The sequence below is a fragment of the Apium graveolens genome, chromosome 2 (assembly GCF_009905375.1).
Source record: "Apium graveolens cultivar Ventura chromosome 2, ASM990537v1, whole genome shotgun sequence".
Lineage (NCBI taxonomy): Eukaryota > Viridiplantae > Streptophyta > Magnoliopsida > Apiales > Apiaceae > Apium > Apium graveolens.
Window position 1 is genome coordinate 10,260,912 of NC_133648.1, and position 72,089 is coordinate 10,333,000.

General features: G+C 35.5%; 1 protein-coding gene and 1 long non-coding RNA gene across 2 annotated transcripts; one reads left to right on the forward strand and one right to left on the reverse strand.

Moving 5' to 3' along the window:
- Window positions 1-44,823: 44,823 nt before the first annotated feature.
- Window positions 44,824-46,243, reverse strand: LOC141685379 (uncharacterized). Its single transcript, XM_074490486.1, has 2 exons — window positions 45,983-46,243; window positions 44,824-45,810 (listed from the first exon to the last, which is right to left on the reverse strand). Exons 1-2 carry the CDS (start codon window positions 46,241-46,243, stop codon window positions 44,824-44,826), a joined length of 1,248 nt encoding a protein of 415 aa, XP_074346587.1.
- Window positions 46,244-64,630: 18,387 nt separating this feature from the next.
- LOC141705806 (uncharacterized) lies at window positions 64,631-67,789 on the forward strand. The gene is made up of 5 exons (XR_012568483.1): window positions 64,631-65,053; window positions 65,158-65,327; window positions 65,778-67,177; window positions 67,372-67,443; window positions 67,539-67,789. It is a non-coding gene; the product is annotated as an uncharacterized LOC141705806 (long non-coding RNA).
- The last annotated feature ends 4,300 nt before the right edge of the window (window positions 67,790-72,089 follow it).

Sequence of the window (72,089 nt, forward strand, 5' to 3'; positions counted from 1 at the left end):
TTTAAAAATGATTTGCGGAATTATTTGATAATTTTTCTAATTAAATATAAATTATTTACGATTATTCGGAAACCCGCAACTTCAACGGTGTGGGGAATCTGCAAACCGAAATATTTCCGAAAAATGATTTCTAGCCTTTTTTGATTATTTTATTTTCATATTTTGAGTTTTTCGATTCGAAGTACGGTTTTATTGGTAAAGATACCGGGTCGGTTTTACGGGTATTAAAATATTATTTTATCGTCTCGATATACGTGCAATCTGGATAGTTATCCAATATATTTTGATTAAAGTATTATATTATATTCTCGTAGTACGTGCAATATTATCTAATCTTTTCGTAATACGTGCAACCAAAAGCGCTGATCCCCAAAACTGTATTTAAAAACCCGGTTTTCATGTTTATCCCAAAACGGGGACCGTTTGGATCAGTTGTATTTATTCTTAGCTATTAAGTATTGGATTTTTATATCCGACATGATCCAACGGAGTCCTAATTTCTCGTAAATATAAATAGCCTTCACCGGGACTTATTTTATACAGATAAACATTTGTTAGGAATATGTGTTTGTAGCCTCAACAGATAAGACCATCTTGGCTATCCGTTGAAGGAGTAGCTGTACTTAGCAATAAGTTTAGTATTGTAGCACATTTCACTCTCTGGTTTCAAGCTGTAATTCTTAGATGTTGTTAGGAAATAATCAGTCATGTTGACTACTAATGGATGTACAAATAGGAGGGCTAATTGTAAATATTTCATGCCTTGTAATTTTATATAAGTGAAGAAGTGTCAACGGATATTGAAGACCTTTAACGGATAAGAAACAAAGCTTCAACGGATGTCTCTAATGCTTCAACGGATAATATCCATCAACGGATAAGTGCTTCAACGGATAATGACTTCAACTGATAATGCATCAACGGATAAAGCTTCAACGGATAAAGCCTCAACGGATAAGGCATCAACGGATGAAAGCTTCAACGGATGCTTAGTTCATTAGCAGTTGATAGTGACAATTCACAAGCTGACAGAGACACATGGGTTGACAGAGACATACTGGAATGTGGAAGCCTCTAGGAGGAATCAAGAAAATGCAGCATTTCTATTCTGATGCAAACAAGGAAGTATTCAAAGATTTACAGATTATCCTAGATTGTATTGGATAGAGAAATGAAGAAGAAACATGTGAAGAATCTTTTCAATTGTATTTTACAGTTTGTCTTCACTTGTAAACTTGGTGATATATAAACCAAGTAGCAGCTAGTAATTAGATATGAATTTTCCTGAGCTGTTTAGAAATATCAAAAGAGAAAATCATCTAGTTTGTACTAGGAAGCAGCTGTGATTTAATTCTTTGAATCACAGATTTTCTGAAATAACACATCTCTGGTGGAACAACAAATCCACCAGAAAAGTTTTTAAGTTCTTTGTGCTCATTACATTTGTGTTTGAATATATATCTGTCTGCATCAGCTTCAAGCAATTCACACACATTTGATCACTCAAACACTTAGCCTTAGAAACTGCTCAAAACTTGAAAAAGTTTTGAGATTTACATTCAACCTCCCTTCTGTAAATCTCATTGTTAGTCCACTGGGAATAACAATTGGTATCAGAGCAAGCTCTTAACATATAAAGAGTTTAAAGATCTATTCTGCTAACATCATGAGTGCACAGAAGAATCCTCCTGCTACCATCATGAGTAGGAAGGATATTGGGGTAAAGATCTCAGTCCTGGAAAAAGATAATTATCATCACTGGAAAGTGAAGATGCATTTACATCTTCTTTCTCAAGATGAAAGCTACATCAACTGTATTGAAAATGGTCCTCACATCCCTCACAAAGTAGCCACAGCTGCTACTGCAACAGTTGCTGTTGGACAGTCCATTCCCAAGCCAAAAGCAGAATGGACTATTGAAGACATGGAAGAAATCCGCAAGGATAAGAGAGCCATGAACATTTTGTTTAATGGCTTAGATCAAGATATGTTTGACAATGTCATCAATAGCCAAACTGCAAAGGAAGTTTGGGATACTGTACAAATCATCTGTGAAGGTACTGAGCAGGTCAGGAGAACAAGATGCAGCTTCTTATTCAACAGTATGAATATTTTCACTTTGAAGAAGGTGAATCATTAAATGATACCTTCAACAGGTTTCAGAAACTGTTGAATGGATTGAAGCTGTATGGTAGAGTGTACCAAGTCAAGGATTCCAACTTAAAATTTCTTAGGTCTCTGCCAAAGGAATGGAAGCCCATGACTGTCTCTTTGAGAAATTCTCAAGATTATAAGAACTTCACACTTGAAAGATTATATGGAATTCTGAAGACTTATGAACTTGAAATGGAGCAGGATGAGCTGTTGGAAAAGGGAAAGAGAAAAGGAGGAACAGTTGCTCTTGTAGCTGACAGTGAGAAGATGGAAGCCAGAAATGAGGAGAACACAATGCCAAGTCTCAAAATTGACACAAGCAAATCAGAATCAAGCAAGGGTAAAGAGCAAGTTGCTGAGGATGAAGACAATTCCAGTCAGGATGAATCTGATGATATTAAAGAACATTTGGCCTTTCTGTCCAGGAGGTTTGCAAAAATGAAGTTCAGAAAAAACACAAAGTTCACTAAGCCAAACAAAAACATGGAGGAAAAATCAAAGTTCAAATGTTACAACTGTGGCATTAATGGACACTTTGCAAGTGAGTGTAGGAAGCCAAATTCTGAGAAAAAGAAATTTGAGCAAGTTGATTACAAAAAGAAGTATTTTGATTTGCTCAAACAAAAGGAAAGAGCTTTTCTCACTCAAGATGATTGGGCAACAGATGGGGTAAATGAAGATGATGATGTGGAATATGTCAACCTAGCCCTGATGGCTAATTCTGATGAAAATGAAACTAGTTCATCAAGCAACCAGGTAATTACTACTGATCTCTCTCAGCTTTCTAAACATGAATGCAATGAAGCCATAAATGATATGACCAATGAATTATATCATTTGCGTGTTTCCCTTAAATCACTAGCAAAAGAAAACACTAGGATCAAGGAGAATAATATGTTTTTAAGTGATAGGAATGCTGTATTAGAGGATCAGGTAATTGAGCTTGAAAAGATAAAGCTTAAATGCTTGACTGTTGAGAGTGAACTAGCAGAAGCTGTTAAGAAAGTAGAAATTCTTTCTACACAGTTAGAAAGTGAGCAAGAGGTAATCAAGGCCTGGAAAACATCTAGGGATGTTAGTGTTCAGATTGCAAAGGTTCAGGGAATTGAATCATTCTGTGAGGATGCCTGGAAGAAAAATAAAAAGGAGTTAGAATTAATTGATGGATTGTCAACGGATGTGGAATCAACGGATGATGAAAGTTATCCGTTGAAGGAAGAAAAGGAGCATCCGTTGAAGGCTCATCAATTAAAACAGGCAAGTTCTTTTAAAAATAAAAATCTCAATAAAAAGAATGATTCAACTCTCAAGAACTTTGTCAAAGAAGGAGCTAGCACATCCAGAGATGTCAGTAAGGTGAATATAGGACACATGACTTTAGATCAGCTAAAAGATAGGCTTAAGTTGGTTAAGGATAAGAAGGAAACTAAAAGAAAATCTAAAAGAAATGGGAAGGTAGGGATTAATAAACATAACAATTACACACCTGATAGGTATGCTCTTAGAAAAAGCTGTGTGCATTGTAAAAGTGTTAATCACCTATCTGATAATTGCAAATCTGTTAAAAATGCTCCCATGCCTTCAAATCCCTCCATGCCTAACATGTCTATGTCACCTCTGCATGCTATGCCTGTTATGTCTCACCAGAATCCCCATGCACATTTTACAAACATGATATATATTAACAATCCTTATTTTACTGCATTTAGTATGCCTCAAATGCCATACAATATGCCTATGTGGAATAACATGTTTGCACAACCTATGGCTTATCAAATTCAATCAAATGTGTTAAATGATTCTGTGACTAACCCTACACTTCAACCAACCACATCTGAGACCAAGGTTGACCCAAAGTTACCTAAGTCAAAAGATGCAGGAGGAATGAAGTCTAGGAAAAAGACTAACAAGGCTGGACCCAAGGAAACTTGGGTACCAAAATCAACTTGATTGATTTTGTTGTGTGCAGGGACAAAGAAGGAATCTATGGTACTTGGACAGTGGTTGTTCAAGACACATGACAGGAGATTTCACCCTGCTCACAGAGTTTAAGGAGAGAGCTGGCCCTAGCATAACCTTTGGAGATGACAGCAAAGGATTCACTATGGGATATGGCTTGATTTCAAAAGAAAATGTCATCATTGATGAAGTTGCATTGGTTGATGGTCTCAAACACAATTTATTGAGCATCAGTCAACTATGTGACAGAGGGAATACTGTTTCCTTCAATTCTGAAGCCTGTATTGTCACAAGTAAAAAGGACAATAAAGTGGTTCTAACTGGAGTTAGAAAAGGGAATGTGTACTTAGCTGATTTCAACTCTACAGATGCAGAATCCATTACTTGTCTTCTCAGCAAAGCAAGTCCAGTTGAAAGTTGGCTATGGCACAAGAAGCTGTCCCATTTGAATTTCAAGACAATGAATGATCTAGTCAAAAAGGACTTAGTTAGAGGAATGCCTCTAGTGGAATTCACAAGGGATGGACTGTGTGATGTTTGTCAGAAAGGAAAGCAAAAGAAAGTATCATTCAGTAAGAAGCTTGAATCTACAATTGATGAACCACTACAACTTCTACACATGGATCTTTTTGGACCAGTCAATGTATTGTCAATTTCAAGGAAAAGATACTGCCTAGTGATTGTAGATGATTTCTCAAAATTTTCATGGGTTTATTTTCTTGGATCAAAGGATGAAGCTAGTGAAATCATCATCAATCATATCAAGTAAGTCAACAATCATCCTGATTTCAAAGTAAGGAATATTAGGAGTGACAATGGAACTGAGTTCAAGAATTCAACCATGAAGTTGTTCTGTGAAGAAAGATGGATCATGCATGAGTTCTCAGCTCCAAGAACTCCACAACAAAATGGTGTGGTGGAAAGGAAGAACAGATCACTAATTAAAGCTGCAAGGACAATGCTTGAAGAGTCAAAACTCCCAACTTATTTTTGGGCTGAGGCTGTTAACTGTGCATGTTACACTCAGAATATTTCTCTAATCAATCAGGCAAAATGCATGACTCCCTATCAATTATTCAAGAGAAGAAAACCAACTTTAAACTTTCTACATGTCTTTGGTTGCAAATGCTACATCTTAAGGAATCAATCTGATCACAAAGGGAAGTTTGATGCAAAGGCTGATGAAGGAATATTTGTTGGTTATTCTGCTGGAAAATCATATAGGGTCTACAATCTAAGAACCAACATTGTCATGGAATCTGTACATGTTGTGTTTGATGATAAAAAGATTGATGGACTAACAGATGAGGGACATCATGAAGGACTCAAATTTGACAACATTGAGATATACTGTGATGATAGTGAAGATGAGAATGATAAAGAAGGCATCTCAAGAAGAATTCAGAATCTGCCTTTGGATAATGCACAGAATGTTGCATCCGTTGAAAGACAAAGTGCATCATCCGTTGAAGTTTATAATGAAGCATCCGTTGATCACAGTCTGTCAACGGATAATCAATTCACTTCATCAGTTGATAGAGCTCCCAATTTCTTTCAAAGGATCAGCAACTCAGGGGGAGTTTCAACAAATCAACATTCTATCTCACATCATGACAATACTGAGGCAACCTCATCTAGGGCTAATTTACCACCTCAAAGGAAATGGACCAAGAATCACCCTTTTGAACTGATCATTGGTGATGCTACATCAAAAGTACAAACTAGAAGGGCTACTCAAGATGAATGTCTGTATAGTAGCTTTCTATCACAGGAGGAACCTAAGCGAGTGGAAGAAGCTCTATTGGATCCAGATTGGATTTTAACAACGCAAGAGGAGCTAAACCAATTTGAGAGGAACAAAGTATGGAAGCTGGTACCCAAGCCAAAGAACAAGAGTTCTATTGACACAAAATGGGTATTCAGAAACAAGATGGATGAAAATGGCATTGTCATAAGGAATAAAGCCAGATTGGTTGCTAAAGGCTATTCTCAACAAGAGGGAATAGATTTTGATGAAACATTTGCTCCAGTTGCCAGACTTGAAGCCATCAGAATCTTTCTAGCCTATGCAGCTAATGCCAATTTCAAAGTCTATCAAATGGATGTCAAGAGTGCATTTCTAAATGGGGAATTGGAGGAAGAAGTTTATGTAAGCCAACCTCCAGGTTTTGAAGATCCAAATTTTCCAGACTATGTGTATTATCTGTTGAAAGCACTCTATGGACTAAAGCAAGCACCTAGAGCCTGGTATGAGACTTTGTCAAAGTTCCTTCTAGATAATCACTTCACAAGAGGTACTGTTGACAAAACTCTCTTCTTTAGAAATGTTAATGGCTCTAAGATACTTGTACAAATTTATGTAGATGATATTATATTTGGATCTACAGATGATAAGCTTTGTAAAAAGTTTGCTAAATTAATGCAAAGTAAATATGAAATGAGCATGATGGGAGAGCTAACTTACTTTCTTGGTTTACAAGTTAAACAAGTTAGTGGTGGAATTTTCATTAGTCAAACTAAATATATTTATGATCTTTTAAAGAAGTTTGACTTAATGGATTGTTCACCTGCAAAAACTCCCATGGCCACTGCCACTAAGCTTGAATTAAACAAGGCTGAGAAGTCTGTGGATATTACAAGTTATAGAGGCATGGTTGGCTCACTTTTATATTTAACTGCTAGTAGACCTGATATAATGTTTTCTACATGTCTCTGTGCTAGATTTCAAGCTGACCCTAAAGAATCTCACTTAGTGGCTATTAAAAGAATTTTCAGATATCTCAAGGGGACTCCAAATCTAGGAATTTGGTACCCTAGAGAGTCTGGTTTTGATCTAATTGGCTACTCAGATGCAGATTATGCAGGTTGTAAAATAGACAGGAAAAGCACAACAGGCACCTGTCAATTTCTAGGGAACAAGCTTGTATCATGGTTCAGCAAGAAGCAGAATTTTGTTTCCACATCAACAGCTGAAGCTGAGTACATTGCTGCTGGTAGTTGCTGTGCACAGATACTATGGATGAGGAATCAACTATTTGACTATGGTCTGACTGTTGACAAAATTCCAATATTCTGTGACAACACAAGTGCCATTGCCATTACTGAAAATCTAGTGCAGCACTCAAGAACCAAGCACATTGATATCAAGTACCACTTCATTAGGGAACAAGTGATGAAAGGTACAGTGGAACTTCATTTTGTTCCAAGTGAAAAGCAGATTACAGACATATTTACCAAGCCACTTGATGAATCAACATTCACAAGATTAGTAAGTGAGTTAGGTATGCTTAATTATTCATAATCTATGTCATCTATATAATCTGTCTTGAAGCCTGAAATGAATTTGCTGCAAGAACAAAGCTGGCTTTAATTAAGACTTATCCTATCAACGGATATTCTCTATCCGTTGAAAGCCAAAATTGTTCTATCAACGGATGTTCATTATCCGTTGAAAGACAAATACATTTCTGGTAATTTTATCCTTCAACGGATAAAATGGTGTTGTTCATCAACGGATAACTATTTCCCTTATCCGTTGAAGTGTCACGTCAGTTACTATAAGTGAGTCACAGCCGTTGATTCTTTTACTCAACCGTTGATACAGATATACAGTGTTGTATGTATTTGTATTTAAGGTAGTTTTCAGAATTTCTACAGTTTTATTTATTCTTGAACGGCTGTAACTTACTTAAAAGTATCATTTAATCATTCTATTTACGTTTTAATTCAAGAAAGTATAAAAGCCCAATTGAACTCTTATTCTAACTTTACGCTTTCTTGCAATTCTTATTCTCTTTCTCTCTAAATTCTTAAGTTTTTCTCTGCAACCTCTACTCACAACAATGGCACCAGTAGTCAAAATTATGTCTCAAACAGGATTTGTTTATGAAAAGAATAATTTCATAGCTTTGGTTGAAAAGAATGAAGCCCATTCTAATTATCACAAGATGATGGACTTCATCAAAAACTGCAAACTAAGCTATGCAATGCTGGAAGCCCCAACCATCTACTGTGAGGTGATTGAGGAGATTTGGACAACTGCAGAGTTCAACTCCACAGATATGACTATTGCCTTCTCTCTCAAAGGTAAGGACTATTGCATTAATTGTGATGATATACAATCTTGCTTTAAGTTGCCTGAGAATAATGCCATGACACCACACACTGATAAAGATGTCTCTGCTATGCTAGATTCCATAGGCTATGCTTTTGATTCTGCTAGGATAGGTAGTATTAGAAGGAAAGGCCTTAGGAAAGAATGGAGTTTTCTTGGAGATGCCTTTATTAAGGTTTTCTCTGGGAAGATTAGCAATTTTGATGCTATCACTTCATCTCTTGTTAATATGCTCTATATGCTAGTTTCTGATAGGTACTTTAATTTTAGCAACTGTGTTATGCTAGAATTAGGTTCCAGATTAGGTAACAAAGCTAATAGACCACATAACATCTACTATGCTAGATTCTTTATGTTATTGGCTAACCATGTTGCTGAAGGTTTGGTTATATCCAGTGAGAATAATAAACTCAAATGCTGGGCACAAGAGAAAAGGGTCCTTGCAGACCTTTTGAGAATGAACCTCAACAGCCAGGTGCCATTGGTATACTTGCCAATCATGAATGCACCACAGGTAAGTGAGGTAAATACTTCTATAACTCCTACTATTTCCAACCCCAATGTTTCTTTGCCTTCTAGTGTGGCTATGGAACCTGTGTCTTTGTCCAAACAGGCTCCTACCAAAGCCACCAAATCTAAAGTTTCCAAAGTCAAGTCAAAGAAACCTACCTCTGTTGTTTCTCAAAAGACAACAGTTGTAACAACTACCATAAACCCTGAAGGGAGTGAACAGGGTGTGAGTGGTGAGGGGAGGAGTGAACATCAAAAAGCTCTCCAGGATAAGGTGGGAGAGGTGAGTGGTACCCAAACCAGCCAAGCCACAGTCTCTCAAAAGACTGTGGTGGTTCAAAAGGAGTCCAACACATCCCTAGTTGCATCCTCCCAAAAGGTTGTAACTATTGAAAATAGTCCCCAACCAGGGACACATAACAAAAGAGGGAGGGACACTGAAGCCACACATTCACCATTTAAAGCCTTTTCAAGGAAGAAGAAGGCCAAGACCTTAGTTTCCACACAAGGGACACACACAGCACATATACATCCACCTGTATCTGTGCCTTCTCAAATTCAGCTTGATGTGATTCCAGCAAATGTGGAATCACAGCCCCATTCTCTCAATATAGAAACACACCATTCATCAAACTCTCCAATACCCTCTCTGGATGTGGATATGATATTCACATAAATTCCTGATTCTCCCTCATTAAAACTCAGGGAGGAGCCCCACTCAAAACCTGGTGATCATCATCTTTTAGATGATGTGTTGGATCATCAGCCAATTCTTTCAGATGTAGTTGCAGAATCTGTGTCACCACACTTAAAATCAATCCACACAGATTCAACAATTATGTCACTTTCTATATCTACATCTTTTCCTTCTTCAACGGATATCTCTCATCCGTTGACAAGTGGTTGTTCTTCAACTGATAAGCTTAACAGCAGTTATCCGTTGATACCATCAGTTTCCACTTTAACGGATATTCCCTATCCGTTGATGGTCTCTACACACTTAACAGAAACAATTCCAACTGTAGAGGACATGACAACTGTACAATCACTTTTAGGTTTGAGGGAAGGGAGTGATCTTTTGAGTGAGAGGCTGGGTTGCTCCCAGGCAAAAGGAGAGGTTGAGAGTCACCATATGCATGCTATTTCTTCCAGCATGGCAAAAGTGAGTGAGAGGAGTGCCACCTTAGAAGGTGAGGGTGAGGGTGTGAGGGTGTGTGTGAGCCAGGGGGAGCCCCTGATGCAAGAACAGAGAGAAATTGAGAGAAAGGCAGGTATAGAAGCTATAAGGGTGGATCCAGCCATTGCTAGTGAGTTAATGAAAGTGGATGATGCAGAAAAGGAAAGACAATTTCAGCAACATTACAAAGCTGTCATTGATAACATTTCCTTGGATGCTGATACTTTTACTCACCCTGTTTCAGCCTATCAATTATTGGCTGCACAGGGCAATGTGGAGGCAGAACAGACACTACACATTGTACACACTTCAGAATCTCTTCTCAGAGACAAAGTTGTTGTCAACAGGCTGCCTTCTCAAGCTGGTGAGCCATCTGAAGAATTTGGAGTAAATTCTAATGATGATGACTCTAATTCTTTGAATGAGAGCATGAACTTAGGGGGAGTAGCAGGCCCAAGTTCTGTTCCTGATCTTCCTGCATGGGCATGGGCAAAACCATCAACACCAGGAGAGTTTGGTGTCACTTTGGTCAGATAAGTCATGACAATTCAGAAGGCCCTTCAGGAGACTCAAGATGCTGGTACCAAGGCAATTCTTCAAGCTCATTTGGAATCTCTGCATCTCTTGCAGTTGCAGCATTACCAGCAAAATCTAAGTATGGATGAGCTCAAGCAGGACATTGCTGATTTGAAATCCTACAATGCTGAGAAATTGGATTCAGTTATACCCTATGGTACTATGCAAGATTTGTTGGGGAGACTGAGGAAAGCATCTGATGCTGACAAGAGGCTGGCCAGATTGGAAGATAGGGTTCAAATCATTGAAGACTCTATGGTCACCATTCTTCAGAATCAACAAACTCAAACAAATTTACTCATACAGCTGGCAAAAGCACAAGGCTTGACCCCTACCCTTGATGATAACAAAAAGGGGGAGAATAAAGGGGAAGGGGAAGGAGAGCCATCTACAACAGTTCAGATTTCTCAAGTGCTAGTTCTTGTCATCACAACTTCTCCAACTATTCAAGTCAAAGGAAAGCTAGATGGAATTGATCTAATCCAGATAGCAGCAGCTGAATTGCAAGTCAAAGAGGAAAGGAAGAAGATTGATGAAAAGATGCAACTAATATTTGGTTCTACAACTTCTCAATCACAATCTGTGAAGCATAGCACAAAAGTGGAATCAATTATTATGGAACTCAAGCCAGTAGGGAGGCATAAGGATGGAGAAACTTCTTCCAAATATCTGCAACCTATGGTTCTCAAGCCCAACAACAGATCCAATAAGGACTCTACAAAGAATTCTCTAAAAGAGGTGGATTTTCCTCTTCCAAAAGCTGATGAGGACAAGCTTTTAGGTAGAAGTATTGCATATCTCAAAGAGACCATGGATGAGGCTGTAAGGAGAAACATGGCTATTATCTTCAGAGAGGGAAAGAGCATATGTGTGATGCAAGGACATCCCAAATTCTCAATAGCCAAGAGGGAAGAAACCAAAAGGTTGAAGGAAGAAGCCAAACAGCTAAAGGCTGGCAAAAGAGCACAAGCAAAGCTTGAAAAACAGCTAAAGTCAAGTCAGGAAGAAGAACAGAAAGAAATTGAAGACAAAGGTGAAGATGAAGCTATGGGGGACATGGTTGGTACTGAGATGGAGGAAAGAAGTAAGGAAGAATGGCAGAAAGGGAAAAGAAAGAAGGTCAATGCAAAGAGAAAGAAGGTAGATAAGACTGAAGAAACCCAATCAATATCCAAACCACTACCCTCTATTCCTGAACCCATTGTACCTGACCCCTTCATGAACATTCATGGTGAAACAATCATTCCCAAGGAGGAACCAATTGATTGGGACACCATCAAATTGCCCACCTTCCTAACCTCTTCTCCACCATCAAAGAAGCAGAAAAGAAGAATCAAATCAACACCCTCTAAAGCCTCAATCAAATTCACATAGAAGCCTAAGCCTAAACCTCAAACCTCTAAAGATGATTATGTTCAAATCTGTGACATAAAAGAATTTTTAGACATTGAACTCTATCTGGATGAGCTGGAGGAAGTAAGGGGAATAGCTGCCTACAGACAGCTACCAGAAAGACTAGTATTCAAATACAAAGGAGCTGGGGAAAGAACATAGCCTCTTCACAGAATTCTGAATGAAGGCTACTCTACCTTGATTAGAGTCTACTCAGCCATACAAAGGGATTCTGGCTTTACCAGGACAGCCAAGACTGAGATTCTCAACAAGATTGCCAACATAAGGAAAACTTGGAGGAAGCCCAATGCTTTGCCTAGAACTTTACTCATTCAAGAAAGAGGAATTACAATTCACAAATCACCTCATTGGTTGATGGAGTTCAGAGATAACAAAGGAGTCAGAAGATTTTTCAGAATTGAAGATCAGCTAAAGATTGCCAGTAATGAAACTCTCAAGGATGTGCAATCTAAGTTAGATATCAATGAAGAAGATGAAGCTGAATTCTACAGACAACTTCAACTTCAAATAGAGGAGAATGACAGGAGGCTAGGAAAGAAAACCAGGGATCAAAGGAAAAGAAAGTAATTTGCTCAGGCTAAAGGAGCACCCTTGGAAACAATGTAATTCTTCAATTCCATCTCAGCATATACATTTTTGTAGCACTTTTGAATTTCTGCTTTATTACAGTTTATATATTTGTTAAGTGTTTTGTTATCATCAAGCTAAACCCAAATTTATGCCTACAGTTCTAGTAGACATAAATAGGGGGAGATTGTTAGGAATATGTGTATTAGTTTGATGATAAGTTAAGCAAAACACTTAAGTAGAAATCTAGTGTTTGTAGCCTCAACGGATAAGACCATCTTGGCTATCCGTTGAAGGAGTAGCTGTACTTAGCAATAAGTTTAGTATTGTAGCACATTTCACTCTCTGGTTTCAAGCTGTAATTCTTAGATGTTGTTAGGAAATAATCAGTCATGTTGACTACTAATGGATGTACAAATAGGAGGGCTAATTATAAATATTTCATGCCTTGTAATTTTGTATAAGTGAAGAAGTGTCAACGGATATTGAAGACCTTCAACGAAAAAGAAACAAAGCTTCAACGGATGTCTCTAATGCTTCAACGGATAATATCCATCAACGGATAAGTGCTTCAACGGATAAAGACTTCAACTGATAATGCATCAACGGATAAAGCTTCAACGGATAAAGCCTCAACGGATAAGGCATCAACGGATGAAAGCTTCAACGGATGCTTAGTTCATTAGCAGTTAATAGTGACAATTCACAAGCTGACAGAGGCACATGGGTTGACAGAGACATACTGAAATGTGGAAGCCTCTAGGAGGAATCAAGAAAATGTAGCATTTCCATTCTGATGCAAACAAGGAAGTATTCAAAGATTTACAGATTATCCTAGATTGCATTGGATAGAGAAATGAAGAAGAAACATGTGAAGAATCTTTTCAATTGTATTTTACAGTTTGTCTTCACTTGTAAACTTGGTGATATATAAACCAAGTAGCAGCTAGTAATTAGATATGAATTTTCCTGAGCTGTTTAGAAATATCAAAAGAGAAAATCATCTAGTTTGTACTAGGAAGCAGCTGTGATTTAATTCTTTGAATCACAGATTTTCTGAAATAACACATCTCTGGTGGAACAACAAATCCACCAGAAAAGTTTTTAAGTTCTTTGTGCTCATTACATTTGTGTTTGAATATATATCTGTCTGCATCAGCTTCAAGCAATTCACACACATTTGATCACTCAAACACTGAGCCTTAGAAACTGCTCAAAACTTAAAAAAGTTTTGAGATTTACATTCAACCCCCCTTCTGTAAATCTCATTGTTAGTCCACTGGGAATAACAACATTATTATATAATAAAATCTTATAACTATCCAGAGAAACGAATAATGTTCTTTGTGTTCTTCGTAATCAAACGAGGATTTGAGGATGTTATTGGAATCCGATAAAGGCGTGTGAATAGTCAAATCGAAGCTCTCGATGAGACGATCATATACGTATCAAAATCTTCGAATAAGGTTAATTATTTTCAATTTTATATTTTCATATTATTCTTTTTAAATTCGGTTTTGAATTTCAAGCAATTGTTTGAATGATTTGGTGTTAGAATATGATTATAGAAGTCCTGAGGATCATTTTGGTATATAGACTTTATGATTTTGGTTAAGATTCGGTTAAAAGCGAGTTTTGGGTTTTTCCCAAATTTTAATTCGAATTTTTGAATTATTCTTGAGTTATGCGTGATTTTAATTATGTGAAAAGATTGGTGTGGATATTTATTTTGCTGTTAATATCAAATGGGGTATTAATATAGATGATTGATGTTGACTTCAATATGGGATGTTGTGAGCATCAAAGTTCGTATTGATATTTAATTTGATGTGACATCAAAATAAGTATTGATATCATGATTGGTTGTTGATTGAAATAGAATAACATGGGTATAGTCTAATAAATAGAGGAGATAATGTCAGATTTTCGATATGGTCTGAACTCGTATAGATTTATAGAATAGTTGTGATAGAGTCATAGAATGATTATGTGTTAAAGGTTTATTCGTGTACGTGGCATGTATATGCAAAGGGTTATAGATTCGAGGTTTGTCGATTATAAGTTAAAGTCGATAGACTATTAGTGATTAAAGTATTGTGTTATTCTCGTAAAGGATCTAAACGAGACGCGCAATATCGAAGACGTGCAGAAGGTCGAATGGTATCGCAAAGCAAATAAGGAACAAGTCAAGAAAGCAACGATGTGCTGTAAATAGACAATAGTCAGAGGTTATCGGGGAGTTGATATACATAGATTGTGAAGTATAAAGTTCGAGACTGAGGTGTGAATTGAGAATTGAATTTAAGGCAAGTATCCCTATCTTCACTTATCGTTCAAGTGATATTTATTTTGAACCCTATTATGCAAGTTCCTAAATCCTTTCTTACATATGTTGCAAAGATTTGATTATCAAATGCAATGCTTTTTTAAATATTTTTACAACTGTGGATTATGATTTAGTTAATAATATTATTTTATTGAATTGAATTACTAGAATTGGATTGTTTTTATAAAATATGTGGACCAGATTCATGGTCACATGTAGGCCAATGTGTGCCTTGGATCCAGTATAGAGAACAGGGTTGTATGCCATGTTCTGGGTTAGTGCGTGACTGATCAGCAGCCTAACCTTTGGTTTTTAGTCAAAATGAGATAAGTCCAATTCAGTAATTCCTTTGAATGATTAAATTTCCAGTTTGTAATTGATGCAAATACTACCCTGAGATTGTGAACTCTTGTTAAACTATTTCGAAGTGTTGTTGTTATATTGGTACTTGCTGAGCATTGTTGCTCACCCTTGCTTTTCTTATAACCATTTCAGAAAGGCTTAAAGATAAGTTGTTCAAGTTCGATGGCTAATGCTAGACAAAGAGTAAGAATGGTTAAGTTATCCAAAGGTCAAAGAAGGTATCTTGGGGATTGTTGATGAAGGTTCGAGTTAGAGTAGTTTATTGAGGTTTAGTTGTAAATCAGGTTTTTAAATAGAGTAATCGTGATTCTTCTTATCGAAGATGACTTGAAGTTGTAAAAGATGTTGTTTATTAATAATAGTGGTTGATTCTAATTTCAATGCTGTAACCTGTATGCGATCCTGTTTTTAGGGGGTTTAAATTATTTTCCTTTTTAAATTCTTTTTAAATTTTCAAGTTTTAAATTCTTTTTAAATTTTCAAGTTTTAAATTCTTTGATTTTTATTATCTTTTAAAAAATACAGGTTTTCGAAAATGTTTTAAAAAGGGTTTTGTGTTAGTGACGTCAAATCCAGACCCCCAAATTTGCGGGACGTCACAGAGTCAATGAATGTCAGTGATGCAGAAAGGAAGAGACTATTTTAGCAAGAATATCAAGCTGTCATAGATTCTAGATGCTGAGACATTTAATCATCCTGTTACAGCTTATCAAACTCTAGCTATACAGGGCAATGAGGAGGCTAAAAAGATGCTCAATATAGTGCACACAACTGCTTCTCTATAAAAGAGCAAATGATACAATCACTGCTATGCCATCCAATACTGGCAGTGATTTTGAACTGGCTGAAGACTCTTTTGGGGATGCTGGTGGGGATGATGAGGAAGAAAGCATGAGCATAGGGGGAGATGCAGACATTCCTTTCTGGATGCTAACCAACGAATTTTCATACTCATATCTCCAATCCACCTTATTCAAGCTCATTCATGACACCCAAACAACCATTCAAGCATCCACAAATGCCAGCACAAAGAGATTACTACAGCACATCTTGAAGCTCTACAGCTGCACAAGATTCAAGCTCTCCAACACAGTCAAAGTGTGGATGAAATAAAGCAAGAAGTTTCTGAAGTAAAACAGGATCTCATAGCAAGGTTGGATGCTAGACTTCCTGGAACCACCATGACTGAGATAGCTCAGAAACTGAGGAAGGAAGTTGATCTAAATAGAAAGGTTGAGGCCATGGACTCTAGATTATCTGATGTGGAGAAGTCAATGGCCAAGATACTTGCTAATCAGGAAACTCAGACTGGTCTGCTCCAACAGTTGGTGGCTGCTCAACTCCCTTCCTATAATAACCCCAATTTTTGGAAATTTTTGAAACACGGATGAATAGTAACTTTTGCTGATGATGCTGATTAAGGAAAATTATCAGAACACGCTATATAGGAGTACTGTTATGGAAATTCTAAGATCGTATTAGTACTCCATAAAGTAAATAAGTGTATATAAAGATCGTCAGAATCCAAATTCGAACACTTTGATTTTTCCCGAAAATCCACCAGATACCGAAAGAATTGAGTATAAGGCAACATGGTTAAAGGGATTTAAATTCAAGGATTATAAGAGAGGATCATTAAAGGATTATAAGATATTGAGAAAGATTTAGGGGAACCCAAGTAATAAGATCCCGGATGTGATCCCTCAAACAACGAAAGAGAACAGAGTTAAGCGAACCGTAAAACAAATAAACGACCAAGGGACAAGCACATACAAGTAGAATGGGAAGGAAGCTTCCAAGAAAAGCTAAAACAAGTGGTTAAAAGAGAAGGTGACATCATCAAACCTTAAGGGAAAGACATGTGGCTTGGAGGTGAGGTCATCCAAGTGATATCATCACTTTATCAAAGCAATCCCCACCAAGTGTTCATTTCACAAACACCAAAATCAAAAGCAACCAAAACAAACTCATTTCTCTTCTTCCCCCATCTATTGCTCTCGGCTTTTCCATGAAAAGCAAAGGAAAAATTTCAAAAATCAAGCTACACACCTTCATAATTCAAGAGGTTTGTTTCTTTAGCTTCCATAATTCATAACTTAGATGAGCCATAAGTTTAAGCTCAAGATTCTATGTTTAACATAGCTAATCAATTCATCAAAGTTCTTGGCGAATAATGTTTTTCAAGAACTTGAAATTTTGTTCTTGAGTTTTTGTTTAGATTAAGCTTTGGTAAGGACTTTCAAGGGTGATTCCAAGCTCCTTAGTTACTTTTACTCACCAAGGAAGGTATAATCTCATACCCTAGCCCTACTTTTGTATATTTAGAGTTTTTGTGTTTGAAATGGTTCATGAGAAGCTTGATTATGGTGTATTTAAAGATGTGTTGGTTTTGTGATGTGTTTGGAGTTGTAAATCTTGTTGATTAGTTAAAGAACTTATGTAAGCTTTTAGTTCATGATTGGGAAGTAGTGTAAATTGGAAAAACTTGAGGTGTTGGGGCTGTTGTAGTGAGGTATGGATGGAGTTTGGTTGTATGGTTGAATTGTGGTTGGTTTGTGGTTGATTTGGAGTAGGATAAAAATTGGTAATCGCGTAAACATAGTCGTCGTAATGTCCGATTTACTTTAGACTGTTTTTGTTCTTAACATCAGGACCCGAGGACTCACTGTTAGGTTTTGACCATTGCCATGATTAGATAGTCATGTTACGAGTTTCGTCTTGATATGTGGTTCGTATGAATCCGATGTACGGTTTAGGAGAAACGATCGTTTTAAGTAACGGCGTTTCGCGACCGAACCATTACCCCTCGCCTTACTTTGAAACCTTGGTTAAGGCCCTTAAAGGACTAATTGGAGTATGAATCATTTATGTAAAGTGTATTAGGCAGTTGGTAAGGCACTCGCGAAAGAATTGCCTTAAAACCCTTAATGGTTAATTTATTAAAAATGGTGGAGCCGAGGGTACTCGAGCGACTTAAGAGAATCGTTGAGCGCAAAGCGAGTGTTGGAGTCTAATTGGTTAAAGTATAGATTCATAAGCGACTTTGGTTTAATTCCAACTTATATGTGGTTTATAGGTTACCAGACTCATCACAGGACTTTTACCACCCCCAGTCGCTCAGGCAAGTTTTCTACCTGTTATACTGTTGTTGTGATGTATATATGTATATGCATTATCTTGTGATAAGTGCATGATTATTATTAGCAAAGTCTTGCGATATATTGGAGCATGTGATATGATATTTATATGCATTCCTGTTTCGTAATTTTGATATTCTATTATCAATTCAAATGCTTATAAGTTGCATAATACCTATGCTAGAGATAAGCAGTAGTTGCGTATACCCTTAGTATAGGGGACCCAATGGTGAACATTTTTCTAAACCGGGAGTCGATGTTCCCGGGTATAATATATATATATATATTGATATAGTTTTCAAAACTATTAATCGAATAAGGTTTATTCGATAATTTTATTTTATTTAATGAATATTATTCTGAATATTCATTCGAGGACTTATGACTCCGCTTACTTTATTTAATGAATATTATTTTGAATATTCATTTGAGGACTTATGATTCCGCTTATTTATTAAATAATATTCTTTATTTTATTAAAGAATAATATTTCGATAATCAAACTTATTTTCGATTATTCAAATAAAGATCGTACTTTCGTATAAATATATCTTTGGTTATTTACTATTCATTTCAAGTATAAGTTTTAAGACTTCTACTTCAATTATTTTTATAAGGATTATCCTTATGGGAATATTATTTAAAGAATAATATTCAGATATTTTCTAATATATCGGGATTGATTTATTTCATTAAATCAGCATTACTCCAAACATTCTTAAAAATGTTTTCGAGTCTTCAAAATGATTTTAAAAGTTAGAGCGGATCCCAAAAACTCGTTTCCAGATTTAAGATCTTCCTTTCGAAGGAGACTTGAATATTCGCTCAAAAATCGTAGGGATCCGGCTCTGTGGTGTATTTTATATTCGCAACGAGGTTGCTATTTTGAGAAAACAATTTGATTACTTGCCCAATGTTCGGGAAGTAAGTCCATCTAATTGAGTCGGCATAAGCGACAGGCCGGGGTACGGTCTATGAAGGTGTAAGAGGCTGGGTGACAGTCCATCCACGCGTGAGTGGCCGGGTAACGGTCTAGCGCGAGGTCCTAATGCGGCTTGGGTGATGACCGGCGAGGAATTCATCCATCTATTGTAGAAAAAGTTACTTATTGGTATCTTTGCCTGATCAGCAAGATATCGGGTTTATGCCAAAATTCTTTTATTTCCAAATTCATTGGATATTGCAACTTTGTTCATACTTTACATGACAGAGGTTTTCAGGAAATGTATGAGAGATATATATGGATATATATATATATATCGGGACTTAATGAAGTATCTCGTAACTTCATTTCATTCAATAATGTTTCAAAGATTGAATATATTCAAGTGTTATCTTGTAGTCTCATCTGTGTGATGAACTTTTGAAACTAATGATACCTTGAATGATGGTAGTTCAAGTAGTATCCGGAAAAGATATAAGTATATTGGAGTATCTTGTAACTTCATCTTTTCAACTTATATCTGGTTAATAATTATCTTATGCATGACAAAGATTTTCACAAAAACGTTGAGACAAGGCTAGATATATGAGATCACCTTGCAACGATATTTTTATACAGTTATAAACTGGAACTCTGTGTATATTATACATGTCAGAGGATTCCAAAGATTATGAAAAGTATATATACTTATATACTGTATATTTTACGACTTGGTCGCGTTAAGATATCAGCTTGGTTCATTTCTTCTTGACCAAGACTTTCATGAGTACGATGAGATTGCTCATATATTGTTAATTATTATATATATTATTTCGGTGGGCTTGTTGCTCACCCTTGCTTTCTTCTTTCATCACACAACAACAGATAGACAAGATGAACAGGATCAAGCTCCCAATTCGCAAGCGGATAGGAAACGTTCTGCAGTTTCCTGTAGGCGTTGATGCCGCCGTAGCTGAGGTAGGGACTACCAATAGGCTAGGTTTTTAACTGTTGATGTACCAAACTTATGTATATTATGAATTGTAATAATGGCAAAGAATATGTAAATTTATTCAGAAACCCTTTTGAGGTGTAATGACTTATAATTGTGGAATAAAATGACTTGTGTTATTTTTGGTATTCATCTCTGAGACTATAACTTGTGGTGTGTGTATATTGTGGGGTCACAGCACGCAGTAGTTGGTTGACTGTTAAGATTAAGTATTGATAAGAGAAATGGAACTCGTGACAACCCGAATCCCCGACCCCGGATTTGGGGGTGTTACAGAATTGGTATCAGAGCCAAGCATTATAAACCTCAGAGATGATGTGGCGTTAAGATAATAAGTTCACTAAGATAATAAGAACTCTTGCCAAGTTCATAGTCGGACTACCTAGCGTAGTATTGATAATTAAAACCCTTATGGGAACCCTTATAAATATCGTGATAGAAGCGTAGTTCGTTATCGTATATGGTAGCGGGACTCCGAACCCTGAGGTTGAGGAGCAACAGCGCGATGATATTGTATTACTAATTGGAGATCGGATTGTGGATCCGATAGAGCGTCCTAACGCAGGACCGGATGATGTTCATATTGAGGATGTAGCGGTTGAGGATGTTTTCCTAGAAGGGATTGTTGCTGGGGAGGATCCCGTGGAGGATCCTGACAAGATTGAATAAAGGACCACTGAGGAATTGATGACCATGGTTAGGGAACTACCAGAGGTAGGATTGGTCGGTCACTACCGGAGGTTCGTTCAAGTTTGTAAAGATAGTAGCCCTTTAACGCGGCTTACTTGTAAGACTGAAAAGTTTGAATGGACAGAGAAATGCGAGAAAAGCTTTTAAGAACTGAAGCAAAGGTTGGTGACGGCCCCTATGTTGGCGTTGCCGGATGGAAAAGGAGATTTTGGGATGTGTAGTGACGCTTCGTATAAGGAATTAGGGTGCTTCTTATACAGCACAACAAGGTAATCGCGTACGCGTCAAGATAATTAAGGGAATATAAAATTCGATATCCCCACCCATGAGCATGGGCTCGTGACAATAGTTTTGCGCTAAAGATTTGAGGCACTACTTGTATGGAGAGAAGTGCGAGATTTACATTAGCCATAAGTGCTCTAGTACATTTCACGCAGGAAGAGCTCAATATGCGCCAGAGGAGGTGATTAGAGCTAATCAAGGATTACGATTATGAGATTCTTTATCATCCAGGGAAAGCCAAAATGGTGGCTAATGCCCTTAGTGTAAAGGAGAGACTCAAGATGATAATGTCTTTGGGAGAGTTGATAAGAGATTTTGAGAAATGGAAATAGAAGTGAAGGTAACCGGAGTCAGTATCGAAAAGCTGTTTTAGATTGCAATACAGCCCGAATTATTGGAAAAGAACATATTATGCCAGAAAAAGTGATAAATGAAGGCAGAGAGCCAACAAATAGATAAGAGATTAATACCGAGAAAGATGATAAGGGAATAATGAGGTATTCCTACAGAATTTGGGTTCCAAATGTTCAAGAGCTTAAAGATGAAATCTTAGATGAAAGCTAGTTTGAGGAATAAGATTTAGAGCAAACCCTGAACGTGATAGTCAGGGAGGTCGCCATCAAGATAGAAGGAACCCATAACATAATGGAGTGGAAAATGAGGATTTAAAACATGTAGGATGACCCCGATTATGGGGAGAATGAGGAAACGTTCAGACTAAGGAAACGGGAGTCGAGTAAGGAAAGGGGACCCGAGACGGTACTCATATACGACAATTTATGGACCTTTTTAGACAGAACTTAGACTATTATCCCCAACCACCACCCTGAGGAAACAATGCGGTGAGAAATTCTTTCAGGTTCTTTAAGTCGCTATGCTCTCAGAGTTCTAAGGAACAAGCTGACCCAGTCGAGGCAAGAGCCTACCTAAAGGAAATACAGGAATCATTTGAGATTCTAAATAATTGACGAATCACAAAAGACTGTTTTTGTCACTTACCCTCCTAAGAGAGAGACCACCCGCTGGTGAAAGACCAAGAAAGGCACGGAGCCAGAGGTTATAATAAAACGATTAAAGTTTAGTCAATTGTTTTCGGGAAAGTAATTCCTAAGGTTAAAGAGATAGTGTAAAAGCTTTAGATCCAGAACAAAGGCAGGCGAGTATGATGAATTATGAATCTAAGTTGCAAAAGTTATCAAGATTCATTCTGAGAACAAGAATCCCAGAACGACGTGATGTTTGAAATCAATATTTATGTTGTGTTGGTTCGTGAAATGATTGTAAGAGAAAGGAAAATAAAGGGAGACTGAAGTGGAAAGAAATAAAAAGGCAATACAGTTTAAGGAATGATAAGGGAGTTGGGTATGAGGAAACCCTAAAGACTCGTAGTAATAGAAATAGAAAAATATGTAATCATCAGGATAAGGGTGATTCACTATGAGTTAAAGTTGATGGTTGAAGGCATAAGTGATACATATATTTTATCCCCTGTAGGTTGGGAGGATTCGAGGAAACCTTGAGATAGATCGAAGGATAAATAAGGAGACGCCAGGTATGAAAGATATCCCAACATTGAGATGACTGTTGAGATAAACAACAAAAGTAAATGAGGAATTATTAAGAAGAAGTTCACGTTGAACACAACCAATATCTTCCAGAACATCCCTGTTGTCATTACCAAATTAGGAAAGAAAAGCGGGTAACCATTGTTATCTTTTGAAGGCCATATGGGTTGACCTCAGTTTGAATAAAGATGCTATTGTGAAATTGGTATAGACTATCTGGGTGGGAATGATTGAATAAGATAATCTATCAAGGACATATGACTTGATTTATCCATGGAAGGATGCAAGTACCTTTTTAAAGGTGGAATGAGGGATATAACTTCGATAACTTGAGATGAACCATAGGGGAATGCATGAAGGTTGGCATTTCACCCTTAATAAGGACAGTATGAGTTTTGACAGTATGGATGGGAAAGGATTAAGGTACCAACAACCTTTAAGGATCAGTGGAGAAATTTTTCAGAAGTATATAGACGATGATTCTGGTATTAATAAATGGTATCTTGATATGCCCTGTGCCTAGGGTGTACCTGATGAAGGATTTAAGGATAACCTTAGAGGTTTTACAAGGAGAAAGGTAATATTCAAAGTTCTCAAGAATAGAAATTTTGATAAAGGAAATGTGACGTAATTATAATAATGCCAGGTGGGGTACATGTTGAACCATAAGAAAGTATAGATTGACCCAATAAGGGCCGCGATTGGTGAAATCAAGAAGGACCCAAAATAAGAGACGTCCTAAGTATGATCAAGAGTCAATCGTGACAATATTAACCTCTAAAAGACCGAGGCAATAACTTATGGAAAAGTGATGATATATTTTTACCAAGGCGTAATGAAGAGCATTTTCACACAAGCAGTGATTGGAAATGAGGTAGAAAATTTAGTTGAAGGTCATTTAAACGACAATGATTGTAAGGAAATTTTACTACCAGGAAAGGCCAAAGAGGTGGCCGATACTTTAAGTGTAAGAGAGCAATTATAGGCGCTCGTGCCAGAGGAATACAGTGATGGTGGTTGAAGCCGTGAAGGTTGTATTATGGTTTGGAAGATTGACATTCTTTCTGATGACTGTGCAATACCCAACCGTAATAGTATTTTGGTAAAGGTTTAATTCGTGTAATCGCCATGAGCGGGCTATCTATCTTAGAAGGTCCTATCTTGAGAATAATCCAGGACCATGTTATGAAAGGACTGAATGAACCTTTGAGCTTCATGTCTCCTAATAAAGACATATGGTTAATAATGGTATTAACCTGCTATCGTTGCTTTTATTGAAACTCTTCTGCAATTTTATCTGCTTCATGTCATATGTACGCCAAGTTCAGGAGTGTTCTTCATGAATCATGGAATGGTGATTATGTTGCCTCCTTAGAAGAATCCGATACGATATGTATGGACTCCGTATGGTTAGCTATTAAGATTTCATAGAAAATGAATGACTACAGTAGGTCAGTGGTGGACCATAGTAATGCAATAATGATTCTGCGAGTAATGAGCTGATTACAACCGTAAGAGTTGTATTGGAATGAATGTTGAGATTGAGTATCCCTAATGGGGTCGTGTTGATATATAAGTTATCATTGATAGACTACCTAGTGGAGTATTTACATATTATATATTTATTCCCTCTTATGAATAGAGAGTCGTATTACTATACGAGGAAGGTTGCGGTGCAAGCATAGAATTCTAGTAACGATGATGTCTAGAATGAGATCCCGGATTCGATTTTCGATGTCGAGGGATTTTCAAAGGTGATTGCGTATAAGCTCGAGCAAGAGCATGGGTCCATAGAATGATGGACTGAATATCAAAAATATTTAGGCATGTAAAATATGATGCTATAATACCTGATGTTGATATATATACGTATATGTTTGGTTCTCCTATGATAAATCTCTATAGTTCAGAGGTAGATTCCAAGCCAGATATTTTGTGGCAGTATATTTTATATATATACAATTCTCTTCAATTCGTTCTTTTCTCTCCTTTTCATTTCATATAAGCTGAGAAGAACAACCCTTCCAGAAGGGGAGGTATTGCCGAATGACTATCTATCTGTGTGATAGAAGCCTAGTAGGATACCACATGTTGTTTAATTGCTTGTCAAGTGCTAAAGGCTGGCCACCTTCTGTACTAACTATGCAATAGAACAAGTGTTCATGATCATAGTGATCTCTCAACATATTCCTTTACTTCTATATGATGGATCAAGCTTTCGAAGATAGAAGCAGCTAGAAAGGAAGTAGTATCATTACGGTGGTATTCTGATTTAAACACGTTCGTGATACTAAGGTTGACGTGGTTATTAAAAGGTTATAGAACGCTAACGAGCAAAAGTTTAACCAGTATAGTATTATGTACGGAAGATAGTAATGACTAGGAACTGGAAAAGAATGGGTATTGAGAAGCAAAAGCTATAATGCTAGAAGCTATGATGAGAGTCGATGCAATAGACTTGAAAGAATTTGGAATGATCACTTAACGCGGATTAAGTTTTCTCACGATAATCGATCGTATGTCAGTATCGAGGTATCGCCTTATGAGATCCTTGAGGGAAGACAATGTCGATCTCCCTTATGTTAGGATGAAGATTGCAGAGCGCAAGATGCTCGGACCAGCAGTGGTCCAAAGGACCAAGGATATAATGGATCTAATTAGAGGACGGCTGGTAGTAGCCCGAGATGGACATAAGAAGTATGTTGATTCGACACGAAAGGACAAAGGATAGGAAGTAGGGGACCTAGTGAGGTTAAAGGTATCCCTTGGAAAGGATGGATGAGGTTCGGAAAGAAAGGAAAGCTAAGCCCACGAATTGTTGGACCCTTTGAGGTATTAAGACGTATTGGGAAGTTAGCATATGAGCTAGCCCTACCCCCGAACCTGTAGCAAATTCATAACGTGTTCCACGTATCAATGTTAAGGAAGTATAATTCGGATGCCAGACAAATAGGGGCATATGAGCGCATAGACATGCAACCAGACGTAACCTATATCCAACTAGGAATATTTATGGTGAGCCCATAATTTCAAAGGATGAGCCAGTAGACTGGGATAGTTTTCCAATTCCTGAACTAAACTTTCCAATATTCAACAAGCCAAAGAAAACAAAGACTAGAGTAATCAAGAAAGTGAAGCCTGTGTCTCTTAGATCCAAGACTCTAACCAAATCTTAACCCACGGTCAACAAGGGATATTTCTTATACATCTGTGACATCAAGGAGTTCTCTGAAATAAACCTCTACTTGGAAGAATTGGAAGAAGTAAGAGGGATTGATGCTTACAGACATCTTCCTGAAAGGCTAGTGTTCAAGTACAAGGGAGGGAAAGAGATTACATGGCCACTTCACAGGATTCTTCAAGAAAGCCAATCGGTACTAATAAAAGTCTATTCATCCTTCAAGAAGAACTTTAGATATAATGTGACTGCAAGGAGAATAGTCCTAGAGAAAATAGAGGAGCTAAGGAGTAATAGAGCCAAAGATGCACTTCCAAAAACTCTGTATATTCCCTTCACAGGAAAGAGAGTGCATTTGAGGCCTTATTGGCTGATGGAATTCATGGATGATAAGGGAGTTAGAAGATTCTTCAGACTGGATGACCAACTGAGTATCTCTAGCAATGAGACTCTTTTGAAATGCAAGAAATGTTGGATTTATCTGAAGCTGATGAACTTGAATTCCATAGACAACTCCAGAATCAAATAGAAGAGAACAACAGGAGGCTTGGGAAGAAATCCAGACAATCAAGGAAATAGATTTATCTGCTCAGACTAGAGGAGCACCTTGATCATGATTGTGAGAACTCTTTGTACACTTTGCCTTGTACAATTTTCAATAAAAATTATAGCACTTATCAGTTTTATCTACTACTTTTCAATCTGTATCTTTAGGGTGTTTTGTTATCATCAAGTTTTTCTTAATTTATGGCTACAATTCCAGTAGACATAAATTGGGGGAGATTGTTAGGAATATATTGTGAACTTGATGATAAGTTAAACAAATCATAATAGTAAATTTAACTTAGTGTATTTTGTAGCACTCGACGGATGATCTAATATAGTCCCGACGGATAAACTTTACAGTCCCGACGGATGACAAATTAACATCCATCGAGTGAGTAGCTTATGTAATAATAAGAACTGTAGCACATTTCTGCAAACAACATATATTAGTTAAGTAGGTTGCTCAGGGTTCTGTAAGTCATGTTGACTACTAGATTGATATGTAAAATAGGTTGATTAATTATAAATATGAGATGTCTTGTAATTCTGTATAAGTGAAATGGAGTCAAGTGACAAATAGACACCCGACGTATAATCTACAAGACTCCCGACGGATGAACAACAAAGTTTCCCGACAGATGACAAGCATAAACCCGACGGATGATCAAATTCAAATAACTGTTGACAGTGACAACACAGTCACATGCATCGGGTGTTTGCAAAAGGAATGTGGCATCCTGATAAGCAAAAATTTTAGAACAAATAAGCATTACCATTTCCATGCAATTGTGAAGATATTCAAAGATGCTGGAATAGAGTAGTGAAGCAGCATGAAGTTAAACTAGATATGTTTTATTTTATTATCTTATCTTATTTTCATGTAAACTTGGTGATATATAAACCAATTGTAGCAAGTAGAATAATTAACTAAGCAGATACATTTTCAGAGAAACATATCAAGCTATATTATGTAAGCATTTCTCTGTAGTTTAGTTGTTCAAACTTGTAAGCAGTTGTGTACTATCCAAGCTTCACAGGGTTCTCATTTAATATATATATATGGTGGATACTTTCAAATCCACTAGAAAGTTTTAAAAGCTTTTGTTTTTATTACTTGGTGTTTTGATTTCTATCATCTTCTTATTCCGCACAACTGCTAATCAAACACTGTCATATTTATCAAGTTAGAACTGTTTTAAAATCTGAAAAAGTAGTCAGAATTACATTCAACTCCCCTTCTGTAATTCTTGTTGTATTATTAGGGAATAACAAAATCGTTTTCAGAATACAGGACAGCCGGGAAAGAATAGTAGACCTCAGATTCAGTAATGTAAAGTTTGTGGGAAGAGACACCCGGGAAGATGTAACAAACTAGATGTGACATGTTTTAGGTGTAATCAGAAAGGGCATTATTCAATAGAATGCCCAAGTGGAACAAGGAAGCCAGAAATAACTTGTTTCAAATGTGGAAAGGTAGGCCATGTGACAAGAAATTGTAAGGAGCCTGTTCAAAAGGTAAATATTTTTAGGATTGCCGGACCACCGCTTCTCTCAGCACCAACAGCCCAATCCAAAGCTAGAACTTTCAACATGACAATGAAAGATGCTGTGCAAGATGTGAATGTGGTGGCTGGTACGCTCGTTATATACTCAGTAGAAGTAAAAGTATTAATAGATTCTGGAGCAACTAGATCATTTTTTACAAAAAGTATTCTTGATCGACTAGAATGTATTGCTTACCCTCTTGAACCCAATTTGATTAAAGAAGTAGCAAATCAAGAGAGAGTTACTGCTAATAGGATTTGTCCTAATTACGATTTGATTATAGAAGGTCGGCACTTTTCTGCTGACTTAATTCCTTTTAAGTTAGGAGAGTTCGACATTATATTAGGAATGGATTGGTTGTCAAATCACGAGGCGCAAATTGTGTGTAAAAGTAAGAAGGTGAAGTTAAAGACCAAGGATGGTGTCGAAGTGGTATTCAAGGGAAAAAGATAAGAAAAAAAAGTTTCTAACGGTTATTCAGACGAGGAGATTGTTACGTCAAGGATGCGAAGCTTATTTGGCTCATGTCAAAGATATAGAGAAATAATCTGTAAGGATTAATAATATTCCAGTAGTAAGAGATTTTCCCAATGTGTTTCTAGATGAATTACCTGGACTACCTCCAGACCGAGAGATCGAGTTCACGATTGATTTGGATCTTGGAACGAAACCAGTATCAAAAGCTCTCTATCGAATGACTCCAGTTGAGATGAAGGAATTAGCAACACAATTGCAAGAATTATTGGATAAATGAGTAATACGCCCAAGTGTATCCCCGTGAGGTGCATCAGTGTTATTTGTGAAGAAGAAAGACGGAAGTATGAGGTTGTGCATTGATTATCGCGAATTGAATAAGTCGACGATTAAGAATAAGTACACTCTACCGCGAATCGATGACTTGTTTGATCAGTTAAAAGGAGCTACTTGTTTTTCAAAGATTGATTTAATATCTGGGTATCATCAGCTGAAGATTAAAATGGAAGATATACCCAAGACGGTGTTTCGAACAAGATATGGGCACTATGAGTTTTTGGTAATGGCGTTTGGGTTGACGAACGTGCCATCCGCATTTATGGATCTTATGAATAGAGTATTCAAGTAGTATTTGGATAAGTTCGTAATAGTATTTATCGACGAAATTTTGATATATTCCAAGACAGAAGAAGTCCATATGGAACATTTGAGGATTTTTTTAGAGGTTTTGAGAAAAGAAAAGTTATATGCCAAATTTTCAAAGTGCGAGTTTTGGTTGAAAGAAGTTCAGTTTCTTGGACATGTAGTCAATAGTGAAGGAATTAAAGTAGACCCAACCAATATTGAAGCTGTGATGAATAGGGAAAGGCCCAAGACTCCTACGGAGGTTAGAAGTTTTCTAGGATTGGCGGGATATTATAGAAGACTTGTGCAAGATTTCTCCAAGATTGATGTTCCATTGACTAAGTTGACAAGGAAGAACGAGAAGTTTGTGTGGACAGATAAATGTGAAGAAATTCAAGAGTTGAAGAAGAGATTTGTAACCTCCACAGTTTTAGTGCTACCAGATGAAAAAAGAGAGTTTGTAATCTTTAGTGATGTTTCGTATAAAGGGTTAGGATGTGTGTTAATACAACACGGGAAAGTAATAGCATATGCATCAAGGCAACTAAAGCCACATGAACAGAAATATCCTATGCATGATTTGGAATTAGCAGCGATTGGGTTTACATTTAAAATTTGGAGGCATTACTTATATGGAGAATAGTATGAGATATATATGGATCATAAGAGTTTAAAGTATATTTTTACATAAAAGGAGTTGAATATGAGACAAAGAAGGTGGTTAGAATTGATCAAAGATTATGACTGTACGATAAGTTATCATTCTGGGAAAGCGAATATTGTAGCATATGCATTAAGCCGCAAAGAAATATTGAATATGTTAAATTTATCAGAGGAACTAATTAAGGATTTTGAGAAGTTGGAAATAGAAGTGCAGATTCCAGAATTAGGAGGAGGAGCCATGTATGCAATGTCATTTTAATCAGAAATTTTGGAAAAGATTCGATGTTGTAAAGAACAAGTAATGAACCACGAGAAAGATAAGTTGACAGGAGAGGAAGTTAGAGCTCAAAAGGACGAAAAAGGAATATATCGCGTTAACTCACGCATTTGGATACCTAACATTATGGAGCTAAAGCATGAGATTTTGCACGAAGCGCATAACTCCAGATTTTCAATTCACCCTGGAAGTACAAAGATGTATCAGGACTTAAAGGGAAGTTATTGGTGGCCAAACATGAAAAAGGAAATCGCGAAATGGATAAGTAAATTCTATAGGTGCCAAAGAGTCAAATCAGAACATCAGCGGCCGAGTGGACTGCTTCAAACACTGAACATACCTGAATGGAAATGGGAACATATCGCGATAGATTTCGTGGTAGGATTGCCAAAGACCAAGTCTAATCATGATGCGATTTGGATGATAGTCGATCGACTAACAAAATCAGCATATTTCTTGCCTATCAACAAAAGATTTTTTTTGGAAAAGTTGGTCAAAATGTATTTGGACGAGATCGTGATGCGTCACGGAGTTCTGGTGTCTATTGTGTCCGATAGAGATCCGAGATTTAATTCGAGATTTTGGCGACAATTTCATGATCATTTGGGGACTAAATTGAAAATGAGCACGGCGTATAATCCGCAGAATAACGGGCAAAGCAAAAGGACAATTCAAACGATCGAGGATATGTTGAGAACCTGTGCATTGGATTTCAAAGGAAATTGGGATGATCATTTGCCATTGATTGAGTTTTCCTAAAACAACAGTTATCACGCGAGTATTGGCATGACGCCTTATGAAGCGTTGTATGGAAGAAAATACAGATCCCCTACATATTGGGACGAGGTTGGTGAGCGTAAACTGATTGACCCGGAGCTAGTTCAACAAACGAAAGAGAAAGTGAAAGTGATTCGTAAAAGGTTAATTGCTGCTCAAGATCGAAAAAAGCAATACGCGGATCAAGATCGAAAAGATATGCAATTTGAGCCCGGAGACAAAGTGTTGTTAAAGATATCTCTGTGAAAAGGGTTATCTAGATTCGGGAAGAAAGGAAAGATGAGTCCCGGGTATATTGGACCATTCGAAGTACTTAAACAAGTCACAAACGTGGCTTATGAGTTAGCGTTACCTCCACAGATGCAACATCTTCATAACGTGTTTCACGTTTCTCTTCTAAAGAAATATAATGTTGATGCAATCCATGTGATCAAATTGGAACCAGTGGAAATTCAGCAGCACCTGTCTTATGTCGAACAACCCGTTCGAATCTTAGATCGAAAAGAAAAGACGCTCAGAAATAAAGTTGTACCTTTAGTTAGAGTATTGTGGATAAATCCTAAGATAGAGGAATCAACTTGGGAATTAGAGAGTGAAATGTAAGAGAAATATCCCCATCTATTCGTTTAGATTGGATTCTGAGGACATAATCCTTTTAAGGGGGTAGATTGTAGAGACTGGGAATTTCGCTACCTGATTAAATAAATAAAATATAATTTTATGTTCTAATTGTGGATTTATGTGAAACATGAATGCTTAAGTGAGTATTATATTCCAGTGATGTGTCAATTGATATAAAAGAATGATTGTGAAGCGTAAGTGGAAACGCTCAGCATCGGGTCGTCAGACTAGACGCGTCCCGTTACGCGGATAGTGAAGATGAATAAAAGGGGGAAATTTTTATGATTGAATGTGTTACAATATGAGTTGTGATATGCGAGTATATGTTATTGCCTGATAATGTGCATGATTATGTGATCTGGATATTTTTAAATGATTTTAAGGGATTTATTTCATTTAAAATAAGGCTTATTGGACCTTTATATATTTTGATAAAATTATCCGAGTATGGTCAAGGCGTGAAATTTGTTTTGTTATCTTCGAAATATTTCTAGAGACTTTCTAAAAATGATAGATGAAATTATTTGGTGATCGGTGTAGTTTAAAATGATTTTATCGAGTTATAATTCTATTTTGAGTGTAATCTTGTAAAATTCATATAAAATAAACCGTACGCTCAAAAATTATTTTCAAAATATGTATAGAAATCTAATTTCGAGATCTATATTCTAAAATTGTTGTTCGTAACATTTTCATCTTTTCTGAGAGTGTTGTATATTAATTAAATTCATTTTTGAGTAAGAATAAAAGAAAATTCAGAAATTCATTTAACCAAATTACCAAAATACCATTCCTTTGTAGTTATAAATCCCCACACCCCCTTCTTTTCTTTCCTCACCACCGAACTCTCTCTCTCTCTCTCTCTCTCTCTCTCTTCAATTTCTCCTCCATTCTTCATCATTTTTCGATTATAAAATCATGAATATGCAAGATTTTACTTTCTGTATTCAGATATGTAGATGCATGTTAATATCTCCAAAGTTTTGGAAAAGGCCAAAGTTGGGTTATGTGGTTTTGGTTCGGTTTTAATGAAAACAAAAAGGGGTTTTGATTTTTAAATGGTTTTGAATGATAATACATGATTTCATGCTTGTTTTTTATGTAAAAATTGGTGGTTTGGGTTGGAAACCCCTAAGTGGGGGCACCACCGTGAAGCCACCGCCACCGGTGATGAACTCTGGTGAACCGGTGGGGAGTGATGATGTTGAAACTGAGCTCTAGAATCCTCAAACTAAATTTTTGGTGTTTGCATGTAATGATTCCTTTAAACCCGAATGGGTTCTTGATTTTTTAAAAGAATCAAGTTGATTTTTATTGATAAAAATGACTTGTTGATGTTTATTCTTATAAATTATTGGATAAATAGATTAATTGAGGGTTTAAAGACTTAAATTGGTGCATGCATGTTATGGTTCTTGAAAATTTTGTACTTGATTGTTCTTAAGAAATTAAGTTTAATTATGTGTTTAAATGGATTGTAGAGATGAATTTGAGTTAGTTTTGGATGAAATGTCAAATGCATGTCAAGTTATAGCTTTGCATTTAACTATTTAGGTTTAAAATGATTTAAAAGGATGAGTTTTGTCTTTAAATAAAGTTTATAAGTGATTCTTGTACTTGCATGACATTATTTGATTCTTTGATCGGGTTTTGTTGAAAAAGCCGAATGGTTCATAGTTTTAAAAGGGATTGATTCAAGTTATTTGGTTGATTTGATTCTAGAGTCTAGTTAAGTGAATGCATGTCGAGTTATTAGGAAATTGATTGGTTTATTATGTGACTTTGGTTTAAATTTTTTGGATAAAAAGGAAAGGATTGAGTTGCTTTGTTATCGAGTCATGCGAAAGGTGATTATTTGATAAAGTGTGGAGTTCAAGTATAAAAATATATTATATTAAGTGATATGTGTATATAATTGTGATTATACTTGTATATATGAGTTAAGCGTGTTAGGTCACACACACTGTAGAAGGGCGTTGAATACAGTGTTTAGCACAATCAAATCGAATATAAGAACTCAAGTAATAGAAAACAGATTTTATTCAACACAATAAACTCTGTTACAATATGGAACTGTCCTCTCTCGGTGATGAACAAATTATCATGAGAGCTGCTAGAGTTACAAAGAATAATAACTTCGATAATCGTAACACTTATAGTATAAACTCTATGCCCGTGTTTATATACTACACAGTTACAAGATAAATTCTAATTGATATGGAATATAATTCTGCTTCCTAAAATATATCAACCAGTTATCTTTTCTTCCAAGTATTCTATTCTTCATAGAATTCCTTCTTCATGCATATTTATTTCTTGTATTAGTCTCGATCTTCTTTCCTTTCAATCAGCCGCCTGCCTTATTTGAAAGTCATCTTAAGTCCTGATATTATCTCCTGATAAATATCTTCTGATCACTTAAGTTCTGATAAATTAAGTTCTGATATCTTAAGTTCTGTCTTCAGTATAAGTGATGATTTCCAGTTAAGTACTGATTTGCCCTGTTAAGTAAGATCTGAAAACTAAACACAAATCATATTACACATGACATTATCAAATATATCTAACAAACCGTTAGAATGAATTGGGGTAATTATTAAATATTCCAGGAACGTCGAGTGGGAATCTAATTAGGGTTTGATTTTGGATTGTAGATTCAGATCGTGAAGGCATTCAGGCTAGGAAATGGAAAGGTATTATAGGTGGCAGTAACTCAAACCTCGTAAAGCAGAAAAGCGAATTCAGGCAAGTAACTTTGTCTACTTGTGTAATTTAATTATAAAGAGGACATTTATGATGCCATGATAGAGTAATAATCTTTTATAACACTTGTGATAATCTATTATTGATTCTTGAACCCTGATGTTGATACTTGTGCTATATCTATCATTGATCCCTTGAAACACCCTAATATTATTCTTATAATGACTTGATATGATTATTGTTCCAACCTTTATAGTAACCTTATTATTCTTATCCTGATCACCTGTTGATACCTTGAATTCTTGTAAACCTTATAAAAATCTTTATGAACTCCCTTACGTAATGATCCTCCATTCCTTTGTTTACCATATTTTGTAATGATTCTTGGAACTGTTTTGATTCCCTAACTGGTATACCTTGTTTATCATTTGATCAAGATCCCTAGTATTGATCCTTACTTACCTTTGATCCGTTCACTTTCTTTGAATTTTTGAATTGAACCTAAGAATGATTTTCGACTTGAAAGAGTCAGAATGATTTCATATTCTTGGTAATGATAAAATGAACTTAGTCAAACCTTTCTTTTCCAACACAAGGTTTTCCAAACAGAATTCCTGATGGATTGGATTCAGACGTAAAAGACTAGTGGGACTAGTCAAGTTATGTAAGAGGCTAGCGGGGCTAGTCCAATTTAAGGCTGAAATTATGCCATAGGTACCTTAACGATCAGATGGAGGTCGGTACGGGCTGATCACCCGTATTATTTAAGAAAGTTAAAGTAGTCCAATCAAGGGTTCCCTATCACTTTATAAAGAGAAATTGAATACATTTCCTTAGCAATTGCTTCCTTGAAAATGAAATGATTTAAAATGAATTGATATAAGTTGAATGTGTTATTGTTTAGCATATAGCTTTGACAACCCTGATTCTTATCTCTGATATTATTATCAATCTTATAACTGATTCCCAGAGTTTAATAGATTCTTGCTTTCCACTTGAAAGATCTATTAAGATCCTGCTAATGATTTGTGATGAATGTTGGCTTTCACCCTATCTTGAGCCTTAATTCCTGAAAGCCCAAATCTTTCTTCATAACCCTTTCATAGCCAGAAATAGAAATCTGCCACCTAAGATTTAAAGTAGAATGCCTCAAGAGTTATTTTGATATTGCTATTGATGCATCATAAAACTGTCATATAGTTACTTGCTGAGCTTTTTATGCTCATATATTTTGCTTTGTTCTAAACATGACAGTTAAGCGAGAAGATGGCCAGATTTAGGCGCACTGCTTGTAAGAGCGTACCTGGTGGCCTCTACCATGTCGTAGGCTACCAGGTGCCAGAGCAGGTAGTACAGGTTGTGTGAGCAAGCGCTATAGTTGGAAAGTTGTAAAGAAACAATGGGTTATCTGTCGGTTCGAAGTCGGAATTGATTGTATGAATTTAATATTATTAAAATTGGGTTGTAGTATGTATATTGTTGGTTGGTAGTTATATCTTGTATCAAACTTAATCATGTTTAGATCATGTTATTAGTTAATCGGGGTTTATGCTTTTAATATTGTTAGTTTAATGGTGTGTGGGTCCTCATTTTTTAACCCCGAAATTGAGGGCGTCACACGGTATATATATCATTTTTCCTCATAAAGTTGATGAATCGGTAAAAATGAGCATTCGGCCCGTTCGGTCAGAAACCGAACTGAATTGAAAAAACCGAAAATTGAATTGCTCATTTTTTTATAACTGAACCGAACTTATGTATAAAACCGAACCAAATTATTTCGGTTTATTCGGTTCGGTTTGTAAAATCGAAATATTTAAAAAAATTATGTTTTTGCAAATATAAATGAAGTTCTAAATTGATTTTTTTTAAAAAAAAGCAAGATAAAATTTAAAATGTGTGATCAACAGAATAAATGCAAAACTATCAACAAATGTGCTCATCGTAAACCACTTCATATATTCAATATGACAACAATTTTAAAGCTTGATAGTAACTGTAATTAATTTGCTAACATCCAAAGAAACTTGAAAACAACCCTCAAGAAGGGACAGATAGAAGGAATGCTACTTGGTGACCAGGGGGTGCCATGAAGTGCCTTAAAATTTTCATAATATATACTCTCTCTGTCTCAATCATTTCTTTACATTTTTTTTTTGAGATGTCTCATTCAATTCTTTATATTTCAAAACTTACCAAAAATAGTCAATGGGTCCCACAACTTTCCCACCTTTTCTCTTTTTTCACACTACTTTTACTCCACTATCTCTCTTTTATATATTAAAAATCAATGAGTCCTACCACTTCACCCACTTTTCTTTCTTTTTTCACTACTTTATACATATTTCTTAGTCTCCTGTCCAAACCAAACGTAAAGAATTGGTCAGCACAGAGGGAATATGATTTATAATGATTATAGAATTTGCGCCGCGGAAAGTCGGTGTGAATTAGGTTAGGATCTATATTATGTTCCATGTTACTCGAGTAGAATGTGTATTAGTGTATTTTCAATTAATATTTACTAACTAATTATAACTATCTATATTATATTATATATAAAATATAATTCAATATATATATATATGTTATTCAGTTAATTCAGTTAAAACATATTTTGAAAAATCGAATCGAACCGATTTTATTTCGGTTAAAATCAAAAAATTAAAATAACCGATTTTTTTAAAAAAAAAACTTAAACCAAACCGAACCGAATTTTACCAGTTCGGTTTGGTTTTTCGGTTTCGGTTCGATTTTGCTCACCCCTGCATTCCGGTATATATGCTCTAATAATTATTTTTGTTGGTGTACAAACATATATGCTAGTATATAACCCGTCTGATGTACGATTGTTTTTAGTATTATATAGTAAAAATTCTAATTTTAATATATTCTTGATAAGATTCGATCTTTAAACTTCCTTACACAATAATTTTATGATTATATTAATAATTCTTATTAATTTGATATGTAAAAAGTCCAACGGCTTTGCATCGAGTGACCAAAGAACCAATAATCAAAATTTTAATATTTCGTCTTTAATATAATAATGTAGATATACAATATAAATAGATAAATTACCCGATATAAATAATATGTTACGGGCTTAAGGTTGCTAAAATTAATTTTAGATACTCATCTAAAGTTGAGTGAATTCTAAATATAAAATTAAAGCTATTTTTAAAATACACGGGAGTTAACTCTATTATTACAAAAACGTCATTCAATTTTTATATACAAAATACTAATCATGATAATTTGCTAAAATTAATTTTAGGAACTTCTTTCTCGTGTGTTAACCAGTGATACAGAAATCGGCGATTTCACCGATAAATCGGTCGATAAATCGTTCTAGGGCAACCTAACGATATTATAGAGTAAAATCGGAGAAGAAAACGTTTTTTGATTTTCCGGTCAAAATCGGCGACTTTCCGGCGAAAAGCCGGCAAATGAAGCACATGATTTCAGGCCTGTGGAGATGAAACTGACCGTGGGAAGAAGAAATAAATTCTATGTTGAATTGACGAAGACCGACGATTTGAAATCAATAAGGCAGACATCGGAATGGAAGGAATGGAAGAAGATGGGTGTGAATACAACTGAGGACAAAACGAAGGAGGGGAAAAAAGTTGATTAACACAATTTTTTTAATAAAAAGGGCACGCAAAACAAAGATACAGGACTTGTTAGGTATTGGAAATACTTGTTGAGCTATTGAAATGATAATAGTAACAGTTATTGGGCCATAAACAACTTCCCTGCCAATATTTACTCATACAAATATTTATTTTACATATAACTTTTTAAAAAATAATATAAAAATATATCCGATTTTATTCCGATTTAATAATCCGATAAATCCCCGAAATCCGATAAATCGCTAATCGGTAGCTTAACCGATCTAGTCCGATTTCCGATTTTTATAACCATGGTGTTAACTCGTTGAAATTAAACCTGTTTTCTAAGTTAAATAAAGACTAAAACTAATTTTCCAGTTAATACAAGTTTACTGTTTATAAAATCGAATAAAAATGCGAACAATATTAAAAAATTAAAATGTTTTAAATAGAATAATTAAAACCAGAAAATATAAAAGACAGTGAGATGGGGAAAGAGAAAGGCAAAAGCTGGGGTTTGCTCTTGGAAAGAATGAGGCGGTGGGGAGAATAGAAAGTGGTTTTTAAGGGTGGTTGCCCTTCTCAACTTAGCCAAAGATTTCTTACACCAAATCTTAATCAACCCCCTTTTCGCACACAACACAAACACTCCTCTTCTTGTTGTTGTCTGAAAGCCAGATTCCAGATCTTAAGGTTGCGTTTGGTTTCAGTTCTGTACATTTGTACCTTGCCTTTTTCTTCACAGTAATTCCATTACATAACATTATTATGTATGTATGCATAATGCATGTATGTAAGAGCAAGTCCAATAGATGCTAATAACAAAAGAGGCTATGATGATGATAAAATCGTATATATATTCTAATTGTGGCGAACCCCAGTTGGAGCTTGGAGGAATCTGACCTGTATCTTGGCTGGGCAACATAGATTGTTGCAGCCATGGCGGATTCAAATCCTTCACTGTTCTCCACTTTTTCAGATCTGAGCCTCACTTCATATATGTTTCATCAATTTTTTTTGCCTTGTTAATGATTTTTAAAATTTATTTGTAATTTTTTATTAGTTAAATATTTATTTTGCTGTTTATGTTTATATTCTATACGTTTAATAATTAAGGCATGATGATTGTTGTATATTTATTCTCCCTTCATATATGTACACGATATGAAATTACCAAGATGAACACGAATACACGAGTTTGCCCAGGTCTATTTGAGCACCTCTTTGCACGGTCATCATCCAGATTCAAACAGTCAAACTCTATACTTAAATTATGCGTTAGTAGATACATTTCGTTTATTGGCCCATTTAGTTTATTTGGTCTAGTTAAGAAGTTATATTGGGATAAATGCAGGTTTCAGAGTAATTTTTATTTAAATGTATATTTCAATTTTTTTAAAAACACTAGTGTATATATTGTGGGGTTGTGATTGGATTTTCGTAATTTTTAAAATAATGAATCCGTAACTAAAATCACAAATTTAGATTATCTAAAATTGTATTTACGATCACCGTATTTTTCAATTATCCGTAATATGGAATTAGTTGGGGACAATTTTTTCAGTTGATATGGTTCAAGGGATTGAAACGATAGTTTCAGGAAGATGCATTCAGGGTTAGTGTTTCATAGATTGATATGTGATATTATATTTGATAGATATTTAACTTTTTATAAAATAATTTATTATGTTAATTTTTATTGAAAATATAATATATCAAATTTAAAATATTTATAGAATATCATTAAATTTTTTTATATTTAATATTAATTATTTTCATTTTTCTTATTCAATATCAATTATAGAATATGATTTTTTTTATAGAAATTGTTCTCAAAGTATACTTATTTTAAAAAAATTAAAATATATTTTAAATTGAGATACTAATTAATTAATTATCTAATTTATGTTTCTATTTTAAATACACAATAATAATATTTAAAATATAATTATTAACTAATTTGCAAATATTTATTTATAATATTTTAAATAATATGCATAAAGGTCTCATGTGACAGAGGTGTTAACCTCTAGTGGATTCACCTAGTGGAGCGGGAGCACGACCATGCTAACTAATTTACAAATATTTATTTTTACATCTCTTAAATTAACTACAACACATATTTATAACTAGTATTTATAACTAGTGACTAAAAATTGACATAAAAATAAAGTTATATATTAATTTAGCACATATTATACAAATTTTCCAAGAAAAAAAGAGTACCATTAAAAGAGAATAAATTAGCTAAAAATTTAACTACAATATGTATTTATAATCGGTGACTAGCAAAGGATATAAATATAAAGTTATCTATTAATTTTAGCAATAATATACAAATTTTTCAAGAAAAAGATATTACCATTAAAATAGCATAAGTTAGTTAAAAATTAACTAGAACACATATTTATATTTAATGAATAAAAATGGACATAAAGATAAAGTTATTTATTAATTTAACACATATTATATAGATTTGTCAATAAAAAACAACAATATCATCAAATAATAAAAAAATATGAAGTTTTTGTGTATTAAAAAAATGGACAAGACTTGCAAAAAAATGGACAAAATCTTTAAGTCACCTTAGTTAAGGATGATGAAGTTCTCTTCTTGCTTGCCGTTAAATGATGGATTGAAGATGATGATGAAACTCTCTTCTTATTTATTCTCGGGTCAGATGATGGATTGAAAATTAGCCGATTATACTAAGATATTTTAAAGAGAGATATAAATAAAAAAGTAAGAGTTAGTCACATATTTATAGGTGAGATATAATATGAAAATTATATGAGATTAATTGTATAATGTGTAAGATATAATTTCATTGTATTATTAAGTGCATTGTAAATATAAGTTGATATGAAAATTATATCAGATTAAATGTATTATAGGTAAAATATAAGTTTAATAGGTGTATTGTAAATATAAGTCAAATTAAAAATTATATCAGGTTAAATGTATTATGTGTAAAATATAAGTTCAATGTATTATTAGTTGTACTGTAAATACAAGTTAAATGAATTAACGGTTAAAATATTATAATATATACATGTATACATTTCAAGTCATCCGTATGCACAAAAAACTAGAAGATGATTAACAAAAACCTAGAAGATGATTAAGTGTCCAAGTGTTTGCACAGAATAGGAGGGTCATTTGGGTAATATACTTGAACTCCATTTTGTAATCTTGACCTGCATTCAAAAACTATGTTGATTAAAGTAAATTTTGCTAAAAAATTGATCAAATTAAATTTCCCCTAGATTTCGGATTGAATAATAGAATGTATTAAAAAGAAACATAAAAAGCAGAAGAAATGTAAATAAGAAAATTACTATATGTTGTAAGAAAATTCCGGATTGAGAGAATATCAATTCCATGACCTTAGAAGACGGAGGGTAAAACTCATAACCAATTGATCTATTCTGCTCAATTAAGAAATCCTTTATTTTTTAAAGAAATTGGAGTTGAAAGTTTCTATTCCTAAGAATTTCACTAAAGTTTCTCTTTTTCAGGTGTGATGATGGTATAGTTGGACGATTTTTTTTTACGATCAGCTCCATTGGTAAAATACTTTTTATTTTAAACTAGTTTATTAAGCCGCGTTTCACAGCGGCCTTTTAAAATAATATTTCGACTTTTTATATTTTCCCAAATCTTGGTCATTCAAAAATTATGAATAATAAAAAAATTCAATAGATCAAAATGTTATAAAAAATTATTAAAAATTATATTATGCATTAGTCATTAATCAATGTAATATTTTTCTTTTTAATAATATAAAATTTTGAGAAAGTTACAAAAATAGATTGAAACGATATGAGAGTCACCATCTCACCGCCCCCGTCTTCTCATTTGTGTAAGTATATAATAATATGATGATATAACGATTTTAAAAAAATTTAAGAAAATATATTTATAGATACTTGTTCTTATAGTATTTTACAGGGTAAAAAATGGAAAGAAAAAATTTAGGAAAGTATAATATATTAAGTTGATTTTAGGAAAAATGGGAGAAATGATATTTAAGAAGAAATTTAGGAGAGTATTAAGATAGTAAGTTGTTTTAAATAGAAAGGGGAAGTTTTAAGAGAATATTATTATGGTAAGTTGATTTCAAAAATTTTAATGGAAGATTTTATTGAAACTTTAGGAGAATATTACGAATGTTGATAAAAATATTTAGGGGAATATATGGTAATTGTAGTTTTTGATATTTATTAACCTAAAATTTTAAGATAATTAGAAAAATAGAATGAGACGATATGAGAGCCGTCACCTAAATGCTTCCGTCTTCTCCTTTATATAAGTATATTGATTGATACCTTTCAAATTTTGGAAATATTTAACATACTTTTCGGTTAGATTTATAGTTTTTTTTTTTAATCAAAGGAAAACTTTCATTAACTTGGAAATTCAGAAGGTAACATCTCCAACAACAAATCTGGAGGAGATATGAAATAATTATAGCTATTTAACAAACATGGGACTCTTGCCATCAAATGGGCAGCCTTGTTTGTTTGCTTTTTAACGTGAAGAACATATAGATCGGCTCGTTCCTTAAGTTTCTCCTTGCACTCATCAATAATATGACCAACTTCTAACTGGTACGCATCCTCAGTATCTAAAGCATGCACCACCAGTTGTGAATCTGTCTCGATAACAATATGCTGTAACCCAGTACTATTAATCCATTTAATTGCTTCGTAGACACCTATAGCTTCAGCTTCCATGACTAACACTTCACCTGCTAACTTCATATTATTTTCCCTTATAAACTATCCTCTATCATCACGAACTACCATGCCCAAAGTGAACATACACTCCCCAATATGTAATGATGCGTCCACATTCAGTTTATAAGCTCCTATCTCAGGTGGATGCCACATTATTTGATCCTGCACTGCTGTAACAGGCTGCATGATGTTTAATCTTTCTTTGCACTTATTCGTTTCTCCCCATTCCTACATCATCTTAGCACTCACCTCCATAGTGACTATAGGTGTTATGAATCTTCCCTCCAAAACTCTTTTATTTCTCGAGAACCATATACTTGAAAATACAGTAGCCACTTTCTGAATCGTCTCTTCCGTCTCCTTGCTAATCATATCCAACAACCAGTTCGAAGCCATCTCTATATCTTGCATATCAATATTCAACCCCGATATATTCCAGCAATCGATTGCAAAAGAAAACTCACAAAATAGATGCCTTAAATGTTCGAAATCAGTACCACACATAGGGCATAAAAATGTAGTCTCCACGCCTTTACTTCTCAATATCCATCTAACATGAATGTTGTTCCTACAGAAACGCCAAAGAAAAACTCTGGTTTTATGAGGCAACTTCAACTTCCACAATTTGTTCCAACCCTTTGATTCAATCATGTTGTCACTACTAGCATATCGTGTCTCCCAGTACCTATATCCTGATTTCACAGTATAAACAACTTTGTGCGATCCAACCCAAGCCAATCTATCTTTAACTTCAATCTACGGAATTCTCGTATGAATAATCAACTTACTATCATTAGCATGAAAGTCGCGTTCCACCTTATGCACATCCCAGACTCTACTATTAGGATGGAAGTAAGAACACACCTTTTCATTCCTTACAATATTCAGATGACTGTCCTCGACTCGAAAATCCACCTTGCCTTTCAACCACGGATCTTTGTAAATACTAATATCTTTGCCATCTCCTCACACCCACCTAAATCCATCTTTCAATCTCTCTTTGGCCTCCCATATGCCAGTCCAGATGAAACTAGGATCCACACCTCTGCTTGCCTGTAAAATGTGTCTGTCTGGATAATATCGCTCCTTAAAACATGCGTGCAATAAGCGTATCATAATTATAGCTAAAATTCCATACATGTTTGCCTAAGAGAGCCAAGTTGAACCCGTGTAAGTCCCGAAAACCTGACCCACCTTTGTTTTTAGCCATTGCCAACCTATTCCAAGCCATCAACTTTATGCTTTGACTATTGTCACCACTAGAACCCCACCAATATCCATTCATCAGTCGTTCAATCTCAGTGCACAGTGATTTTGGAATTAAAAAACATGACATACTATAGGAAGGAATTGTCTGAGCCACATTTTTCACCATAACCATTTTCCCTGCTTTAGATAACATTTGATTACTCCAGTCTTGAATCTTCATCCACACTCTATCTTTAACAAAACCAAACACCGCTTTCTTTGAACGGCCTATTAGAGAAGGAAGGTCGGGATACTTGCTATCCCCGAGCTCATTTTGTACCATCAGAATATCTCTAACCTCTTGTTGCTTATCCCTTCTGAAATTGGCACTAAAGAACATACCTGATTTTTGATAGTTCACCACCTGTCCTGATTCACTCCCATACGTATTCAAAATACTTTTAACCACTCCTGCTTCTTCTCTAGTAGCTTTGAAAAATAAGAAGCTGTCATCCGCAAAGAGCAAATGGGTTACTTGAGCAGCATTCAAATAAATTTTACACCCACTGATTAGACCATCATTTGCAGCTCTTGATAATGCTTGAGAGAGGCCATTCACATAAAACAAAAAAAAGTAGGGAGATAGTGGATCTCCTTGTCTCAACCCACGCCTCAGAACTATTGGCCCAAGCAAACTACCATTAAAAGCTATCGAATAACTTACTGTCGAGACACAGAGCATAATCCATCTAATCCAAATGCTATTAAACCCAAAGAACTGCATTCTCCTCTTCAAATAACTCCAGTCCACTTGGTCATAAGCTTTGAAAATATCCAATTTCAATTTCACCTCACCCTCTGCACCCCTATTTTTTCTCTTCATAAAGTGCAGAATCTCGAAGGCAGCTAACACATTATCAGAAATATTCCTTTCGGGAACAAATGTTGATTGGTTTTCAGAAATCACACCAGGGATGATAACCTTGAGCCTGTTGGCAAGAACTTTCGCTAATATCTTGTATAACACATTACAAAGAGCTATAGGACGAAGCTCTGTCATACGTTCTACGTTCTCTTTCTTTGGGATAAGAACCACCGTTGTATCGTTCAAATTCGCTGGAAATGCGCACTTAGACAACCAATCCTTACAACAGTTAAACACTTCCTTGTCCAACAAATCCCAAAAATGCTGAAAAATGCAGGGTTCAGACCATCAGGCACAACACTTTTATCCGGATGCATTTTCTTCAAAGCTATTATAAACTCCGTAAAGTTAATCTCAATCGTGAGCCTGGTATTATGCTCATCAGATATAACATGAGCTTCTGCATTGTCAAGCTGAACACTACCACTATTTTCTCCATTAAACACACTTCTGAAGTAATCAAGCACCACCCTGCCCATGCCATCATGATTGTCCACTACCTCATTTTCTCCAGTTACAAGATGAGTGATGTGGTTTAACTTTTTCTTTTTTGACGTTGCTACATGAAAATACTTCGAATTAGTGTCCCCTTCAGTCAACCAAAAAGCTTTGATTCTTTGCTTCCAGTATAGTTCTTCATGCATCAATAGATCCTCCAGTTTCTGTCTTTCCTCAAAATACCTCTTCACTCCCTCCTCATCTATTCTATCTACCAGACTACAAATAATTCCTTTCTGTTTTTTCACTTTGTCTCGAAATTTATGGAAGAAAGTCCTGCCCCATCTCGCCATAAAAGTTAAAACAAATAATAACTTCGGGAGCAAATGAATTTTAGGAATCTCTTTCCAGTATTGAACCACTTCATCTTTAAAACTACACTCATGAAGCCACGTGTTCTCAAATTTAAATCTGAATTGCTTCCTAGAGAACTCAGTATTGACAGGTTCGAGCAATATGGGATCATGATCAAATTTGATAGTATGGGTAACAGTTAACTTACAGAGGGGAAATTTCCTCCACCAATTAGCATCAGCAAACGCTCTATCTAGTCTCTCTCTTACCCAGTTTGGTTTGCCCTTGCTTTTCTCCCACGTGTAATCACCTCCTTTCAAGTCAACCTCTAAGAGTCCACAATCATCTATTATAGCTTTGAATCCGTCTAGCAATGACTAGGGGTGGGGATGAGGTCCCATTTTATCCGTAATACACAGCATATCATTGAAGTCCCCAACAATACACCAGGGGATACTATCATACCTCACAAGCCCTCTCAAAAAATGCCAAGCATCATGTCTTCTGTCTCTCTGGGAACCCATAATAACAAGTTAACCTCCAAGCTACATTCGACCCCTCCATAATATGCACATCAATATGATTATTCAAAAAATCAATCATATTACACCCAACAAAACGCTTCCACATAATAGCTAAACCTCCTAATCTCCCTACTTTATCTACTGTAAAATAATCAAAGAAACCAAATTTATTTGCTAACTCCTTAATATCTTTCTTATCACTTAAAGTCTCTGACAAGAACACAAAATCAGGGTTGGAAGATTTTAATAAATTTTCAAAGATACGAACTGCACGGAGGCTCCCCATACCTTTGTAGTTCCAACTTAAGTAATTCATAATGGGCGACTAGCTTGCACCGCAAGCGTATCCGAATCAGAATTACTAGAAATTGTATAATCAGTTTCAGAAAATACAGTTTCTTGGAGTTGTCCCATTATGTTGCCTTGCTCTTTCCTTATTAATGTACCATCTATATCCATTGTGGTTTTAGACACTGGCCCAGTACGTTTCCTTTTTCTCTCCTCAATATCCAGCCCAACGTCCTCCTCTTCATAAAGCCCATTTTTTATAGCCACAAACTGTTTAGGCCCGTTATCATTTAAAATCCCGCCTTGAGTTATCCTTAATGATATATCATTTTAATTCCCCCCCCCCCGGTGCTCCTAACATCACGCCTCAAAATTCCACCCCTATCCTGAACACCTGAATCTCCGCCCGGAAAAGAAGGGCAGTTATTTCCCCTACCGACTCTCTCCGCCCAGCCAACACCATCCTCCTCTCTTAGCCATTTACTGTCGCCCTACTCCGCTCCTCGTCGTGGTGGTGCACGAAGCCACGAGCCCCATTCCTGATCACCACCTTCACTCCTTGTATCCAAAAATTTACGACAGAATCCTCAGTATGTGTAACTAAGCCACACGCAAAATAAAAGTCCCCCAGCCCCTCATATTTGCATGATAATACGAATTCCGATCCATTTTTCCTTTTGATCTTCTTCTTTCTCTTAAGTGGTTTCCTGACACTACACCATATATCATTTATTGCAACACCAAAAAAGTGTATTAAAAGACCATAAATGTGTTGCAATACATGTTTTTACAACATTTTTGCTAAAATTCAGTGTTACATTTGCTGCCGTTGTAATAGATCCCTATAGCAACGTTTTTGTAGTTATTGCAACATTTTAATGTATTAAAATAGCCTGCTTTATTGCAACATTTTGTCATGTTTTAGTATTTATGGTGTTGCAATAAACTACTGCAACATATTTCTGTAACATATTTTAGTTTAATATGTTTCAAAAGTCAATTTATTGCAACATTTTCATGTAACACTTTTCCTTACAGGCACACCTTATGTTTTTAGCAACATTTTATTGCAACACATGTGTTTCTATTGTAATACTTTAAAAAGTTTTAGCAACATTTATTTTTGTTATTCCCAGTGGACTAACAATGAGATTTACAGAAGGGGGGTTGAATGTAAATCTCAAAACTTTTTCAAGTTTTGAGTAGTTTCTAAGGCTAAGTGTTTTAGTGAGCAAATGTGTGTGAATGGCTTGAAGCTGATACAGACAGATATATATTCAAACACAAATGTAAAAAACACAAAGAACTTAAAAACTTTTTTGGTGGATTTGTTGTTCCACCAGAGATGTGTTATTTCAGAAAATCTGTGATTCAAAGAATTAAATCACGGCTGCTTCCTAGTACAAACTAGATGATTTTCTCTCTGGATTTTTCTAAACAGCTCTTGAAAATTCACACCTAATTACTAGCTGCTACTTGGTTTATATATCACCAAGTTTACAAGTGAAGATAAAATTGTAAAATACAATTAAAAAGGCTCTTCACATATTTCTTCTTCATTTCTCTATCCAATGCAATTTGGGTTTAGCTGTTGATCTTTGAATACTCCCTTGTTTGCACCAAAATGGAAATGCTGTATTTTCTTGATTCCTCCTAGAGGCTGCCACATTCCAGTTTGTCTCTGTCAACCCATGTGCCTCTGTCAGCTTATGAATTATCACTATCAACTGCTATTGAACTAAGCATCCGTTGAAGCTTTATCCGTTGATGCATTAGCAGTTGAAGTCTTATCCGTTGAAGCACTTATCCGTTGATGGATATTATCCGTTGAAGCTTTAGAGACATCCGTTGAAGCTTTCTTTCTTATCCATTGAAGGTCTTCAATATCAGTTGATACTTTTTCACTTATACAAAATTACAAGGCATGAAATATTTACAATTAGCCATCCTATTTGCATATCCACTAGTAGTCAATCATGACTGATAATTTCCTACAACATCTAAGAGTTACAACTTGAATCCAGAGAATGAAATGTGCTACAATACTAAACTTATTTCTAAGTAAAGCTACTCCTTCAACGGATAGCCAAGATGGTTTTATCCATTGAGGCTACAAATACTAGATTTCTACTTAAGTGTTTTGTTTAACTTATCATCAAACTAATACACATATTCCTAACAATCTCCCCCTATTTATGTCTACTAGAACTGTAGGCATACATTTGGGTTTAGCTTGATGATAACAAAACACTTGACAAACATATTAACTGTAATAAAGCACAAATTCAAAAGTGCTGCAAAAATATGTATGCTGAGATGGAATTGAAGAATTACATTATTTCCAAGGGTGCTCCTTTAGCCTGAGCAGATTAATTTCTTTTCCTTTGATCCCTTGTTTTCTTTCCTAGCCTCCTGTCATTCTCCTCTATTTGAAGTTGAAGTTGTCTGTAGAACTCAGCTTCATCTTCTTCATTGATGTCCAACTTAGATTGCATATCCTTGAGAGTTTCATTACTGGCAATCTTGAGCTGATCTTCAAGTCTGAAAAATCTTCTGACTCCTTTGTTGTCTCTGAACTCCATCAACCAATGAGGTGATTTGTGAACTATAATTCCTCTTTCTTGAATAAAAGTAATATTCTAGGCAAGGCATTGGGCTCCCACCAAGTCTTCCTTATGTTGGCAATCTTGTTGAGAATCTCAGTCTTGGCAATCCTGGTAAAGCCAGAATCCCTTTTTATGGCTGAGTAGACTCTAACCAAGGTAGAGTAGCCTTCATTCAGAATCCTGTAGAGAGGCCAAGTTCTTTCCCCACTTCCTTTGTATTTGAACACTAGTCTTTCTTGTAGCTGTCTGTAGGCATCTATTCCCCTTACTTCCTCCAGCTCATCCAGATAGAGTTCAATGTATGAAAATTCTTTTATGTCACAAATGTGAACATAATCATCCTTAGAGGCTTGTGTTTTAGGCTTAAGCTTCTGAGTGAATTTGATTGAGGTTGGAGGAGGTGTTGATTTGATTTTCCTTTTCTGTTTCTTTGGTGGAGAAGTGGTTAAGAAGGTGGGCAATTTGACGGTGTCCCAATCAATTGGTTCCTCCTTAGGAGTGATTGTTTCACCATGGATATTTATGAAGGGGTTAGGCACAATGGGTTCAGGAATAGAAGGTAGTGGTTTGGATTTTGATTGGGTTTCTTCAGTCTCATCTACCATCTTTCTTTTTGCATTGGCCTTCTTTCTGTCCCCTTTCTGCCATTCCTCTCTTTCCTTACTTCTTTCTCCCACATCATCACTAAACATATCCCGCATACCTATATCTTCACTCTTGTCTTCAATTTCTTTCTTTTCTTCAGCTTGACTTGACTTTAGCTATTTTTCAAGTTTTGCTTGTGTTCTTTTGTCAGCCTTTAGCTTTTTGGCTTCTTCCTTCAACCTTCTGGCTTCTTCCCTCTTGGCTATTGAGAATTTGGGATGTCCTTGCATCACACAAATGCTCCTTCCCTTCCTAAAGATAATAGCCATACTCATCCTTTCAACCACATCCATGGTCTCTTTGTGCTTTATGATACTTCTACCCAAAACCTTGTCTTCATCAGGCTTTGGAAGAGGAAAATCCACTTCTTTCATCTTAGCAAGGCTTAGAGGATTCTTTGTAGAGTCCTTATTGGATCTGTTGTTGGGCTTGAGAACCATAGGTTTCATATTCTTGGAAAAAGTTTCTCCAACCTTATTCCTCCTAACTGGCTTGAGCTCCAAAATGATTGATTCCACCTTTGTGCTATGCTTCACAGATTGTGATTTAGAAGTTGTAGAACCAACAATTTATTGCATCTTTTCATCAATTTTCCTCCTTTGCTCTTTGACTTGCAATTCAGCTGCTGCTATCTGGATTAGATCAATTCCATCAAGCTTTCCTTTGATTTGAATAGTTGGAGAAGTGGTGATGGCAGGAACTAGCACTTGAGATATTTGAACTGTTGTTGATGGCTCTCCTTCCCCTTCCCTTTTATTCTCCCCCTTTATGTTATCATCAAGGGTAGGGGTCAAGCCTTGTGCTTTTGCCAGCTGCATTAGTAGATTTGTCTGAGTTTGTTGATTCTGAAGAATGGTGACCATAGAGTCTTCAATGATCTGAACTCTGTTTTCCAATCTGGCCAGCCTCTTGTCAGCATCAGATTCTTTCCTCAGTCTCCCCAACAAATCTTGCATAGTACCATAAGGCATGACTGAATCCAACTTCTCAGCATTGTAGGATTTCAGATCAGCAATGTCCTGCTTGAGTTCATCCACACTTAGATTCTGTTTGAAATGCTGCAACTGCAAGAGATGTAGAGAGCCCAGATGAGCTTGAAGAATTGCCTTGGTACCAGCATATGTAGTCTCCTGAAGGGCCTTTTGAATAGTCATTACTTGCCTGACCAAGGTGACACCAAATTCTCCTGGTGTAGATGCCTTTGCCCATGCCCAATCAGGTAGATCTCGAACAGAACTTGGGCCTGCTTCTCCCCCTAAGTTCATGCTCTCATCCAAAGAATTAGAGTCATCATCATTAGAATTTACTCCAAATTCTTCAGATGGCTCACCAGCTTGAGAAGGCAGCTTGTTAACAGCAGCTTTGTCTCTGAGAAGAGATTCTGAAGTGTGTACAATGTTTAAAGTCTGTTCTGCCTCCACATTGCCCTGAGCAGCCAACAATTGATAGGCTGGAACAGGGTGAGTAAAAGTGTCAGCATCCAAGGAAATGTTATCAATTACAGCTTTGTAATGTTGCTGAAATTGTCTTTCCTTTTCTGCATCATCCACTATCATTGACTCACTAGCAATGGTTGGATCCACCCTTATAGCTTCTGTACCTGCCTTTCACTCATTTTCTCTATTTTCTTGCATCAGGGGCTCCCCCTGGCTCACACACACCCTCACACCCTCAACCTCACCTTCTAAGGTGGCACTCCCCTCACTCACTTTTGCCATGCTGGAAGAAATAGCATGCATATGGTGACTCTCAACCTCTCCTTTTGCCTGGGAGCAACCCAGCCTCTCACTCAAATTATCACTCCTTTCCCTCAAACCTAAAGTTGATTGTACAGTAACCATGTCCTCTACAGTTGGAATTGTTTCTGTTATATGAGTAGAGACCATCAACGGATAGGGAGTATCCGTTGAAGTGGAAACTGATGATATCAACGTATAACTGCTGTTAAGCTTATCCGTCGAAGAACAACCACTTGTCAATGGATGAGAGATATCTGTTGAAGAAGGAAAAGATGCAGATATTGAAAGTGACATAATTGTTGAATCTGTGTGAATTGATTTTAAGTGAGGTGACACAGATTCTTCAACTATATCTGAAAGAATTGGCTGATGATCCAACAAATCATCTAAAAGATGATGATCATCAGGTTTTGAGTGGGGCTCCTCCCTGAGTTTTAAGGAGGGAGAATCAGGAATTGATGTGAATATCATATCCACATCTAGAGAGGGTGATGGAGAGTTTGATGATTGATGTGTTTCTATTATGAGAGAATGGGGCTGTGACTCCACATTTGCTGGAGTCACATCAAGCTGAATTTGAGAAGGCAAAGATACAGGTGGATGTATCTGTGCTGTGTGTGCCCCCTGTGTGGCAACTAGGGTCTTGGCCTTCTTCTTCCTTGAAAAGGCTTTGATTGGTGAATGTGTGGCTCCAGTGTCCCTCCCTCTTTTGTTCTGTGTCCCTGGTTGGGGACTATTTTCAATAGCTGCATCCTTTTGGGAGGATGCAACTAGGGATGTGTTTGACTCCTTTTGAACCACCACAGTCTTTTGAGAAACTGTGGCTTGGCTGGCTGGGGTACCACTCACCTCTCCCACCTTATCCTGGGGGGTTTCTTGATGTTCACCCCTCCCCTCACCACTCACACCCTGTTCACTCCCTTCAGGGTTTATGGTAGTTGTTACAACTGTTGTCTTTTGAGAAATAACAGAGGTGGTTTTTCTTTGACTTGTGTTTTGAAATTTTAGTTTCGGTGGCTTTGGTAGGAACCTGTTTGGACAGAGACACAGATTCCATTGCCACACTGGAAGGCAAAGAAACAGTGGGGTTGGAAACAGTAGGAGTTATTGAAGTGTTTACCTCACTTACCTGCGGTGCATTCATGATTGGCAAATATACCAATGGCACCTGGTGTTGAGGTTGATTCTCAAAAGGTCTGCAAGGACCCTTTTCTCTTGTGCCCGGCATTTGAGTTTATTGCTCTCATTAGATATAACCAGTCCTTCAGCAATATGGTTAGGCAATAACATAAAGAATCTAGCATAGTAGATGTTATGTGGTCTATTAGCTTTGTTACCTAACCTGGAACCTAATTTTAGAATGACATAGTTGCTAAAATTAAAGTACCTATCGGAAACTAGCATATAGAGCATATTAACAAGAGATGAAGTTATGGCATCAAAATTGCTAATCTTCCCAGAGAAAACCTTGATAAAGGCATCTCCAAGAAAACTCCATTCTTTCCTAAGGCCCTTCCTTCTAATACTACCTAAGCTAGCAGAATCAAAAGCATAGCCTATGGAATCTAACATAGCAGATACATCTTTATCAGTGTGTGGTGTCATGGCATTATTCTCAGGCAACTTAAAGCAAGACTGTATATCATCACAGTTAATGCAATAATCCTTACCTTTGAGAGAGAAGGCAATAGTCATATCTGTGGAGTTGAACTCTGCAGTTGTCCAAATCTCCTCAATTACCTCACAGTAAATGGTTGGGGCTTCCAGCATTGCATAGCTTAGTTTGCAGTTTTTGATGAAGTCCATCATCTTGTGATAGTCAGTATGGGCTTCATTCTTTTCAACCAAGGCTACGAAATTGTTCTTTTCATAAACAAATCCAGACTGAGACATAATTTTGACTACTGGTGCCATTGTTGTGAGTAGAGGTTGCAGAGAAAAATTTGAGAGTTTTGGGAGAGAAGGAGAATAAAAATTGCAAGAAAGCGTAAAGTGAAAATAAGAAATCAATGGGCTTTTATACTTTCTTGAATTAAAATGTAAATAAAATGATTAAATGATACTTTTAAATAAATTACAGCCGTTTAAGAATAAAGAAAACTGTAGAAATTCTGAAAACTGCCTTTAATACAAATATATACAACAGTGTATATATGTATCAACGGTTGAGTAAAAGAATCAACGGTTGTGACTCACTTAAAGTAACTGATGTGACACTTCAACGGATAAGGTAAATAGTTATCCGTTGATGATCAACACTATTTTATCCGTTGAGGGATAAAATTACCAGAAATGTATTTGTCTTTCAACGGATAATGAACATCCGTTGATAGAACAATTTTGGCTTTCAACGGATAGAGAATATCCATTGATAGAATAATTTTTACTTAAAGCCAACTTTGTTCTTGCAGCAAATTCATTTCAGGCTTCAGGACAGATTATAAAGAGGACATAAATTTATGAATAATTAAGCATACCTAGCTCACTTACTAATCTTGTGAATGTTGATTCATCAAGTGGCTTGGTAAATATGTCTGTAATCTGCTTTTCACTTGGAACAAAATGAAGTTCCACTGTACCTTTCATCACATGCTCCCTAATGAAGTGGTACTTGATGTCGATGTGTTTGGTTCTTGAGTGCTGCACTGGATTTTCAGTAATGGCAATGGCACTTGTGTTGTCACAGAATATAGGAATTTTGTCAGCAGTTAGTCCATAGTCAAATAGTTGATTCCTCATCCATAGCATCTGTGCACAGCAACTACCAGCAGCAATGTACTCAGCTTCAGCTGTTGATGTAGAAACAGAATTTTGCTTCTTGCTGAACCATGACACAAGCTTGTTCCCTAGAAATTGACAGGTGCCAGTTGTGCTTTTCCTGTCTATTTTGCAGCCTGCATAATCTGCATCTGAGTAGCCAATTAGATCAAAACCAGACTCTCTAGGGTACCAAATTCCTAGATTTGGAGTCCCTTTGAGATATCTGAAGATTCTTTTAATAGCCACTAAGAGAGATTCTTTAGGGTCAGCTTGAAATCTAGCACAGAAACATGTAGAAAACATTATATCAGGTCTACTAGCAGTTAAATATAAAAGTGAGCCAACCATGCCTCTATAACTTGAAATGTCCACAGACTTTTCAGCCTTGTTTAGTTCAAGCTTGGTGGCAGTGGCCATGAGAGTTTTTACAGGTGAACAGTCCATTAAGTCAAACTTCTTTAAAAGATCATAAATGTATTTAGTTTGACTAATGAAAATTCCACCACTAACTTGTTTAACTTGTAAACCAAGAAAATAAGTTAGCTCTCCCATTATGCTCATTTCATATTTACTTTGCATTAACTTAGCAAACTTTTTACAAAGCTTATCATCTGTAGATCCAAATATAATATCATCTACATAAATTTGAACAAGTATTTTAGAGCCATTAACATTTCTAAAGAAAAGAGTTTTGTCAACAGTACCTCTTGTGAAGTGATTATCTAGAAGAAATTTTGACAAAGTCTTATACCAGGCTCTAGGTGCTTGCTTTAGTCCATAGAGTGCTTTCAACAGATAATACACATAGTCTGGAAAGTTTAGATCTTCAAATCCTGGAGGTTGGCTTACATAAACTTCTTCCTCCAATTCCCCATTTAGAAATGCACACTTGACATCCATTTGACAGACTTTGAAATTGGCATGGGCTGCATAGGCTAGAAAGATTCTGATGGCTTCAAGTCTGGCAACTGGAGCAAATGTCTCATCAAAATCTATCCCCTCTTGTTGAGAATAGCCTTTAACAACCAATCTGGCTTTATTCCTTATGACAATGCCATTTTCATCCATCTTGTTTCTGAATACCCATTTTGTGTCAATAGAACTCTTGTTCTTTGGCTTGGGTACCAGCTTCCATACTTTGTTCCTCTCAAATTGGTTTAGCTCCTCTTGCATTGCTAAAATCCAATCTGGATCCAATAGAGCTTCCTCTATTCTCTTAGGTTCCTCCTGTGATAGAAAGCTACTATACAGACATTCATCTTGAGTAGCCCTTCTAGTTTGCACTTTAGATGTAGCATCACCAATGATCAGTTCAAAAGGGTGATTCTTGGTCCATTTCCTTTGAGGTGGTAGATTAGCTCTAGATGAGGTTGCCTCAGTATTATCATGATGTGAGATAGAATGTTGATTGATTGAAACTCCCCCTGAGTTGCTGATCCTTTGAAAGGAATTGGGAGCTCTATCAACTGATGAAGTGAATTGATTATCCGTTGACAGACTGTTATCAACGGATGCTTCATTGTGAACTTCAACGGATGATGCACTTTGTCTTTCAACGGATGCTGCATTTCTTCTTTCAACGGAAGCTGATTTATGACTTTCAACGGATGCAGCATCCTGTGCATTATCCAAAGGCAGATTTTGAATACTTCTTGAGATGCCTTCTTCATCATTCTCATCTTCACTATCATCACAATATATCTCAATATTGTCAAATTTGAGTCCTTCATGATGTCCCTCATCTGTTAGTCCATCAATCTTTTTATCATCAAACACAACATGTACAGATTCCATGACAATGTTGGTTCTTAGATTGTAGACCTTATATGATTTTCCAGCAGAATAACCAACAAATATTCCTTCATCAGCCTTTGCATCAAACTTCCCTTTGTGATCAGGTTGATTCCTTAAGATGTAGCATTTGCAACCAAAGACATGCAGAAAGTTTAAAGTTGGTTTTCTTCTCTTGAATAATTGATAGGGAGTCATGCCTTTTGCCTGATTGATTAGAGAAATATTCTGAGTGTAACATGCACAGTTAACAGCCTCAGCCCAAAAATAAGTTGGGAGTTTTGACTCTTCAAGCATTGTCCTTGCAGCTTCAATTAGTGATCTGTTCTTCCTTTCCACCACACCATTTTGTTGTGGAGTTCTTGGAGCTGAGAACTAATGCATGATCCCATTTTCTTCACAGAACAACTTCATGGTTGAATTCTTGAACTCAGTTCCATTGTCACTCCTAATATTCCTTACTTTGAAATCAGGATGATTGTTGACTTGCTCGATATGATTGATAATGATTTCACTAGCTTCATCCTTTGATCCAAGAAAATAAACCCATGAAAACTTTGAGAAATCATCTACAATCACTAGGCAATATCTTTTCCTTGAAATTGACAATACATTGACTGGTCCAAAAAGATCCATGTGTAGCAGTTGTAATGGTTCATCAATTGCAGATTCAAGCTTCTTACTGAATGATACTTTCTTTTGCTTTCCTTTCTGACAAGCATCACATAGTCCATCCCTTGTGAATTCTACTAGAGGCATTCCTCTAACTAAGTCCTTTTTGACTAGATCATTCATTGTCTTGAAATTCAAGTGGGACAGCTTCTTGTGCCATAGCCAACTTTCAACTGAACTTGCTTTGCTGAAAAGACAAGTAATGGATTCTGTATCTGTAGAGTTGAAGTCAGCTAAATACATATTCCCTTTTCTAACTCCAGTTAGAACCACTTTATTGTCCTTCTTACTTGTGACAATACAAGCTTCAGAATTGAAGGAAACAATATTCCCTCTGTCACATAATTGACTGATGCTCAATAAGTTGTGTTTGAGACCATCAACCAATGCAACTTCATCAATGATGACATTTTCTTTTGAAATCAAGCCATATCCCATAGTGAATCCTTTGCTGTCATCTCCAAAGGTTATGTTAGGGCCAACTCTTTCCTTAAACTCTGTGAGCAGGGTGAAATCTCTTGTCATGTGTCTTGAACAACCACTGTCCAAGTACCATAGATTCCTTCTTTTTCCCTCCACACAACAAAATCAATCAAGTTGATTTTGGTACCCAAGTTTCCTTGGGTCCAGCCTTGTTAGTCTTTTTCCTAGACTTCATTCCTCCTGCATCTTTTGACTTAGGTAACTTTGGGTCAACCTTGGTCTCAAATGTGGTTGGTTGAAGTGTAGGGTTAGTCACAGAATCATTTAGCACATTTGATTGAATTTAATAAGGCATAGATTGTGCAAACATACTATTCCACATAGGCATATTGTATGGCATTTGAGGCATACTAAATGCAGTAAAATAAGGATTATTAATATATGGCATGTTTGCAAAGTGTGCATGGGGATTCTGATGAGACATAACAGGCATAGCATGCAGAGGTGACATAGACATGTTAGGCATGGAGGGATTTGAATGCATGGGAGCATTCTTGACAGATTTGCAGTTATCAGATAGATGATTAACACTTTTACAATGCACACAGCTTTTTCTAGGAGCATACCTATCAGGTGTGTAATTGTTATGTTTATTAATCCCTACCTTCCCATTTCTTTTAGATTTTCTTTTAGTTTCCTTTTTATCCTCAACCAACTTAAGCCTATTTTTCAGCTGATCTAAAGTCATGTGTCCTATATTAACCTTACTGACATCTTTCGATGTGCTAGCTCCTTCTTTGACAAAGTTCTTGAAAGTTGAACCATCCTTCTTATTGAGATTTTTATTTTTGAAATTACTTGCCTATTTTAATTGATGAGCCTTCAACGGATGCTCTTTTTCTTCCTTCAACGGATAACTTTCATCATCCGTTGTTTCCACATTCGTTGGCAATCCATCAATTAATTATAACTCCTTTTTGTTTTTCTTCCAGGCATCCTCACAGAATGATTCAATTCCCTGAACCTTGGCAATCTGAACACTAACATCCCTAGATGTTTTCCAGGCCTTGATTACCTCTTGCTCACTTTCTAACTGTTTAGAAAGAATTTCTACTTTCTTAACAGCTTCTTCTAGTTCACTCTCAACAGTCAAGCATTTAAGTTTAATTTTTTCAAGCTCAATTACCTGATCCTCTAACACAGCATTCCTATCACTTAAAAACACATTATTCTCTTTGATCCTAGTGTTTTCTTTAGCTAGTGATTTAAGGGAAACACGCAAATGATATAATTCATTGGACATATCATTTATGGCTTCATTGCATTCATTTTTAGAAAGCTGAGAGAGATCAGTAGTAATTACCTGGTTGCTTGATGAACTAGTTTCATTTTCATCAGAATTAGCCATCAAGGCTAGGTTGACATATTCCATATCGTCATCTTCATTGACTCCATCTGCTGCCCAATCATCTTGAGTGAGAAAAGCTCTTTCCTTTTGTTTGAACAAATCAAAATACTTCTTTTTATAATCAACTTGCTCAAATTTCTTCTTATCAGAGGTTGGCTTCCTACACTCACTTGCAAAGTGTCCACTAATGCCACAGTTATAACATTTGAACTTGGATTTGTCCACCATGTTTTTGTTTGGCTTAGTGAATTTTGCATTTTTCCTGAACTTCATCTTTGAAAACCTCCTGGACAGAAAAGCCAGATGTTCATCAACATCATCAGAGTCATCCTGACTGGAATTGTCTTGATCCTCAGCTACTTGCTCTTTACCCTTGCTTGATTCTGATTTGTTTGTGCCAATCTTCTCACTCATTCCTGGCTTCAATCTTCTCACTGTCAGCTACAAGTGCAACTGTTCCTCCTTTTCTCTTTCCCTTTTTCAGCAGCTCATCCTGCTCTATTTCAAGTTCATAAGTCTTCAAAATTCCATATAATCTTTCAAGTATGAAGTTCTTATAATCTTGAGAATTTCTTAGAGAGACAGTCATAGGCTTCCATTCCTTTGGTAGAGACCTCAGAAATTTTAAGTTGGAATCCTTGACTTGGTACACTCTGCCATACAAATTCAATCCATTTAACAGTTTTTGAAATCTGTTGAAGGTATCATTTAATGATTCTCCTTCTTCAAAGTGAAAATATTCATACTGTTGAATAAGAAGCTGCATCTTATTCTCTCTAACCTGCTCAGTACCTTCACAGATGATTTGTACAGTATCCCAAACTTCCTTTGCAGTTTGGCTATTGATGACATTGTCAAACATATCTTGATCTAAGCCATTAAATAAAATGTTCATGGCTTTCTTGTCCTTGCGGATTTCTTCCATGTCTTCAATAGTCCATTCTGCTTTTGGCTTGGGAATGGACTGTCCAACAGCAACTGTTGTGGTAGCAGCTGTGGCCACTTTGTGAGGGATGTGAGGACCATTTTCAATACAGTTGATGTAGCTTTCATCTGGAGAAAGAAGATGTAAATGCATCTTCACTTTCCAGTGATGATAATTATCTTTTTCCAGGACTGGAATCTTTATCCCAATATCCTTCCTACTCATGTTGATAGTAGGAGGATTTTTCTGTGCACTCATGATGTTAGCAGAATAGATCTTTAAACTCTTTGTATGTTAAGAGCTCGCTCTGATACCAATTGTTATTCCCAGTGGACTAACAATGAGATTTACAGAAGGGGGGTTGAATGTAAATCTCAAAACTTTTTCAAGTTTTGAGTAGTTTCTAAGGCTAAGTGTTTTAGTGAGCAAATGTGTGTGAATGGCTTGAAGCTGATACATACAGATATATATTCAAACACAAATGTAAAGAACACAAAGAACTTAAAAACTTTTCTGGTGGATTTGTTGTTCCACCAGAGATGTGTTATTTCAGAAAATTTGTGATTCAAAGAATTAAATCACAGTTGCTTCCTAGTACAAACTAGATGATTTTCTCTCTGGATTTTTCTAAACAACTCTTGAAAATTCACACCTAATTACTAGCTGCTACTTGGTTTATATATCACCAAGTTTACAAGTGAAGACAAAATTGTAAAATACAATTAAAAAGGCTCTTCACATGTTTCTTCTTCATTTCTCTATCCAATGCAATTTGGGTTTAGCTGTTGATCTTTGAATACTCCCTTGTTTGCACCAGAATGGAAATGCTGCATTTTCTTGATTCCTCCTAGAGGCTGCCACATTCCAGTTTGTCTCTGTCAACCCATGTGCCTCTGTCAGCTTATGAATTTTCACTATCAATTGCTATTGAACTAAGCATTCGTTGAAGCTTTCATCCGTTGATGCCTTATCTGTTGAGGCTTTATCCGTTGAAGCTTTATCTGTTGATGTATTAGCAGTTGAAGTCTTATCCGTTGAAGCACTTATCCGTTGATGGATATTATCCGTTGAAGCTTTAGAGACATCCGTTGAAGCTTTATTTCTTATCCGTTGAAGGTCTTCAATATCAGTTGATACTTCTTCACGTATACAAAATTACAAGGCATGAAATATTTACAATTAGCCCTCCTATTTGCATATCCACTAGTAGTCAATCATGACTGATAATTTCCTACAACATCTAAGAGTTACAACTTGAATCCAGAGAATGAAATGTGCTACAATACTAAACTTATTTCTAAGTAAAGCTACTCCTTCAACGGATAGCCAAGATGGTCTTATCCGTTGAGGCTACAAACACTAGATTTCTACTTAAGTGTTTTGTTTAACTTATCATCAAACTAATACACATATTCCTAACAATTTTCAACACTTTGTATTAGTATAAATTGCAATATCCTGTTTAAAATGCCAATAACTATCCAAAAAATCACATAAACCTGATTTCACATATCTTACAAATCCAATAAAATACAAGTCAATAAAACTCAAACACTTGGCTTATACCACAAGATCATCTTGCATCTAGCAAGTAATAAATCTAAATTCGAAACACATAGTCGACGTACACATCATAAATCTAGATAAAACTAATTAGTCTTTCGCGTCTAAGTAGCAACATACCAAAAGTACGCATATTTTAAGTAAAAGTACTGAACAATATCAAGCATCATCAATTTCATTCAAATCATTCTCTTCTCTTTCAGCCGCACGATCATCATCCTCTTCTTCATTATTGTCCTCACTTTGGTCTGCACATAATTCTTCAAGATCAAATTGTTTAAAATCTGAATTATTTTCTCCCAACTTTACTATGACCTTTGTAACTTTTTCAGAAACCTTTTTGTCCACCCTCTCCTGTATTTCAGCCATCATTTCTTCCCTTATCGCCTTTTTCATTATTTATATTTTTCATAACAATAAACATAATAAAAACGTACCAAGTGCAGGATAAGAATTTACCGCACAATACGAGACAAGTTCTATCTTAATTAATAGAATACACAACTATGTTCCTGATTTGTCCATAAGTCTTAGTATGCAGGATAATAGTCTTGATGCACCACTCAAGTACAAATGCTTTGGCATATAATCTATACCTTATTTGGGAAGATGAATTTTTAAGGGAGAAATAAACTTGTGTACAAAGAATGGGCTTTCAAAGTATTCTAACCACACTAATAGCATTCAAAATTAACTAGTTTCAAGTATTTTATCATTCAGTTATGTACACATAACATGTATCATTCAAGCACTTTAACAAAGAATGTTCACCTTTTGGGGTCACAAACATGGATCTCAATTTAGACCTGCATATATGATAACAAGAAATTAAACACAAGTATACATTAAAAACACTTAGTTATAGCAAAAGTGATCTATATATATTTAGAAAAAAATTGACCACCAGACTTCCAGACATACTGTGAGTCTTTGCTTCCCAGTAAGTCGCTTTCTACATCGAAACATTTAAGCATCAAAACAAGACATGCCAATAAAATTCACAGGGTTAATCTACAACGTTCCTGAAAAAACCAGATCACAATGTTATTATTTCTTTACCTTGATTAATTTAGACATTCAAGACTACACCTTGTTAAAAATTTCATTTTATAATTACACATATATAAATTATGGCATCATTCAAATGTTAGCCAAGAAAAATTATTCTTGTCTCTATTTTATGTAGCTAGATATTGACTTTCTAGCGAGGCTGTAACTTTAAACTTATTTATAAAATTAAATCGAATCTTTTTCCTGAGTTATCTAGACACTCTAGACTATGACATATCCAAAATTCATCTCATTATCAGACCTACACAATCCACGGCTGCGGTTCTAACTCAGGATTATTTTCTGCAAAATATTTCAGGATCTATCATTCATACTACTTGGCTTTATCTCTGGTTTTACAAGCTAAACACCACTGAGATTTTGCAGGAATGTAGTCAAGACATTGATATAAAACTTTTATTATCTGGCCATCGACCAATTATGAACTTAGGATTAAGAAAAGACAACACCAATTTCACGAACGAATCCTGAAAGATGCAGAAGTATAGAGTTCATCTTGATTGTTAAGCCTCTAACTCATACCCTATAATATGAAAATTCTCAAACTTTACAGAATTTAGATTAAAGGTTTAGGAACAACTTTTATTCTTTAACATTCAAGAGATTAGTTCTTTAAGACAACTGAAACTTCAATTCAAAATAGGACATAATTGCTGGAAATTAAAATTTTGTTGTGATAATGATCCATGTATTGCAAATAAGTAGTTACATTTAATTTTTAAATTCACCAAATTTCATAGACATATTATTTAAGAATTATCCTATAACTTACATCATTTATACTTGATCAAATCCATTCTTATGGGCTTAAAAACAGCAACGCAAACACACAACAGAATTTTAACTCCCATGTTCATCAATGATAAGTAATCTTCTTTATGTATAGTTACAGGGATACCAAGGAATCCATTAATTATTACCAAAAAGTTATCATAACTTGGGACTAACACTCATATAATCAATAATGTCTCACCCAATCATGTTCCATACATGATGAATCAAACACATATATAACATCAAATAAAACTATTAAGCTGTTACCTCCCATATTGGTTCAAACCTGCTTTATTGGTGAGTTTCCTCAAGCTTCACAATTGATCCTCACTTTGCAAGCTACTTTTCAAGTTTCCGACTCAAATCAATCACCAAGTCAACCTCTTCCTCCAATTCAACTTGTATTAAGGACCCTCCGGTCTAGTTAATCTCAATCTGCTTCTAATAACCACATCAAAACACCCAATTATAACACATTAATTTGATGTTTATTTACTTCCATAACCTCAGGTGAAAAAATAATAACTTTCTAAGCCCATTTAATGGAGTGTTGTTTTTTGTACCAATACTGTTGGTGCCAAATTTGGAAGCCCGCCAATGGAAAAAATTAAACGCCCGCCTAAAATTTCCAGTCAAGTTGACCGTAAGTGTTAATTGTATTGTAACACTTTCGTAAAAGTGTTGCATTTGCTCAAAGCTTTGTTCATTTAATCAAAATGTATCATGCGTTTGTAACACTTTTTCATTTTTTGTAACACTTTAAAAAAATATTGCAATAGATTACCAAGCTTTTTATCTATAGTAACACTTTATGCAACACAAATGCATGTTGGGCTTGCAATAGCTTATATATGGTGTCGTGTGACATCCAATCTTATTTTTACCCGCATGCATTCCCTCCATATACTACTACTGTTCTTTTGATCATATGAAATGAATTCCCCAAAAAAATTACCCAGTTGTTGTCCAACCGCTTCAGCCATCACTAGTATAAAAAGTACTTTCTGCAACATAGTTTTAGCGTCGGTTCTTTAAAGAACCGAAGCCTAAAGGTATTTCCTGCGTCGGTTGCAAGATTGACCGACGCAAATAGGTATATGTGCACGACATTTGGTGTCGGATATTAATTTAACCGACGCTAAAAGTGTTAATAGCGTCGGTTCTGTAAGTAACCGTCGCTTAAAAGTATTTATGGCGTCGCCGTTTACAACCTACGCTAAAAAGTATGCTTTGTGCTACGGGCTTCTAGTTGGCCGACGCTATAAATTTCTGCTTTATGCTACGGGCTTTAATTTAACCGACGCTAAAAGTATTAAAGTAAAAATTTAATTGGACCAGGGATGTCACAACACTGAAGGTGTTCTTTTAATTTTTTTTATTTTTGTATAATTATTTTTTAATCACATATTTATCTATTTATCATATGTATCTCACAATCTTTTTTAATTTGAGTTATAATATAATTGCTAAAGTTAAAAGACTTCCAAAAATATTTTTTTTTTTGTTTTTTATATCGAAATGTTATATAAAATAAAAGTAATAATATTTCTATGTTGTTGATATTCACACAATATTAAATTTTGTTTACTCCGTTTCAAAAATAAATGTCCACTTTTATGAAAAAAAATTGTTTCAAATTAGTTGGCTACTTCAACTTTTTAATTAATTTTCAAACACTAATCTCTAGTTTTATTTTCCAAAATCTATTCCATGTCACACATCTTCAATTTATATTATTTATATTTTTAATATGAACTTTTTTTCACAAAATATATTTTTTTAATACAATTTTTTTGATTGGGTATTTAATACAATTAAAATATATTATTATTAAAATCAAACCATCAATTTTTTACCTTATAAATCTATATGGCAGCTTTTATTAATTTAAAAAACATTAAATTAAAAAAACATACTCATTACATCATGTGGTTTACAATCCATCCTATAGTTAGTAGTTCATCCCCAAATTAGTTTCTCTCCACAGTGCCCTACATCTACATCTTCTCTGTGATAGTTCCCGATTGAAGAGCTTGAAACTTCCGCACTCCTTCTCAGGTCTCTCTCCCCCGCACTCTCCCTCTCTCTCGCACTCTCCCTCTCTGGCACTCCCCTATATATACGTATATACACGCTCATATTACTTTTTTGTTCATTTTCACAGCATATTTACCTAATTGAATTCGTATCTTCTCCTGTGTTAGCCCTGCTTCACTGTAATCGGTAATCTCCTCCCTCTCTCCCGGTCTGACCCTATCGGTATCATTTCCAACACCGTCTGCAGAAACTGAATTTGACAAGAGGCTTCCTTGTGGTGCCACAGAAGCTATAAAAGAAGCTTATGGTGACGTGGTTGAATCTTTTGTTCCTCCAAATGAGGGTTTTAATCTCACACTTGAACTAAATTTGTCAAAACTTCCTCAAGATAAAGGTTCAAGTAGTTCCTTTACGATCTTGTTGTGGTTGTACTTGTGACCTTTAGTCTATAATCAAACTCAAACATGTTTTTTTTCATTTCTTGTTTAATTTAAGTAGAGAAGAGATATGATATCTTGGTGAAGGTTGCAGCTGTGAGGGATTTGGTACTAGGTGCTCCGTTAAGAATGATTCTAGAGCGTCTTGCCTCCAGGACTCTTGACATGGACAAAGATAAGCTCATTGCACTTGTTCATCGGCCAAAAGAGTGCTTTTTCCTAATTCCCCGGGTGATTTTCTTGCTCTAATATAGTACTCTTGTCCAGTGACATCAATTGTCAATGCACGATATGTGCTCAATAAATATCTGTTATTTTTTGCATGACTAATGCAGGTCTTTGTTGTGTTGTCTAATATTTTCAATCTTCTCCATCTCCAGCCTGCTCATAATTCTAGTGATTTCTAATATTCGACATAAGACTACTGTTTATTCTATTCTTTATTTTTGCATTTTTGGTGTTATTTTTAAATGGAGAAGAACGTTTTTGTATTTTGATGTTTTCAGACTTCTGTTAACGTTTACTATACATTTTCTTTGATGTTAAAGGCTGTAAGAAACTGCAGTTTATGTAATTCAAATTACCAGTCCCTGAATCTTTTATTTCTACATTGCTTCATACAGTGTCTGAGGAAGTACTTCTATTAACAATTAAGTAAGATCTTGCAGTTGAATTTGACAGGAAGAGAAGGTTACTGTGATTTATCCTATGAAATTCGAAGATTCGATAGATACAGTGCTTGCGACATCTTTCCTACAGGTACTGGAACTATAAATAAGAATCCTATCACATAGCATATGTTAATCACATAACATTTCACCTGTCCCTTTTTGCAAACCTTCAGTAAAAACATCAAAATATTTGATTTACTGTCATTGTTTTTTACAGTATTCCAAGTGACATGTCAAGGATGCAGGTCTGCCATTTAGTTTGTTATCTTATCTTGAGTCTATGTTATGAATTTCATGTCACAGTCTTAGGTTGGGCTTACCTGGTCATATTGTTGTAGTCTGGGGAACTAGTCTGTATAATCAAACTGATTTCGCTATCCTCCCCTGTCACATTGTACTATTGTTAGGAATATCAGTACTTTTTGTTAAACCCTGTCACCAGATATGCTTTCAAGTTTTTAAGGACTTCATAAGTATCAATCAATGAGCTTGGAATACTTTCCTGTACATGGTCTTCTACTCCTCCTGCTGAACTGGACAATGCTACCGCTGAATCATTGTCTGTAAATGCGGGATTTTTTACCTTTGGTAATACCCTAATTCTTGGGGGTCTTGGTCTTTTTAACTCTTTACTGGTTTTTATATTGTACCTTGACTGCTGCAGTTATTCTCCCACGACATGTAGAAGGCAAAAAACTAGATAGAACTGTTTGGATTTTATTGACATTTCATGCTTAAGTCAGCTATCATGTTAAGGTTAGGTTTCTCTGCTCTTACATTAGTGTTGTAAGCTTAATTAATTTATTCAACAAAATTTCTACATATGCAATCATAAGAATTCTACTATTGCGGTCTTGAAGGACAAGAAGTGCTTAGATAATGGTGGGTGGTTCGCTGTTATAAACTAAGTATAAATTTAGGAGAATCAGACCAAGACTAGAGAAACATGATGAAATACCTGGAAAGCTATACTTCTTTCTATTTAAACAATAAGGTGTTACAGACCGTATTACATTTAAATGGGTAAATGCCTTGCTAATTTTGCTTTCAATCATATTTCTCGCACTCATAGGTATTGAAGTGCCTTCTGGATGTGCTGACTACCATAAATGGGAATATAAGTGTATAACTTTGATCTACTGCAAAATGTAGAGAGCTTCATGTGTACGAAATAGCAACTTGACCACCGTTTATTCTAGTTACTAAAGAGAGATTGTTCATACGTAAAATATTTCAATCTTTGCATTTTCGTATAGTCATATCACATATGGTAGATGTGTTTTTGTTTTAATTTTAAAAATGTACAAATTCAGACTTCAGTTTATGGTAATCATATAATGATCTTCCAAACAGGGTGCTGAAGGTTTTATGCATACAAGGATGAGACGTCGTGTGGACCGTTTGATTCAGGTTATGCTTTGATTTTTCTTTTTTGGTTTAGTGCAGATCTTAAATTGCTTTTTATAATATTGGTATCCCTCTATATTCTATTGATGTTCCTGACACTATGCATATCTTCGTCTTTTACATCTTAAACTCCTCCTTTTCCTAGTTTTTTCTGTATCCACATCATTTCGAAATGACACTTTTATGTTTTGCCTTAGGCCCTGGATCGTGCGAAACCAGAATCAGAACAATCAGAAGAATGTGTAGAAAACAGGTCCTTTAAGGGAATGGTATGCAACACACAAAATGACTCTTTACTTTTTTTAACACATTACTTAAAGATAAATTGACCTAACAATGGTTTTTTATGTGCCGTAATTTTCAGAGCTTCAAAAACATAGACCCTATTTTTCACAGCTTCAAGAACATAGACTGAATCACGAAAACTTGGAACTGCTTGCTCCTGGTGAAGACCTCAAGACAAGTTATATTTCAGCTGGAGGATCAAAGAAGAGGAACTTGGATCGCCTCTACGGAGTAGTGATCATCAACCTTCATTTTTTTATATATTACTTTTGTTTCCTTCGCAAACTTAATTGATTACAAGTTAATTTGATTCCTAGCTAAATTGATTCCTAGTTAATTTGATTATTCAGTTATATTTGTGGGAATGTTGGTATTTGTAAAAAGCAGGTTCAGGATATCAATAAAAACGAAAAGAATATTTATTTTTTTACAGTACTTTAGGCGTTGGTTTTATTGAACAACCGACGCCTATAACATACACGTATAGCGTCGGATTTTTCAACGACCGACGCCTTTAACATAAACATATAGCGTCGGCAATTTTAACAACCGACGCCTTTAATATTAACATTCAGCGTCGGTTTTTTGATAAACCGACGCATTTAATTACAACTTCCAGCGTCGGCACTTTATGAGACCGACGCAATTGTCCAAGCAAGAGCGTCGGTTAATGGCAATTTTGAGTCGGTCATCTAACCGACGCTAAAAACTTTTAGTGTCGCCTAATTACCCGACACAAAAAGAATATACCTTTAGCGTCCCCTGCATATACCATGCTGAAAAATCGACGTTAAAGGCCTATTTTGACCGTGACTAAAAGTCATTTTTGTACTAGTGCATAAACCCATTCGGTAGACCATGAATCTGAATCCAAATATTCAACCACCATAGTGGAACTTTCAGAGGGTCCTCTCCTGTCGGGATCGATTCCACCACAAGCATTGCGTTGTCAAAATTCCAAGGCCCACCATTGATCAACCATGTCTTATCCTCCTTGTGATAGAACTGAAACAAATATATCCCTTGTTCAAATTTTTTGATGTTGATACCCATCGTGGGTTTCCAAATATCCGCTATCTTTATTTTCATAGCTCTAGTGTTGATGTTTTTCTCCGTCAAAAACCTTCCCACAAGACATAGATCATATTTGTTAACCTCTTCCTCTACATCTTCTTCAAAAACCAAATCTTCGTTCTCCTCATCCTCCACATTTAGATTTGCTAACTGCTCACTAATATTTTGATAACGTGCCATCACAAAATAACTCACACAAATCTGAAATTCCAGATACGGAGAGAAAAACCAACTCTCACGGATATAGTAAACCGTCCAACTTGGAAACAAATAAAAGAAGCCTTAAATAAAAGAAGCCTTGTCCTCTTAATTTGATTTTTTCCTTGACAAATATGTATCTCTCGACAAAAATAATAATTATTTAAGGAGGTAATAAGATACGCGCGAGTATTAGGAAGTTCTTAATTGGTAGTCGTCCCATTATCACGAAGATATATTTTTTAATTCATTTTCATAAAAACAAGGAAGTACACTGACACTCCAGACCAAAAAAAATAAACGTTCGTTTGCTCGAGATCGTGTTACCGGATACGGCGCCCAACTGTTTACATTTTAATTTTTTTTAAAATAATAAAAATTTTATAATTTTAAAAATAATTATATCCACCATTTTTCTCTACTATACCCATTTTATATATATAATATTAATCAGCCTCACTACTTTACTCGTTTTTTTAACTTTCTTTCACTACTTTATCATTTTTGTTAAAATTTCGTACTCAACCCATATGTAAACATTTGGGAGAAACGAGAGAGTATCACTTAAGAATGGATTTCAAAAACATGTAACATTTTTAATCGGCTTGGATTTAATTTTGATTGTGCGAAATTTGGCTTTCAAGAAAATCATAGTGTACCTAAAGTTTAGGGAAAAACAGTCCTCTCTGCCAAGCGCCAAGTATTTAAAATCCGAAAATTGCTCAAATATTGAGAATGTGAATTATTTTCGAATTTTATAATATTAATGAAATATCTCAAGAGTAGTCAATTTCATTTCTTTCTATTAATCTCAAATCAGAATTTATGAAAAATTTCTAGATTTTGTTATATCAACTAGATTAGTTCCGGGTAGATGTCCGGTTATATTTTAATTATTTTCTGAAATTTTATTTTAAAATAATTTCATTTGAATATATATTAATACAATATTTTTAAAATATAATAATGAGAATAAAATAAAATTATAAATTTAGAAATTTAAAAAATAATATTATCCAAACTACAAATATTGATTATTAACTTTTTATTAAATATAAAAATATAATGATGAATATTTGTGTAAATAAAATTAATTTTGAATAAGATAAAATTAGTGAAAAAATGAGAATTATTGAAAAATTAGTAATTTAAGAATATAAAAATGAGGAAAAAAGTGAATGAGAAATAAGTAAGATAGAATTAGTGGATGTATACATGAAGAGATAGATTTGAAAGAAAATAAATTAAATGAGGAGAAGATTATAAGTTGATATTGACATCATCAAATTAATGATAACTTAATACATGAAATTTGATGACGTAAGTTCTTGAAGGATTATGATGATGTCAGCTGTACTTTGTTTGAATACAATGTAATTTTTTTCAGATCTATAAATGTATTTCTATCAAGTTGAAAAAATTGATTTGTTTACCTTTTTGAACATTAATATTTTGTAGAAAAAAATTTGGGAACCCTGGTTTGTGTCCGAATTGGACGAAATAATTGGTTTGTGAAAATAATAAAATTTAAAATAACATAAAATAAAATTCTTGGCACGAGAAACGAAAAAGTGAGCAAGGTACATAGGTAATGGGGGGTGGGGAAAAGTGAAATCCAAAAGATGGGGTTTGCTCTTAGAAGGAATGAGGCGGTGGAGAGGATGAAATTGGTTCTCAAGGGTGGTTGCCCCCTCTCTGCCCAGCTTATGATTTCTTACACTGCTCCAAATCAACCGCCCTTCTCACAGTCACTCAACTTCCCATCTTGGTTGTTGTTGTTGTTGTTGATGCTGTCTGAGCGCCAGACTTCAGATCTTAAGGTTCTGTCTGTCTTTCTGTCTGTTTGTGGGGAATATACAGATAATCATACTACTCTTCTTCTGCTTCACAAATCACAATATTCAACTTTATTCCTCCTTCTAATTATGCATGCATGTCTGTATGGATCTCTTCTTTCTGGCTGTCTAAAGATCAATATATCTAATACCAATCACAAAGAGGCTATGATGATGATTTGTCATGTATTCTAGTTGTAGCGAACCCCAGATGGAGCTTGGGGGAATTTGACCCGTATCTTGGCTTGGCAACATCGATTGTTGCAGCCATGGCGGAATCATATCCCTTCATTGTCCCTCCACTTTTGCAGATCTGAGCCTCACTCTCTTATCCTTTTTCATTTTTCTTTTTATTTATTTGTCTCCTTTTTTAACAAAAAAAAACTTAATTGTAATTTTAAATTATTTTTGTGATTTGTATGCTGCATTCGATATTTCGATTAACGAGCAGTTGTAAATTTATGTGACATTAATAGGATATATTAAAAATAAAATAGAATTTTATTTTAATCTTTAACGTATTCGTTTATTAAAAATATACAAAGATTAATCAGATTTTAAACATGGAATCGCTAATGATTAGGAGGAAGATTAATTGGCCTATTTACAAGGAACAATTAATTGGTCTAATCGCGAGGGGATGGATTTGTTAGTGCTCCACAACAAAATATTGGGGGTGAGAAATTGAACTCCGAAACTCGAAAAATAAATTATTCGAAGTCCGGGAATTGAAAATGAAAGACATGAAGGCCTAACCAGTCGAACACATTTCTCTATCCAAATATATTTTTTTAATTATTCTCATTTCGTGAAAATTTCATCATAGATTCTAAGAGAATTTGTATGAACTTATGAATATACTTTTTTCTTCAAGTAGTTTATAATGTTTTGACGGATGGTAAAAATAATTGTATTAAGAATTTTTTATTAATATCAGAACAAGTTATTTATGTTGGAAAAAGATTAAAGAATAATATTAATAATATAATTATAAGGTTAAAATATTTTGAGTGAAGAAAAATTAAACGTCAAAAAAAAAGAAAAAAAAAGAGAGGGAGCCATATAATTTCCGTGTGATAACTTTCATTTCCAGTAACTTCTGTTAAAAAGTAATCTCGAAAATTCAAGTGTTCCCGTTGTTAACTCCTGGTGGCGGGACCGCTCATTCGACGCCGTGCCTGGATCCTTCGCCGATGTGGAGATGTAGTTGTGGTGGGGTTTCTACAAAACAACACCGAAATGAGGGTTTTGGTCCCGCGGCGCCTCCGGTGTGAGAGTAAGAACTCGTTTTTGAGGAAGATGAAGATAGATATGAATGAAGGGTTGTCGTGTGAGTATATGAGTGTAAGAGAGTGATTAACCCCAAAACCTTACCTTCTTAGGCTATTTATAACCCAAGGGTAGGGTTTTGGGGTTGGTACCTTTAAATCGCAGCCATTGGTTCTGGAAGCGGAGGACACCTGGCGGGAGTGGATGCTTTACACGTGTCAGTGCGGGACTGGCTGAGGAATGTTCTGAGGATC

Coding starts and splice junctions, on each gene's coding strand:
- LOC141685379 (XM_074490486.1), bottom strand. CDS start 46,243: ATGGGGAGCCTCCGTGCAGTTCGTATCTTTGAAAATTTATTAAAATCT. Junction 45,811..45,982: donor ATATTATGGAGGGGTCGAAT/GTAGCTTGGAGG, acceptor CCCCACCCCTAG/TCATTGCTAGACGGATTCAA.